Source organism: Callithrix jacchus, chromosome 14, assembly GCF_049354715.1.
Source record: "Callithrix jacchus isolate 240 chromosome 14, calJac240_pri, whole genome shotgun sequence".
Taxonomy (NCBI): Eukaryota; Metazoa; Chordata; class Mammalia; order Primates; family Cebidae; genus Callithrix; species Callithrix jacchus.
In genome coordinates, this window is record NC_133515.1 from 43555802 (window position 1) to 43616749 (window position 60948).

The 60948-nt window shown below is 44.1% G+C and overlaps 3 protein-coding genes and 1 long non-coding RNA gene across 8 annotated transcripts; 2 read left to right on the top strand and 2 right to left on the bottom strand.

Annotated features, from left to right (window-relative positions):
• Positions 1 to 22759: 22759 nt before the first annotated feature.
• Positions 22760 to 31269, bottom strand: LOC118147291 (uncharacterized). 3 transcript variants are annotated; one of them, XR_013526511.1, is made up of 4 exons: positions 30853 to 31269; positions 30657 to 30767; positions 23952 to 30550; positions 22760 to 23043 (listed from the first exon to the last, which is right to left on the bottom strand). It is a non-coding gene; the product is annotated as an uncharacterized LOC118147291 (long non-coding RNA). The 3 variants fall into 3 exon arrangements; XR_004733540.3 differs by having other exon boundaries at positions 22760 to 23064; XR_008476289.2 differs by having other exon boundaries at positions 22760 to 24144.
• On the top strand, positions 24032 to 29752 carry FAM136A (family with sequence similarity 136 member A). Its single transcript, XM_035272344.3, has 3 exons — positions 24032 to 24174; positions 25092 to 25232; positions 27949 to 29752. Exons 1-3 carry the CDS (start codon positions 24043 to 24045, stop codon positions 28135 to 28137), a joined length of 462 nt encoding a protein of 153 aa, XP_035128235.1. The 5' UTR covers positions 24032 to 24042; the 3' UTR covers positions 28138 to 29752.
• A 171-nt stretch (positions 31270 to 31440) lies between the features above and the next one.
• SNRPG (small nuclear ribonucleoprotein polypeptide G) lies at positions 31441 to 47426 on the top strand. 3 transcript variants are annotated; one of them, XM_008980543.5, is made up of 5 exons: positions 31465 to 31907; positions 32170 to 32239; positions 35415 to 35437; positions 36500 to 36624; positions 43465 to 47426. In XM_008980543.5, exons 1-5 carry the CDS (start codon positions 31895 to 31897, stop codon positions 43513 to 43515), a joined length of 282 nt encoding a protein of 93 aa, XP_008978791.1. In that variant the 5' UTR covers positions 31465 to 31894; the 3' UTR covers positions 43516 to 47426. The 3 variants fall into 3 exon arrangements, with proteins under 3 accessions (XP_002757696.1, XP_017819739.1, XP_008978791.1); XM_002757650.7 differs by lacking the exon at positions 32170 to 32239 and having other exon boundaries at positions 31441 to 31550; XM_017964250.3 differs by lacking the exons at positions 32170 to 32239; positions 35415 to 35437 and having other exon boundaries at positions 31441 to 31550.
• Positions 44011 to 59256, bottom strand: PCYOX1 (prenylcysteine oxidase 1). Its single transcript, XM_035272345.3, has 6 exons — positions 59094 to 59256; positions 57823 to 58029; positions 55543 to 55717; positions 49914 to 50125; positions 49421 to 49573; positions 44011 to 48695 (listed from the first exon to the last, which is right to left on the bottom strand). The coding sequence occupies exons 1-6, from the start codon at positions 59203 to 59205 to the stop codon at positions 48037 to 48039; spliced, it is 1518 nt and encodes a 505-aa protein (XP_035128236.1). The 5' UTR covers positions 59206 to 59256; the 3' UTR covers positions 44011 to 48036.
• Positions 59257 to 60948: the final 1692 nt, after the last annotated feature.

Below are 60948 nucleotides of genomic sequence, written 5' to 3' on the forward strand. Positions count from 1 at the left end.
CTCTGTTTCTGTCACCCAGGCTGAAGTACAGTGGTGTGATCTTGGCTCACTGCAACCTCCACCTCCCAGGTTCAAGCGATTCTCCTGCCTTACCCTCCTGAGTAGCTGGGATTACAGGTTCGCACTACCACACCAGCTAATTTTTGCATATTTTGTAGAGACGGGGTTTTGTCATGTTGCCCAGACAGGTCTTGAACTCCTGAGCTCAGGCAATTCTCCTGCCTCAGCCTCCCAAAGTGCTGGGATTAGAGGCGTGAGCCACCACACCTAGCCTGCTGAGGGGATGTTTTGTTCTCTTTTTGTTTCATGCTAGCTTTGTAAAATAAAATTCTCTACTATCCAGTAATTATGCATCACAGAAATTCTTTTCTTTTTTTCTTTTCTTTTTTTTTTTTTTTTTTTGAGACATAGTCTCACTCTTGTCACCTAGGCTGGAGTGCAGTGGCCTGATCTTGGCTCACTGCAACCTCCACCTCCCAGGTTCAAGTGATTCTCCTGCCTCAGCCCCCCAAGTAGCTGAAATTACAGGTGCCAATCACCACACCGGGCTAATTTTCGTACTTTTAGTAGAAACGAGGTTTTACCATGTTGGCCAGGATGGTCTTGAACTCCTGATCTCAAGTGATTCTCCCACCTTGGCCTCCCAAAGTGCTGGGATTAGAGGCATGAGCCACCACTCCCAGCCAGGAATTCTTTCCTTTGAAGACTTGAAAAAACTCAGTATGCAAAAAGCTTCCTAAACATATATTGATAATTTATATTATCTTTAAAAAGAATTCCAAGTAAAAAAAAAAAAGAAAAAAAATGAATATGAAACAAGTAAAAAAAGAAAAAAAAATTCCATCAGGTTTAAAAACATATTAGCATAGCATTATGCATATATTCTCCTAATAGTTTTTGTTCACCCTGGTGTCTGTGTTCCTTTTCTGATTACTCATTTTGTCTTTATTAGATTAGGTGTGGTATCCATTTTATAGTTGCTTTGTTTTTAATAACAATATGTTAAATCTGCCTATCTACCTATGGTAGTGGCTATATTTTGCAAAGCTATCTGTTAATCCTCTCCCCCACCTCTTCTCCATTAAGAGAACCTGCAGCCTTGACCTCAGGAGTACACACACATGAGGTTGAGCCAATCAGGTACCAATTGAGTACCTCATAATTGCTGTTTCCAGGGCATACATGGGACCCAAGCTAGGCGAATCAGACCTCTTTCCCAGGATTTTTCTTGTAAAAGCTAGCAGTAAGAGGTGCCTTCTTTTCCTCTCTGGGCAAAGCTGAAAGGAGGTGAGCCTCACGCTGCCAAGATTCACATTCTTCTCCACGTGAAGAATAAAACAGAGCCAACGCACAGAGAAATGCAAAAACAGCCAAAAACCACTCAAACTGCCCTGGGGTCCTTTGGTTCAGGCGAAGCCAGCTCTGTCTCTGCTCTTTCTTTGATTTGATGACTTAAACCAATAAATTTCTTTGTTAATTTCAGTCAGTCAGTGTTGGATTTACTAAACGTGGGGTTCATTTTTTTCCTTGAAGATCTAAAAGAACTTCAGCATGTTTTTGTCTTGGATTCATTTTCCCTGGTACTGATGCTGCAATCCCTGATTTCTCTGGGTCTGCCTTTGCAAGGCTGCCCTCTTATTTGCAGCCTTTCTGGGTTGCTTTGAATGTTTCAACAATGGCTGCTCTTCGCTGCACACACACCAGCAGGACACGCTCCTGGTGAAAGGTGCGTATGGATTTCCAGAAGCTTAGCTGGTTTGTGTCCTGCCCTGAGTGGCCAATTAAACTCACCCTGCCCCACACCCATGACTCCATAACACAAGGCACTCTAGCTGTCTACTACCTCTGGTATTTTCATCATCACAGCACTCAGGGTTTCCATGCTCTGATTCAACTTCCCTCTGTTTCTTTCTCAAGCTTTTCTACTATGCCCACCAGAATTTGTTTTGCTTTGTTTTTTGATAAAGTCTCCTCTGTTGCCGAGGCTGAAGTGCAGTGGTGCAATTTTGACTCACTGCAACCTCTGCCTCCTGGGTTCAAGTGATTCTCCTGCCTCAGCCTCCTGACTAGCTGGGATTACAGGTGTACCACCATGCCCAGCTAATCTTTGTATTTTTAGTAGAGACGGGGTTTCAACATGTTGGCCAGGCTGGTCTCAAACTCCTGACCTCAGGTGATCTGTCCACATCAGCCTCCCAAAGTGCTGGGATTATAAGTGTCAGCCACTGCACCTGGCCAAAATTAGTTTTGTGTGTAACAAATGCCCCCATACTTCCAACCTTTCTACTAAGGTTTCCTTTACCTCCTTGCCTTACTGAAACTTAGATTTTCTCATGGGATCCTCACTTCTAAAACATGTTTAGATTCTATGGAAACACCACTACCATCATTTCATTTCAAAGTATTCTTTCCTTCTTATTTAATCTTCCTTCCTTTTTATGTACTCCATTAGGCAGATCTGTCTTCATTTCAATTATCTCTTTATCTTATTTCTTTTCCATTTCCTAGAAACTAGGTTTCCTTGACTTTCATCTAAAAAACAATGCAAGCCTCCTCACACTTGTAATCCCAGCACTTTGGGAGACCAAGGCAGATGGATCACCCAAAGTCAGAAGTTCAAAACCAGCCTGGCCAACATGGCGAAACCCCGTCTCTCCTGAAAATAGCAAAAATTAGCTGGGCGTGGTGGCGCACACCTGTAATCCCAGCTACTTGGGAAGTTGAGGCCAGAGAATCGCTTGAACCTGAGAGGTGGATGTTGCAGTGAGCAGAGATCGTGCCACTGCACTCCAGCCTGGGTGACAATACAAGACTGTCTCAAAAAAAAAAAAACGCGATGCAAGCCTGGACAACATGCTGAGACCCCGTCTCTACCAAAAAAAATTATTTATTTATTTTTTAATGGATTGGAGGTTTCAGTGGGACGGGAGAATCACAAGGAATCAGGTGTTCAGAGGAATGTGAGTAGAGGTGAGGAACTAGGATGTTGAAAAGTAAAAAAGGAGAGAAGGAGAGGAAGAAAGAGGAAGAAAAAGAGGGAGAGAGAACAGGAATATTGCTTCATTCTAAAAATGGGTATTAATAATGGCCGATCAATATTTTGTGTATTTAAAATGGAGAACTCTATAAATATTTATTGAGTTTACTTGTTCCAGATCTGAGTTGAAGTCCTGGATATCCTTATTAATTTTCTGTCTCGTTGAGTCTAAATCTCGTTATGGGTCTCATGTATCTGGGTGTTAAGATCTCTTATTGTTGCATTGATCCTTTTACCATTGTATCTTTGTTGCTTTGAAATCTATTTTATCAAAGGTGAGAATTGCAACTCCTGCTTTTTGTTTATTTATTTATTTTTGCTCTCCATTTGGTTGGTAAATTTTTCTCCAACCCTTTGTTTTGAGTCTTTGTGTATCTTTGGATATACCGTTAGAGAGAGATCCAAGATGGCTGATCACTAACAGCTCAGGATTGTAGCTCCCAGTGAAAGCTCAGAGAACGAGAGGACGCCACACTTTCAGACGAATTTTCGTCGCTCACAGACCAGCAGATTTCTAGTGGAGGAGCCCCACAGGTCGCCAGCGCGACTCTTGTGGCCTGCAGCGGTTTTGCCAGCGCCTTGGCGCAGCAGCTCTTCATGCAGAGTAAACGGGACTGGTTCCCTTACTGACCGGTGTTTGGAGCTCCAGGAAGGCAGAGCCGCTTGTTGCAGACTCAAGAAGGAAGCCAGACCAGAGATTCCCGGGCAGAAGAGCACCATCGGTCTTATCGCTGCTATTTTGGCTGGCGCAGTGGGTTGCTTGAATCCCAGCACTAGGAATCAATAAATTGGACGTCGACTCAGAAACGTAATTACAAAGGCGGTAATTGTAAAGACAACAGATGGATAAATTTATAATAAAGGGAAAAAACCAGCCTAAGAAGGCCGAGCATACCCAAAATCAGAACCCCTCTCCCTCTATAGGGGATTGCAGTTCCTCATCAGCAATGGAACAAGCCCCGATGGAAAAGGACTGTGCTCCATTATCTGAAGTAGGCTTCAGAAGGTGGATGATGAGAAACGTCTGCGAATTAAAAGAACTTGTTCTAACCCAATGTAAAGAAACTAAGAACTTTGGAAAAAGGTTTGATGAAATGCTGAAAAGAATAGACAATATAGAGAGGAATATAAATGAACTAACGGAGTTGAAAAATACAACACGAGAACTTAGTGAAATATGCACAAGTTTAAATAGCAGAATGGATCAAGCAGAAGAAAGGATATCAGAGGTCAAAGACCAGCTTAATGAAATAAAACTACAAGACAAGAATAGAGAAAAAAGGATGAAAAGGAATGAGCAAAGTCTCCAAGAAATATGGGTCTATGTGAAAAGACCCAATCTACGTTTGATTGGTGTACCTGAATGCGATGGAGAGAATGAATCCAAGCTGGAAAATACTTTTCAGGATATTATCCAGGAAAATTTTCCCAATCTAGCAAAGCAGGACACTATTCAACCCCAGGTAATACAGAGAACACCACAAAGATATTCCTCAAGAAGAGCAACCCCAAGGCACATAATTGTTAGATTCACCAGGATTGAAATGAAGGAGAAAATACTAAGGGCAGCCAGAGAGAAAGGCCAGGTTACCCATAAAGCGAAGCCTATCAGACTTACAGCAGATCTCTCAGCAGAAACCCTACAAGCCAGAAGAGAGTGGGGGCCATTAGTCAACATACTTAAAGAACAGAACTTTCAGCCTAGAATCTCATATCCTGCCAAACTAAGCTTCATAATTGAAGGAAAAATAAAATCTTTTATGAACAAGCAAGTACTCAGAGATTTTATTACCACCAGGCCTGCTTTACAAGAACTTCTGAAAGAAGCATTACACATAGAAAGGAACAACCAGTATGAGCCTTTCTAAAAATATACCAAAAAGTAAAGAGCATCAACATAAAGAAGAATTTACATCAACGAATGGATAAAATAGCCAGTTAACATCAAATGGCAGTAACCCTAAATTTAAATCGACTAAATCCCCCAATCAAAAAAATTTTTTAATGAGCTGAACATAATGGCATGTGCCTGTAGTCCTAGCTACTAGGAAGGCTCTGCCTAGAGGATCACTTGAGTCTGGGAGTTCAAGGCTATCATGGGCTTTTTTTTTTAAGAGTCAAGGTCTCACTCTGTTGCCCAGGCTTCAGTGCAGTGGCACAATCATAGCTCACTGCAGCCTCAAGCTCCTGGGCTCAAGTGATCCTCCTTCCTCAATCTCCCAAAGTGATGGGGATTACAGGGATGAGCCACTGCATTTGGCCTACATTGAACTATGATCACTCCACTGCACTCCAACCTGGGCAACAAAGTGAGACCCTGTCTCTAAATAAATAAATGAGATAAACAATGCAGAAATTGCCTGAAATCTTCTTTTTTCCCCCAACATTGTTTCTCGAAGACTTTTTTCTCCATCTACTCTGCGTTATAATCTTCCTGCAGGCCACAGCATTTTTAATAGGACTCATATTTTTTCTGTTTCTCTCAGTTGACTCCTTCCTGAAACGTAAGAGTTTTATCTAAGTCTAGTGTTTATCCTAGGAACTGGGTGGGTGGATCCTTATTAGTTCCCCTCACCCCGCATTTGTAGGCAAGATCTCTTGTACCTCAGGTTAAAGGATGCAGCACCTGTTCGGTGATCCGAACAGTACCTAGTGTAGGATGACAGGGTCCAAAAACAAGCATCCAAGGAAAACAAGGACCATGGACAATCCTGAGTGAGGAACTGTTTCTTTGCAAGAGGCTTCTACATTTTTAGTGAAGTTGCTGCATTGTGTGGCATCTGATGGCTCTTCAGCCCTTCTTAACATCCATAACAAATCTTGCAACCTCTACTGTGTCTACTACCACAGTCAAGATCTTAGGCAAGCAGTCTCCAGCCATCCACCAGCTCTTCCCTTCCTCTCTACCTCCGCCATCCAGCCGGATTACATCAGCCAACACCTCTTGGATCTGTAAATAACTTTGCTGAGACTCGAAACTGCTCCTTAAAAACTACTAAGAGGTGGGACGGGACAGCTCTTGCTTGTAATCCCAGCACTTTGGGAGGCTGATTCGGGCAGATCACTTGAGGACAGGAGTTTGACACTAGCCTGATCAACACGGTGAAGCCCCATCCCTACTAAAAATACAAAAAAATTAGGTGGGTGTGGTGGCGGGCACCTGTAATCCCACCTCGGGAGGCTGAGGCAGGAGAATCACTTGAACCCAGGAGGTGGAGGTTGCAGCAAGCCGAGATCACACCACTACACTCCAGCCTGGGCGCAACAGAGGTAAGAGAAAAACACACAAAGAAACCTGGGAGACTGGATCCAGAAAGGAGGACAAAATAAAGAGAAAGGCCAAATCTCATAGTGGGACTCTGGAGGAGTCCCACTGAACACCTTTCTAAACCACACGATCCTATGTTCAAGTTAAAGCTGTTTGCTATACTGTGATGCTGTATGCTGTATGACTTCTCTTGTTGCCTCAAAACTTGCAGTCAACAACCATACCTCACACTCACTCCATTGTGAGCAATCAGGGAAGTACCTAGTGTAGGATGACAGGGTCCAAAAACAGAATAGCACACATGGGAGCTGAGATGCCACCCTGCAACCGCAGCAGCCTGCACAGGAAACAACCCAGGAGGCCACACTGCTATGAATCAGACTTGCGGCAAGCCAGACTGCTGTCTCTAGTGACAATCCAGGATTCAACTTCCCAAATTATTGTCCCCACATCCCATTTATTTATTTATTTATTTATTTTAGATGGAGTCTCACTCTGTCACCCAGACTGGAGTGCAGTGGTGCAATTTTGGCACACTGCAACCTCCGCCCCCCAGGTTCAAGTGATTCTCCGGCCTTAGCTTTCCTAGCATCTGGGATTACAGGCACTTGCCACCACATCCAGCTAATTTTTGTATTTTTAGTAGAGACGAAGTTTCACCATGTTGGCCAGGCTAGTCTCAAACTGCTGGACTCAAGTGATCTACACACATCAGCCGCCCAAAGTGCTGAGATTACAGGCAAGAGCCATCACGCCCAGCCTCCACATCCAATTTAAAACGAACCAGAGAAAGCCAAATATGCCCCTCTAATGAATCACAGAGGAGTAATCACATTCACTTCTCCTTAATGGCCCCTGTGGCTTCCCCATGCCAACTGCCTGGCATCAGGGCACACCTGACACCTTCACTCTCTGCCACCGTGAAGCATTCCCACTCTGCTTGCCTTTGAGTCTTCCCACAAGTGATGGTGGCTGACTCCCTTGCTATAGCAAGTTCACAATAAATAGCCTTTGCTTTTCTCATTCAGTTGGTCTTTGTTTATTATCACTATCCAAAGGATGACCACTCCACATGATGTTCACCTCTCCAGGTTGCAGGGTCCCAGGATGCCCTCAGGAGATGGCAGTTCCAGTGGGGTAGTGATGGGGATAACCAGGTATGAAGACTCTGGTGCTAAAATATACTTGAGGTTCATGTACATACAACCTGCCTGCACTCCAGGCAACTCTCTGGGTACCAACTGGCTGGTTCCTTCCTTTCCCACACCTCCCACCCACACCTCACCTCTTTGCAGTAGTCCAGATACAATATCTTGTTTCCTTCATATCCGCCTGTTGAATACATTTAAGCATTATTATTCCTGTGCACAAATGATGCAGAAACTCAACCTTGGCCATGCCCTGTGCCTTGCTCCACTGAAGAACACACAGTCCCGCCCTGATTAGCTTAAGGTCTTCCCATGTAGGGGTTCCACTGGCACAAGTGGACCGAGGGCATTTACTCCTCCTCTTCTGCCCTTCCATTAACAATGTGCTCAGCTGGCCCTCTGCTAAGCTACTCTCCATGCTTCTAATAGGGCAGAGAGAAAATCCTGCTAGTGTTCTTTCTGGTCATGGCCAGCATTACCTCAAGTCTGGAGAAGAAATTCGTCCCACCTCCTTTGGTGTTCAGTTGAGCCACCCTGCATGTCTGCTAAAAGTTCAGCTGGAACCTGATGGTCTTGCCTCTCTTGGGTTCCTGAGCAGGAGCCACAAGCCATGGCTAGAGGTCCCAAGCCCAGTGGTGCTGCTGGTACAATGACAGCCCCTCCCTCATTCCCTGCAGCATCTCTCACCCCCTCCTCAGCACAGACCACCTAAATGGCAGCTATCCCTTTCCAGCCCACCTTCACCCTCCCCACGCCCTACTAAGTTACGTTGACTTAATGACACAAGTAAGTGTACAGATCTTGTCTTTTCAAGTTGAAGGCAAGCTAGGAGTAGTACTCACACCTGTAATCCCAGGACTTTGGTGGGGCCAGAGTCAGAGGATTGCTTGAGTTCAGGAGTTCCAGCCCACAGTAAGACCCCATCTCTACAGAAAATTAAATATTAGCCAGGCATGTTGGTGCACACCTGTAGTACCAGATACTCAGAAGGCTGAGGTGAAAGGATCACTTGAGCTGTGATCATGCCACTGCACTTCAGTCTGAGCAAGACCCTGTCAAAAAAAAGAAGAAGGCTGGGCATGGTGGCTTGTGCCTGTAATCCAGCACTTTGGGGGACCAAGGCAGGTAGATCACCTGAGGTCGGGAGTTTGAGACCAGCCTGACCAACATGGAGAAACCCCATCTCTACTAAAAATACAAAATTAGCCGGTGTGGTGGCACATGCCTGTAATCCCAGCTACTCAGGAAGCTGAGGCAGGAGAATTGCTTGAACCCAGAAGGCAGAGGTTGTGGTGAGCCAAGATTGTGCCACTGTACTCCAGCCTGGGTAACAAGAGAGAAACTCCATCTCAAAATAAAAAAGAAGAAGAAGAAGAAAAGTTGACAGCTAACTTTTTATTTCTCCGGGATTAAATGGCCCACAGTGGTCCAGGGCCAGATGCGTGTCTTATTCAGAACTAAGATGTCTGACTTTATGTGAAGTGCCAAAAGAAGCTTTGTCCAGCCATTAGCATCTCTCTTCTTGTTGAGTTTGGATATATTTTTAATATCTGTGTGGCATGGTGTTTACGTGGGTAAAGTATTCGGTATTTACAGTAGATAAAATAAGTCATTGGCAATTCTGGATTCCCTCTTTAAACTTCTCTCCTAATCCCCGGTCCTCTCAGGAGCCCAGTGTCCTCCTCAGCCCTCTAACTATCCACAACTTGGGCAACATCTCCTCAAATCCCACCATATCACCCAGGCTCAACACCACCTCACAGTAGACCTCTCCTCTCTTCTTACTCTTCACAATTTGGAGCCAGGGATGTTGCCTGATTAGGAAGGGACTCTTGGTCCCTTTGGTAAGGAACCAAAGAGATGGTTTCATTTAATCGTGCTCATTTTACAGATAAAGAAACTGAATCCCAGGAAAAGGAATGCCTAAGACCAACCCAGACCCAAAGATTTCAACCAAAGTTCCCAGAATGGACCTTTACTGTAAGGAGAAGCAGAGCCCTTTGGGTTGTGTGTGTGACAGGCCTGAGGTCACCTCCTCTGGCGGAATGGAGCCCAGTCCCACAAGAGACTTTCCTGAAGGGGCTCCTCGGCACTTCTGCTCCCAAGGCCTGGCCCACAACAGGTTCCACAAATTATTGTTATTCTCATCATTGTTATTTTTGATATAACAACCACAGTAATAAGAGGGGGAGAGAGGGAAATACAGGATTCCCAGGAACAATAATAAGTATTTACCTCATACCTCAGAGACACTAACGCGTGGCCTGCCACCACACCCCTGAGAGTTAATAGTATTGTCCATAATTTACACAAGGGAGAAGGAAGGAAGAGCAAGGGAGTGGCTCTACCACTGAGTTAGCTGAAGAACAGATTGGCAAAACTAGGCTAAGAACACAGAAGAGTTTGAGGCTCAGCCCAAGATTGAATCTGTAAACCAATGTTCTCAACAGAAACTAGATCTGCAGCCTACATAGTACTTTAGCTCAGGACCTTCCAAACTCTTTTGATCATTATCCACAGTAGGAAATATAATTTCACATTTATACCCATGCCTATAGCACTTCATGAGGCAAAGGCAGGCAAATTGCTTGAGCCCAGGAGTTCACGACCAACCTGGGCAACATAGTACGACCTTTTCTCTACAAAAAATATGAAACTTAGCTGGGCATGCTGGTGCAGGGCTTGGGAAGCTGAGGTGGGAGGTTGCAGTGAGCCATGATTGTGTCACTGCACTCCAGCCTGGGCAACAGAGCAAGACCTTGCCTCAAAAAAAGAAAAGTTATAATAGCTATGAATCAACCCACACATTTCCACACTCTCATCCTACCCTCAGCACCCTGGAAAAATGGGACAGTTCAACTCAGTAAGTACTTACCAGGTACATCTGACCAGCACTTCACCAGATGCTGTGAGAAATGCTCAGGTTGACAATTGTATACAATTTTAGATTAGTGTGACCTTAAACAATGTCCTTGACCTCTAAAAGCACTTCCTCTTAACAATGTTGAGTTTTACCTGAGCCCAGTAATTCTGAAAAACAGTGAAGGTTAAGAAATCCCCAACTCTTCGTGTTCTGGAAAATGGCTTACTACAAGAACCCACGCTTCCCCAAAATGACTTAGAGAAAACTCACAGATGCTTCCTTTGTTTACTTATGACCAGGCCAGACACACACCTCCCTTCCAAATTCCCATTCTTTGCCTTATAAACAACTGCCTGAATTGCTTGCTCCCATTGATCAATGGGAACAAGATGTTGGATAACCAAACTTTAGGTTGAGCTTTCCTCCTCTCTGCAGACCCCTGAGCTTTGGCTGCCCTCAGCCTGAGCCAGGACATAACACTCCCGAGAGGTTCCTCCCATGGACCTCACGGTAAAACATTCTCTGATCTCCTCTCTTGTTAGTCACATTGTCCTCTTCTCCTGCTTCCCAACACCTAGTTCTTTTCTAGCTTTTTTTACTCCTCTAAAAAAAAACTCTTGGCCGGGTGCAGTGGCTCACACTTGTCATCCCGGCACTCTGGGAGGCTGAGGCAGGCAGATAACTGAGGTCAGGAGGTTACCGGAGGTCTCGACCAGCCTGGCCAACATGGCAAAACCACATCTCTACTAAAAATTAAAAATTTAGCTGGGCATGGTGGCACATACCTGTAATCCCACCTACTCAGGAGGCTGAGATATGAGAATCATTTGAACCCAGGAGGCAGAGGTTGCAGTGAGCAGAGATTGTGAAGTGCACCACAGCTGCACTTCAGCCTGGGTGATGGAGTAAGACTGTCCCCAAAAAAAGGTAAAGAAAATTAAAAAAAACTCTTCTCTTCTTTGTCTAACTCTCAAGGTCTTTGCAGATCTATGGTCACAAGATGGTCCCTACTGTCATGCTCCCTTCCCCCGTTGCAATAGTCCCCTCCACTATTACAATATTCTCCCTCCCCATTGCAACAGTCCCCTCCCCCAGTGCAATGCTCCCCTCCCCCTACTTAATTGTACTCTCCCCCTAATGCAATAGTCCCCTCCCCTAGTGCAACAATCTTCTTTTTTTAAAGATGGGATCTGGCTGTGCTGTCCAAGCTGAACTGGAATTCCTGGGCTCAAGTGATCTGCCTGCCTCAGCTTCCCAAATACCCTTCCAGAGTAGCTATCACTACAGCTGTGCACCACCATGTCCACCTGCAACAATCTTTTTGAATTAAAGTGTCTCCTTACTAAGTCTGAATGTGGCTTTTATTTGATACTTGTCTGTCCAATAAGGATAACAGTAACATCTGCAAAGCTGTGGAGAGGGTTAGATGTCCTGCCTTTAAGTGCCTGGTATATCTGGTGCACCGTAGGTGCTCAATAAACAGAAGCTACTGTTATTATCATTGAAGGTAACATCCCAAATAAGAAAAGTGAGGCCCCACTCAGCCCCCACTTGCACTCAGCTCCATGCCCTACCTTGCAACAAGGAGTGTTATCATGAAGTAGCTTCAGGAGAGTATGACCTAGAGGATGGGTAGGACAGAGGCTGGGGTATTCAGGCCATGTCACTTCAGAGGTGTATGGAAAACACACTGGGATGACAGAGATATCCATGTCTATTCTCATTTCTGACCCTCACTGTGTGATCACATGAAACCTATGTCTCTCTAGGGCTCAGTTTCCTGAGAAGGTTGGTTTGGATCAAGAATTTTCAAACTCAGGCCTGGCATGGTGGCTCATGGCTATAATCTTGTTAACAGTGGAGGGTGTCCAGGTTCTTGGCATCTTGAACAAAGAATTGGACAAAACAGACAAATAAAGCAAGGAAGGAATGAAGGGATTTATTGAAAATGAAAGTACACTCCACAATGTGGGAGTGGGCTGAGTACAGGGCTGAAGGATCCTGCTACAGAGTTTTTGTAAGTAAATACCCTCTACTTGGGGTATATCCTATGTAAGTGAAGAGGATGAAATAAAGTTACAAAGTCATTTACTCGGTGTCTGCCCTACGTAGAGAATATTTCCTCTTACAGCTGAAGTCTGAAGCAGCCTTATGTTCCCAGACTCCAGACCCTATTTTCCTGCCTCAATCTCAGCACTTTAGGAGGTCAAGGCTTTGAGGCCAGGAGCCCAAGGCCAACATGCACAGCATGACAAGACCTTGTCTCTACTAAAAATAAATATTTTCTTTCATTTTTTTTTTTTGAGGCATTCTTGCCCTGAGGCCCAGGCTGGAGAGCAGTGATGCAATCTTGGGTCACTGCAAACTCCACTGCCTGGGTTCAAGCAATTCTTCTGTCTTAGCCTTCTGAGGAGCTGGGATTACAAGCATGCACTACCATGCCCAACTAATTTTTGTATTTTTAGTAGAGGCGGGGTTTCACCGTGTTGGCTAGGCTGGTCTAGAATTCCTGACCTCAGGTAATCCACCTGCCTCAGCATCCCAAAGTGCTGGGATTACAGGCGTGAGCCACGGTGCCCAGCCTTAAAATAAATATTTTCTATTTATTTATTTAACTATTTTTGAGACGAAGTTTCACTCTTGTTGCCCAGGCTGGAGTGCAATGGCGTGATCTCGGCTTACTGCAACCTCCACCTCCCAGATTCAAGCAATTCTCCTGCCTCAGCCACCTAAGTAGCTGGGATTACAGGCATGTGCCACCATGCCCAGCTAATTTGGTATTTTTAGTAGAGACAGGGTTTCTCCGTGTTGGTCAGGCTGGTCTCGAACTCCCAACCTCAGATGATCCGCCTGCCTTGGCCTCCCAAAGTGCTGGGATTACAGGCATGAGCCAGCATACCCAATCTTATGTATTTATTCATTTTTTACTAGCTAATTATTATTTATTTATTTATTTAGAGACCGAGTCTCACTGTTTCACCCCAGGTACCATCACAGTTCACTGCACCCTCCACCTCCCAGGTTCAAGAGTCGCCTGCCTCAGCCTCTCAAGTAGCTAGGATTACAGGCATCTGCCACCATGCTGATTAATTTTTCTTTTTTTTTTCCAAGACTAAGTCTCACTCTGTCACCAGGCTGGAGTGCAGTGTCACGATCTCAGCTCATTACAACCTCCACCTCCTGGGTTTTTTAAGTGATTCTCCTGCCTCAGCCTCCTGAGTAGCTGGGACTAACAGCTTGCACCACCATGCCCAACTAATTTTTGTATTTTTAGTAGAGGTGGGGGTTCACCATGTTAGCCAGGCTGGTCTCAAACTCCTGACCTCAAGTGATCCACCTGCCTCAGCTTCCCAAAGTGCTGGGATTACAGGTGTTAGCCACCATGCCTGGCTAAAGTATTTTGTAAAGAGTTTTCAAGCTGTGCCCCACAACACTCTGGGGCTCACAGAGACGCATTCAGGGTTCCACAAGATATCTGAGAATTTTAATTTTTAAAATGTTTTAAAATTCTTTTTTTTCTGCACTTCAAAAAACACCTGCTCAAGTATATGATATGCCATGTTTTAGACTAGGAGACATCATTGGGCAATTTTCTTGTGCTATCGGGTTAACTTGCTTTAGTCCAGGCTCAAACTGAAGCTTCTCCTGTCTCCTCTGCTTCATGAAAGAATATCCCAAGATGGAAAGAGGAAGCGGTGGGAAAAGGCTACCATGTGTAACTACTTACCTGGGAGAATCAAGGTTGTCTTGGTTTTTTGTAAATAAAACAAAACTGAGATGTACAATGGAAGCTGAGACTGCCATAGGACTGGCATGTCATTCAGAATCCAATTTCACTATTTTTGTGTTGATTGAAACAACCTCATTGTTCTAGAGCTATACTGGCCAACAGAACTTTCTGCAATGATGGACGCACTGTGTATCTACATGTAGTAGATACATGCCACATATCATAGCAAGCATTTAAAATGTGGCTACTGTGACAAGCTGAATTCTTTATATTAATTTTTTATATTAAAAAGTTACTTTATTTTTATTTTTATTTTGAAATGGCATCTTGCTCTGTCACCCAGGCTGGAGTGCAGTGGCACAATTTCAGCTCACTGCAAACTCTGCCTCCTGGGTTCCAGCGATTCTCCTACCTCAGCCTCCTGAATAGCTGGGGTTACAGGCAAGCACCACCATGCCTGGTTAATTTTTGTATTTTTAGTAGAAACAGGGTTTCACCATGTTGGTCAGGCAGGTCTCAAATTCCTGAACTCAGGTGATATACCCACCTCGGCCTTCCAAAGTCCTGGGATTATAGGCATGAGCCATCAAGCTTGGCCAAAAAAATTTTATATTTAAAATACAGATGGGGTCTCACTATATTGCCCAGGCTGGTCTTGAACTCCTGAGCTCAAGGGATCCTCCCACTTCAGCCTCCCAAACTGCTATGATTACAGGCATGAGCCACTGAGCCTGGCTTTATTTACTTTTCATTTAAATTTAAGTAACAACATGTGGCTAAGTGGCTGTCATGTTGGATGGCACAGTAGATAGTCTATTTACAATAAGCAAATCTTTGAAATTTAAACTTACAAAATTTGTCAAGATTGTTACAATAACATCATCTGTTCTTTATATTGGATTTGCCCCCCAATACCTCCCACACACCTAGTTGTTAAGTTTGAAAACTAACTAAAAAGAGACTTTTTTTTTTTTTTTTTGAGGCAGAGTCTCACTCTGTCACCCAGCTAGAGTACAGTGGCACAATCTTGGCTCACTGCAACTTCTGCTTCCCAGGTTCAAGCAATTCCTGTGCCTCAGCCTCTTGACTAGCTGGAATTACAAGTGTGAGCCACCTCGTCTAATTTTTCTGTATTTTTAGTAGAGACAGGGTTTCACCATGTTGGCCACGCTGATCTCGAACTCCTGACCTCAAATGATCCACCCATCTCAGCCTCCTAAAGTGCTAGGATTACAGGTGTGAGCCACCATATCCCATGAGAATTCTTCTTTTAAAAGTGTTATAAGCAAAATGATCTGTAGGAGCCTTTTAAATTCTATAATTCTTGTCCTAAGACACACATGATAATTAATCTGAAGAAGAAAAATCTTCCCTGGAAACCTAACTCTTTAAAATATCAAAAAGTCTCTTATTTAAAGAAAGAAATAGACTCATTCTGCATGTCCTGAATGGATGCAGCCATCACCCAGGATTAAAAGTCACAGACTACACTGCAAGGTAGGCATTTTAATTACCAAATTTTACAGATATAAATTACTAAAGAATTGGTCTAAGTTTACATCACTGGTAACTGGCAAAGCAGAACTCAAATCTAGGTCTGCCTCAAGTTCTTGACCATTGCACCGAATCTCTATTGACTTCAGTACTCGTAATTCCAAATGCAATAGAGAAAACCTATCATAGGGGACATTTCAGAAGCCACATGCAAGCCACTCTACATTATCCCCTTGCAACTGGGCTCCAAGTCTCCCCAGGAAGACTTGCTCTCCATCCCACAGGGGGTGTTAGGAGGTGTGAATTAGACAAGAAGCTGCTTTGGGTGAAAATCCCTTCAGTCTTTTGGGGCTTGTCATAAGTGAATCAGAAAATTCCCCACCTGTCACCTTGTTCTCTGATGAGCAGTGGCTCATATGCTCAATAATTTGATTCATAACAATAATCCTTGGAATTGAAAAGGTATTTTCTTCCAAGAACATGAAAATACTCCGTTCTTACTCCCATGAAACTACATATCTCTTTTTTCTTTTCTTTTTTTTGAGATGGGGTTTCACTATTATTGCCCAGGCTGGAGTACAATGGCACAATCTCAGCTCACTGCAAACTCCGCCTCCCAGGTTCAAGCTATTCTGCCTCAGCCTCCTGAGTAGGTGGGACTACAGGCACACCACCATGCCTGGCTAATTTTTGTATTTTAGTAGAGCCGGGGTTTCTCCATATTGGTCAGGCTGGTCTCGAACTCCCGACCTCAGGTGATCCGCCTGCCTTAGCCTCCCAAAGTGCTGGGATTACAGGCGTAAGCCACCGCATCTGGCTTTTTCTACTTTCAGATTAGAAAACAGAGGCCCATAGTCAAAGATGGCTGCCAAAATAAATAAATAAAATAAAAAGAAAACAGGCCCAGAGAGAGGAAAGGTCTCAGCCAGAAGCATGTAGCCGGAGGGCAGCAGGGTTGAGAACACCATCCAGCCTGGTCCCTGTGAAAGGAAATTAAATCCTGGGACCCCAAACTCATTAAGCCAAAAAGAAAAGTCAAGCTGGGAACAGGGTCATGCAGACCTGCCTCCCCTTTTGGTTCCTAAATAAGATGACTACAAGAAAAGCTACACATCTCCCCCATATTTTGCCCACAATAAATTTCCTAGTGAGCTCCAAGATCTTCTAAGGTGTTTCTGTTAAAATTTCACCATGGCAATGTAAATTGATAGCTTATCTTTATAGAGGCAGTCACCCCAGACACAAATGCATATCTGATTGTTCCGCTGACCCATTTTGTCTATGTTATCCTATGTAAAATGCAGATTCCCTGCATTTTTCCAATACCCATATGTTTAGAAATTAAGAAATATAGGCCGGGCACAGTGGCTCACGTCTGTAATCCCAGCACTTTGGGAGGCTGAGGCAGGCAGATCACGAGGTCAAGAGTTTGAGACCAACCTGGCCAACATGGTGAAATTCCATCTCTACTAAGAGTACAAAAATGGCTGGGCATGGTGGCTCATGCCTGTAATCTCAGCACTTTGGAAGGTCGGGGCAGGCAGATCACCTGAGTTCGAGAGTTCAACATTAGCCTGACCAACATGGAGAAACTCTATTTCTACTAAAAATACAAAATTATTCAGACATGGTGGCACATGCCTGTAATCCCAGCTACTCGGGAGGCTGAGGCAGGAGAATCGCTTGAAACCAGGAGGTGGAGGTTGCAGTGAGCACAGATCACACCACTGAACTCCAGCATGGGTGACAGAGAAAGATTCCATTTCAAAAAAAAATATATTTTAGGAGATATATTTTGGCCTGGCAAAATAGCTCACACCTGTAATCCCAGCACTTTGGGAGGCCAAGGTGACAGGATCACTTGAGCCCAGAGAGAGACCAGCCAGGACAACATGGCGAGACCCTGTCTCTACCAAAAGAAATACAAAAATTAGCCAACGGTGGTGGCATGTGCCTGTAGTCCCAGCTACTTGGGAGGCTGAGGTGGGAGGACTGCTTGATCCTGGGAGGCAGAGGCTGCAGTGAGCTGAGATAGTGCCAATACACCCCAGCCTGGGAGACAAAGCCAGACCCTATCTCCCCCAAAAAAATGTGGGGGGGGGTGGGGGGTATGTGTTTTTTGAACAAAAAACTACATATCAAAACTTGTAGAAGTATAATAGCTAAAGCAGTACTAAAAGGAACACTTATAAAATGCAAATATTAGAACGGCTGAATCAAAACAAATAAATATAATTTTTTAACATCTCAAGAATACTTTTAAATCTTGGACTTAATAATTTTTTTGAGACAGGGTCTCACTTTGTCACCCAGGCTGGAGTGCTGGAGCACAATCACAACTCACTGAGCCTCCATCTCCCAGGCTCAAGCAATCCTCCCACCTCAGCCTCCCGAGTAGCTGAGACTACAGGTATGCACCACCATGCCTGGCTAATTTTTTTATTTTTGATTGAGGCCAGATCTCCCTATATTGCCCAGGTTGGTCTCAAACTCCTAACCTCAAGGGATCCTCCCTCCTCAGCCTTCCAAAGTGCTAGGATTGCAGGCATGAGCCGTCTTGCCCAGCCAGAAGGATTTTTTAAAACAAAACACAAAAAGAATTAACCATAAAGGGAAAAAATATAAATAGGACTACATTTAAATTAAGGACTTTTTTCATTAATAGATACTGTTTAAAAAGTGAAAAGTCCATGAAGTAGGAGAAAATGTTGTAACACGCATAACTGACAAAGAGCCCATTACGAGACTATATAAATATATTTAACAAACCAGTAAGTAGAAGATCATGCAATAGATTCTTTTTTTTTTTTTTTTTTTGAGACAGAATCTTGCTGTGTCTCCAAGGCTGGAGTGCAGTGGTGAGATCGTGGCTCACTGCAACCTCCATCTCCCAGGTTTAAGCAATTCTCCTGCCTCAGCCTCCTGAGTAGCTGAGATTACAGGCCCGCCCCACTGTACCCTGCTAATTTTTGCATTTTTGGTAGAGCAGGGTTATGCCATGTTAACCAGGCCAGTCTCAAACTCCTGGCTTCAAGTGATCCATCTACCTTGGCCTCCCAAAGTTCTGGAATTACAGACATGAGCCACCACCCAGCCACAACAGGAAGATTTAAACAGGATCAACTGTAGTAGGCCAAGCAATGATAATAGTGGCTTTAGGGTGATAACAGTAAACTAGAGAAATGTGAATAGATTCAAGAGATATTTACATAATTAAATATTTATAATCATAAAACATTTACTTTACTTTAATAGTTAATAATATAATATATAAAATAATCGTTCAACCAAAGTTTTGAATATATATGTGTTTTTTTGGCAGAGAGCTCTGAAGCAATTGTGTATGTGTGTGTGTATATATATATATGTATATATATTTTTAACCTGAGACAGGGTCTCTGTCACACAGGCTGGAGTGCAGTGGCATGATCTCAGCTCTCTGCAACTTCCTGGGTTCAAGTGATTCTCATGTCTTGGTCGATTATGATGCCTTCTGAGTTCAAGTGATTCTCATGTCTCAACCTCCTGAGTAGCTGGTATTACAGGCAATTGCCACCACCCCCAGCTAATTGTTGTATTTTTAGTAGAGACAGGGTTTCACCATGTTGGCTAGGCTGGTCTTGAACTCCTGGATTCAAATGATCCACCTGCCTCAGCCTCCCAAAGTGCTGGAATTACAGGCATGAGCCATCATGCCTGGCTAGCAATTGAATATATTTTTTAAAAGTACTTGTGACTTCCAAAAAGTCGACTGATTCTTCATTCTGCAGAAGACAGTGTTCTTTGAGAGTTTTCTTTTCCGCAGCAAGTCATCATAATTGACCAAGGAGTATCATGACTAGAGGGTGATAACACTTCAAGCTCATTCTTGTTGGCATTAATTTAAAAAAAAAAAAAGTGATAGCATGAGAATTGCTTTCTAAATTATCAGTTTAATTTGTAAAAGTTTATCTGGAGGCCGGGTGTGGTGGCTCAGGCCTGTAATCTCAGCACTTTGGGAGGCTGAGGCAGGTGGATCACGAGGTCAGGAGTTCAAGGCCAGCCTGGCCAACATGGTGAAACCCCATCTCTACTAAAAGTACAAATATTAGCCAGGCGTCATGGTGGGCACCTGTAATCTCAGCTACTCAGGAGGCTGAGGCAGAAAATTGCTTGAACCCAGGAGGTGGAGGTTGCAGTGAGCTGAGATTATACCATTGCACTCCCAGCCATCTGGGCGACAGAGCAAGACTTCGTCTCAAAAAAAAAAAAGAAAGAAAGAAAAGAAAAGAAAAGTTTATCTGAAAGTCTTCAACCAAGATTGGCCATAGCTAACCTGAGGGTTAGAAAAAGTAGCAGCAATTAGCAAAATTCACTTCCTCCCCTCATCCCCGGCCTCCTGCCCTGCGTTTATCTCACCCACATCCTGAACATGAGCAAATGGAAAAGAGCCCTGGTCCATCTTGTGCCACTGTTTGTCTCTGACAGAGAGGCTAGGAGTGCTTCTGCCACTGCTGGGCCTCAGTTCACTGGATGGCATGCAGGAGAGGTGGGAAAGGAATCAAGATGACAGAACTGACTACCCAGGATCCTGAAAGAGCTGTGATTGGTTTCCAGCGAGTCATCCCAGGCTTGAGCCAGATATTGCTGAAACCTCGTTTTCACCCGCAAAGCACCAGGGTGCCTAACGTGAGATTAACTCTGCTTCCACCATAACTCCCATCTGGTTTCCACAGCCAACTAACTGGAAGTCAGGAATCATTTTTGTTTTTCTTTTTTTTTAGGCAGAGTCTCACTCTTTCACCCAGGCTGGAGTGCAGTGGCACCATCTTAGCTCACTGAAACCTCCACCTCCTGAGTTCAAGTGATTCTCCCACCTCAACTCCTGAGTAGCTGGGATTGCAGGTGTTTTGCCACCATGCCCAGCTAATGTTTTTATATTTTTAGTAGAGATGGGGATTTCACTGTGGTGGCCATGCTGCTCTCAAACTCCCGGCCTCAAGTGATCTGCCTACCTGGCCTCCCAATGTGCTGGGATTATAGATGTGAGCCATCGCCCCAGCCAAGAATCATTTTTCATAAATACTAAAAGTATCATTCTATTTGTGTATACCAACAAGGCCGCATTACTCAAGGATTTTTAAACTCATTTTAGCCTGATTAACTTGGCTCCTATAAGTAGGAGCTGTGGAGAGGTTCCGCCTGGCATTTTAAGAATAAGAGGGGAAAGTGAGTAGTTTCAGATTGTGCTATAAAGAAGAAAGAAAGAAAGAACTTTCTGTGGAATATGGGACATAAGTATAAACATTAAGTCAGTCACAATAGAGATTTCCTACTTTTTCTAGTCTGGAGTCAGCCTATCAGGCTTGTAATTCTAGCACCACCAGTTTATAAATGTGCAATCTCTGCCAAGTGGTTTCATCTCCCTAGGCCTCAGTTTTCTGCCCTGAGTGAAAGAAAAGAGGATAGCAGGCCGGGCGCGGTGGCTCAAGCCTGTAATCCCAGCACTTTGGGAGGCCGAGGCGGGTGGATCACGAGGTCAAGAGATCAAGACCATCCTGGTCAACATGATGAAACCCCGTCTCTACTAAAAATACAAAAAATTAGCTGGGCATGGTGGCGCACGCCTGTAATCCCAGCTACTCGGGAGGCTGAGGCAGGAGAACTGCCTGAACCCAGGAGGCGGAGGTTGCGGTGAGCCGAGATCGTGCCATTGCACTCCAGCCTGGGTAACAGGAGCGAAACTCCGTCTCAAAAAAAAAAAAAAAAAAAGAGGATAGCAAAGTGCCCACCTCATAGGATGCCTTGTTACGGAAAGTAAATGAGATGATCCTGTGGAAGGCACTTAAAATGGTTGGCGCCGGCCGGGCGCGGTGGCTCACACCTATAATCCCAGCACTTTGGGAGGCCGAGGCGGGTGGATAACGAGGTCAACAGATCAAGATCATCTTGGTTAGCATAGTGAAACCCCGTCTCTACTAAAAATACAAAAATTAGCTGGGCATGGTGGCGCACGCCTCTAGTCCCAGCTACTCGGGAGGCTGAGGCAGGAGAATTGCTTGAAACCAGGAGGCGGAGGTTGCGGTGAGCCGAGATCGTGCCATTGCACTCCAGACTGGGTAACGAGAGCGCAACGCCGTCTCAAAAAAAAAAAAAAAAATTGTTGGCGCCACCCTGATTCCAGCTACTGCTGGAAGCCACCTGTAGTCGAGCTTGAAGTGGAGGCTGTCTCAAGACTCTGAACTGTGATTTAGGGGTAGATACTCACACTTACACTAGAGAGGGCCTGGCGCTGGAAGGACACAGCTTGCTTGCCTTGCCTGTTCGCTTAACTGCCTTCCTGCTTCCTTCCCTCCTTTCTTCTTCCTTCCTTTCTTTCTTTCTTTTTTTGAGATGGAGTCTTGCTCTGTCGCCCAGGTTGGAGTACAGTGGCACGATCTCAGCTCACGGCAACCTCTGCCTCCCAGGTTCGAGCAATTCTGTCTCAGCCTCCTGAGTAGCTGGGATTACAAGCACCTGCCACCATGCCCGGCAGATTTTTGTATTTTTAGTTAACATGGGATTTCACCATGTTGGCCAGGCTCTTCTCAAACTCCTGTCCTCAGGTGATCCTCCTGCCTCAGCCTAACAAAGTGCTAGGATTACAGGTGTGAGCCACCGTGCCTGGTCAGAACACCACTTTCTTCAAAGAACCTTGGGTTGAAGCAAACTCCCTGCTGCCCTCAAACTAGAGTTCTCCTGCCATCTAGTGCCCAATGGCAGAAAATGCCTAAATTCCAATGACAGGGCCCCATTCCTTTGTTCCAACCCCACCCCCACCTTGCACTCGGGTCCCCGACATGGCTTTCTCTACAGCCCCATATGCCAAACAAACACCCACTCATCTCAATTCTATTCAAAGCCTCAATTCAAGCCTTAACTCCTCTAAGAAAGCTTTCCTGAGGAACCCAGATGGCTCACTCCCTTCTTGTCAGCCAGGGCCATCTCCTCCATCACACCTCTTTCAACACTGCCATGTATCTGTCCCCTTCCCCTTCTCCACCGAGTGTGTGTTTCCCTTCTCCACTGACGCTCCCCTCTGGACTCACACCCCTAGCTTCTGCATTCGATAAATGAATGCACAGGACAGTACAGTTATGGTTGGGACATTCCAAATAAAACTGCTCCATGAATTCAGAAACAGTTTGACGTTGCTGGCATATAAGTGCTACATTGATAAATGAATACCTGTAGCCCCTACTTTGTCTCTGAGGTTTATTTTTTATTAGAAATAAATGCATAGGCAGAGTGTGGTGGCTCATGCCTGTGATCCCAGCACTTTGGGAGGCCGAGGCAGGTGGATCACCTGAGGTCAGGAGTTTGAGACCAGCCTGACCAACATGAAGAAACTGAAAATACAAAATTAGCCGGTCATGGTGGCGCATGTCTGTAATCCCAGCTACTTGAGAGGCTGGGGCAGGAGAATCACTTGAACCCGGGAGGCACAGGTTTCGGTGAGCCAAGATCATGCCATTGCACTCCAGCCTAGACAACAAGAGTGAAACTCTGTCTCAAAAAAAAAAGAAAGAAAGAAAGAAATGCATAAACATACATCTACACTGTGATCCAACAATTTCATTTCTAGATATTTACCCAAAAGAAAACAAAATCTGTACTGGGGGGGTGGTACATACCTGTAATCCCTTTGATAGGCAGAGGTAGGAGGAAAGCTTGTAACCGCTACCTGTACGGTTCAAGCATTTCTCCTGCCCCTGCCTCCCAAGTAGCTGGGACTACAGGTATGTGCCACGATGCCCAGCTAATTTTTGTATTTTTAGTAGAGACAAGGTTTCGTCATGTTGGCCAAGCTGGTCTCGAACTCCTAAGCCCAAGTGATCCACCCGTCTTGGCCTCCCAAAATTCTGGGATTACAGGCGTGAGCCACCATGCTGGCCGACAGGGTTTGTTAAAACTCATCAAGCCGCACGCCTAAAATCTGGGCATTTATCTGTATGTATATTACTTTTTTTTTTTGAGACAGAGTTGCCCAGGCTGGAGTACAGTGGCACAATCTCGGCTCATTGCAGCCTCTGCCTCCCGGGTTCAAGCGATTCTCCTGCCGCAACCCACTGTAGTTGTGATTACAGGCACGCGCCAGCACGCCGCCCGGCTAATTTTTGTATTTTTAATAGAGACGGGGTTTCACCATGTTAGTCAGGCTGGTGTCGAACTCCTGACCTAGTGATCCGCCCACCTCGGCCTCCCAAAGTGCTGGGATTACAGGCGTGAGCCGCTACGCCCGGCCTGTAAATTACATTAAATATTTTCAAGGAATGAAAGGGAAGGGATCAAGGGAGGGGAGGAGGAAAGAAAGGCTGCAGCCGCAAGGCAGGTGTTCCCGTGATCGGTTCCCAGGCGGGAGGAGGGCGGTGGGCTCGAGGACGCCGGCGTACAGTGGCTCCGCTCGGCCGCCAGGGGGCGGTGTGGGCCCGGGAAGGGCTGGCAGCGAAGGGCGGTGAGGAGGCGGGCCCGTGAGTCGATTCCATGTGGGCGCCGCCGCGGCGCGGCGCGGGGCAGCGCGGGGTCGCCATGGCGGAGCTGCAGCAGCTGCGGGTGCAGGAAGCGGTGGACTCCATGGTGAAGAGTCTGGAGAAAGAGAACATCCGGAAGATGCAGGTAGCGGGGAGGGGGCCAAGCCGGGACCCCCTTCTCAGCGGGTGGATTCCGGGCCCCTCCCTCAGCCACCACGCGACGCCTGGCACCGCAGCCGGCGTCCCTGCAGACCCGGTGTGCGCGGTCCTGGGGTCGCCGCGGCGGCCTCTGACAGGACTACGGAAGCTTTGGCGGATCGGATGAAATCTGTGCGCCCTCGCCGTGCGCGAGGCGGTTTTCCGCCCCTTCTGGCACGGGGCAGGCGCGTTCCCGGCTGCAGGTGGGAAGCCCCTAGTGGCAGGCGCTCGCCCCGCCACCTTCCCCCTCTTGCGGCCCCTTCCGCAGGTGAGCGGCCAGAGGCCCAGCAGCGGCGCGGCCAAGGTGAAAGACCGGAAAGGCGAGGGCTCCTGGCCTCCCCAATGGCCAGATCATGTCCGCTTCACAGTGTAGAAACAGCAGGGGTTTCCACACTGTTGTGCTCTGAGCCCCGCAGTGCCTCTGTGCGTGTCGGTCCCGCTTCCCTCACAGAGTGTAGTGCCCCTTGGGTCATTGATTAGTAGATCGGCTGCCCTCTGGTGGAATGTGGATTACTAGGTTGCTGACCTCTGAACCCTGTGCAAGAGGCACCTGGTTTTCAGAACTTGGCTTCATCCACCCCACCCTCACCCATCCGGATGAACCTCTGTTCGCCCAACCATCGGTGCAACAGGTGCCAATGAGTTAGCAGCACGGAGACCATGAAACACTACACTAGACACTGAGGATAATTTTCCCCAGTGGTGGTCTTAAGGTCCTGCAGTCTCTTCTCAGGGAAGGTAAAAGCAGAAGATGGAGAGGGAGATGCAAATATACACATGGCCTTCTAACTTCTGTAGTGCTCCATAGCCATTTCTGTCCCCAGAGGCTCTCCTACCTCACCTCACCCTGCCCTTTCTCCCCAGGGTCTCATGTTCCGGTGCAGTGCCAGCTGTTGTGAGGACAGCCAGGCCTCCATGCAGCAGGTGCACCAGTGCATCGAGCGCTGCCATGCGCCTCTGGCTCAAGCCCAGGCTTTAGTCACCAGTGAGTTGGAGAAGTTCCAGGTAAGAAATATCCTAGACAGAGCACTCTAGTCCTTGATCTAGACTTTTGCAGGCTATGACAAGCATTTGTTCAAAACTCTTGGCTTTAGTGTCTTGGTTCTGTTAACAGTTGTGATGGTGATGGCCAATCAGTTTTCAAAGGGTTTAAAATTTTGGGAAAAGTCTTGGCAGTCAAGTGCCTTAAGTTGAACTATGTTTTCCTATAGAAATGATGTGGTCGGGCACAGTGGCTCATGCCTGTATCCTAGCACTTTGGGAGGCCGAGACGGGTGGATAACGGGGTCAGGAGATTGAGATCATCGATCTCCTGTTTAACACTGTGAAACCCTGTCTCCACTAAAAACACAAAACATTAGCCGGACATGGTGGCATGCACTTGTAGTCCCAGCTACTCAGGAGGCTGAGGCAGGAGAATCCCTTGAACCCAGGAGGCAGAGGTTGCAGTGAGCTGAGATCGTGCCACTGCACTCCAGCCTGGGCAATAGAATGAGACTCTGTCTGAAGAAAAAAAAATGATGTAAAAAGGCGTTTCCAGGGGAGTTAATGACCAAGAGCCCAAAGGCAGTCTGTTGGAGACAGGGCGTTTGTTTCTTTTCCCATAACCACCAAATACAGTATGTATACTGTGTAGTATAAAGTTTCCTAAAACATATCTTATTTTATTTTTACAATGGCAGAATCTCTAGGAGAGTAGGATATCCTTGAAAAGGTACAGATTAGAGGAACACCCTTCCACCATTTTGTGGCCTTGTAAACTCACCCAGGACTGCCCCTACTTGCTATACCCAGATGGCAGCTTCTCTGTCAGTAAGGAGCAGTCATTTATGTGAATCATTATCACTGCTGACTCACAAATTCCTGGCTCACAAGCCCCTCTGAGGTTAATAAAAGAGCTCCCTCTTTCCTTCTCTGGAGCAAAGAGTATCTACAACTTCATTTTACTCCCATCTTCTAAGTATATGTTTCTGGAGCCTGGGGCAAGCAAGCCCACTTCCAAACCAGCCTTTCATAGCCTGAGGTTCCATCCACATGGAAAAATTATACCTAATGTGATACAACTTTACATTCTTCCATTCAAAACTCTTCAAAATTACTGCCATTATGGAGAAGTAACTTCTCCAAGATCATGGAACCGCAAAGGGTTTCTTTGTGTTCTTTTTGACAGCTAATTTTATAGATGGAGTCTTTGATAATTTGATTCTTGGACTGCTCTATAACCCTCCTTGCATGATCTTTTTAGTCCTCTCCAGGTGGACTTACACTCTTCACTGGGCCAGAACTGCTCCTGCCACTCATCTCCATGGGGACGAATCCGGGGGTCATTTCTGAGTCATCTTACTCTGTCTACATCATTGACACAGTGGATCCCTTGCCTTCTTAAAGCACTTTATTCAGTTGGTCACCAGGACGTGTCACTCTCCTGGCATTCTGTTGGCCCCCCTTTCTTGGCCTCCTTTGCTGTCTCTTCCCCTCTCCAGCCTCTGAGCATCAGAGTGCCCAGGGCTGTCCTTGGTTCTTTTCTCCTTTCTGACTACTTCTCTAGTCTCCTCTAGCCTCATAGCTCTAAATATAATCTCTATGCTGACAGCTCCTGCCTTTATTTATTTATTTATGAATGAGAAGGAGTCTCGCTTTGTAGCCCAGGCTGGAGTGTAGTGTGCAATCTCAGCTGACTGCAACCTCTGCCTCCCAGGTTCCAGTTCAAGCAATTCTCCTGCCTCAGCCTCCCAAGTAGCTGGGATTACAGGCGCCCACCTCCACGCCCAGCTAATTTTTGTATTTTTAGTAGAGATGGGGGTTTCACCATGTTGGCCAGGCTGGTCTTGAACTCCTGACCTCATGATCCACCCGCCTCGGCCTCCTAAATTGCTGGCATTACAGGTGTGAGACACTGTGCCCAGCCAGCTCCTGCATTTATATCTGTATAGCAGACCTTACTCATAAACTCCAGATTCATATATCCAACTAATTCCTCAACATCTCCATTTACTTTGTCTCTTTCCTCTCACTGGAATGTAAGTTTTGTAAGGGTAAGAACTTTGTTTTACTCATTGCTGTATTCCCTAACATTTTTTAAAAGAGTGCCTGGCACACAGTAGATGCTCAATAATATTTGTTGAATTGAATGTTTTCCTGTAGAACAGACTTTAAAGAATCAAGATGTTTGTAAGTTTTACAGTAACCTCTAGGGACCTCTCACTTCCTAGAAGAACTTTCTGTGTAATTTATTCTGTCATTCACCTGCTTCCTGGTCCCACTTTTTGTTTGAATCAAGACAATCTTGGCAGGCCAAACACAGTGGCTCACACCTATAATCCAAACACTTTGGGAGGCCGAGGAGGGAGGATCACTTGAGCCCAGGAGTTCAAGACCAACCTGGGCAACACAGAGAGATCTTTTTAAGAAAATATTAGCCAGGAGTGGTGGCATGTGCCTGTGGTCCTAGCTACTTGAGAGCTGAGGTGGGAAGATAGCTTGAGCCTGGGACGTTGAGACTGCAGTAAACCATAATTGTGCCACTGTAGCACAGCACTTCAGCCTGGGCAACAAAGTGAGACACTGTCTCAAAAAAAAAAAAACCTTGGCCAATCACACTACAGTGTCCCTTTAATTGATCAAGATAATCTATATCAAGCCTGTAATGAGCACATAATGAGCACACAGTAAATGGAGGCCTTACTCTCAGCTTTCTCTACCTTCTTCCTTCTTGCCACAGGACCGCCTGGCTCGGTGCACCATGCATTGCAATGACAAAGCCAAAGATTCAATAGATGCTGGGAGTAAGGAGCTTCAGGTGAAGCAGCAGCTGGACAGTTGTGTGACCAAGTGTGTGGATGACCACATGCACCTTATCCCAACTATGACCAAGAAGATGAAGGAGGCTCTCTTATCCATGGGGAAATAAAAGTGTTTGCCAATGCCCATCGGGGCTGAGGGCAAGGATGTATTTTTTATAAGGAATTGGGAATTTTAGTCTTTTAAGCAAAGTTTATGAATGAAGAAATTAAGGACAGCCACAAGTATAAGGCGTATGTCACTTGCCTCTGGACACTGGTTCTTTTATATTTCAGTCCTAAAAAATGAAATGGAAAAAAGTGGTGCTAAATTGGGTCAGAGACATTACAGGAGAATTTTGGAGTTTGTATTTCCTGTGGCCAGTGCCTGTCCTGGCAGTAAGGATCTCCCTTTAATAAGCCAGAGCCCTCCAAGGTACCAGACTCTTCTTACTACACAGGTACCAACAGCCTGGCAGGTTAGAGTTGGTAGAGTTCGAGGAGAGAGATTTTCTCTTTGTTGCCAATATCCTGTTTACCGGAAGTGTCACCACACCATTTTCCATAAGCTATGAAACAAAATCCATGAGGTCACTAGCTTAGAAGGGAAAAAGTTTTCTGAGTCTTTGTGTTCTTGGTTTTGTGTAATTCATACAAGGGCATTCAAGTTGATTTTAAGATGTGGAATTGGGAGGGAGACTAGTTTGGATAAGAACTTTGAAAGGCTCCTTGTAGATCCCCTTTTCTGGTCATCAAGATGTGGATGTACATTTCTTAAAATTATTACATGCTGCATCTTTCAGCCTGGGGGCCATGCAAAAACATGAGAGGTGATGACTCACTAATTATGAGAAGCATAATTACTCGCTGATGGGCCCTGAGACTAGCAAAATGACGACGACAGGAAATTTTTTTTTTTTTTAAGATGGAGTTCGCTCTTGTTGCCCAGGCTGGAGTGCAATGGCACGATCTCGGCTCACCGAAAACTCTGCCTCCTGGATTCAAGTGAATCTCCTGCCTCAGCCTCCCGAGTAGCTGGGATTACAGGCATGCGCCACCACGCCTGGCTAATTTTGTATTTTTAGTAGAGACGGGGTTTCTCCATGTTGGTCAAGCTGGTCTCGAGCTCCCAACCTCAGGTGATCCACCCGCCTTGGCCTCCTAAAGTGCTGGGATTATAGGTGTGAGCCACTGCCCCCAGTATGACAGGACAATCTTGCAGTAACACTTTCCCCTTGAAGAGAAAGGAATTTTGATTGTGATATATACTAGTATCTAAGAATACTAGGGGAATAAAAGAGGACCAGTTGGCTACTTGATTATAACAGAGTTATAAAGTACTGGATTTGGAAAAGCCTGGTTTTTACAGAACAGATGGAACAAAAGCCTAAACCTAGCATTGCCTACTTAGCCCCCTGAGTTAACAGAGCCCAATTGAGACAAACTCCTGGCAACAGGAAATTCGAGGGAGAAAAAGTAACCAACTTGGGCTAGGATGACCGACTCCCTTAGAGCAAAAGAGAGGGAGCCCCCATTACCAAATTCCACTTTTGCCTCGGGCTTTTGCAACTTGCAGTGTTCCTGCCCTGGCATGACACCTTATTGTTTTGATAGCAACCTCACTGTATTTTCACCAGCTTATTACTTGAAATGATAATATAGCCTGTCCACTTGCTGTTTCCAGGCTGTGATATATTTTCCTAGCGGTTTGATTTTTTAAATAAATAAGGTTTAATTTTCTCCCCACTATTGTGTTTTATTTCCTTATATCTGGGTAGTGAATATATAACTTCCTCAGTATGCTTCTTTTAACAGGTTAAATGAGTTTAGCATGTTCAGAAGAGTGGAAATTACATTATTTGTTGTGGTTCGGATGCAGAACTCTTTCCTTGGGAAAAACTTTGAGAGGAGGCTAGGTTATTGTGACTTGAAGTTCATTAGTGTAGAAAAGAAACTATGAGGCTAAAAAAGAGAAATTCATTATGTCCGGTCTCTTGCTTTCACTAAACACTAATAGCAAGTGGCAGGAAAGGTACAAAGCTATGACCCTGCTAGAAAAAATTAAGTGTCTAGGATTTTGAGTACTAAGAGAGTGCAAAATATGTGATGAGTTTAAGTCTTTACTATCATTGGTATTTAAATAGAGCCATTCCAGAATATCAGGAATGAACTGAATTTTTGAGAACCATCCCCTATTTAAAATCAACAACACATTCTATTTTGGTTTAGTCTTTTACGATATGTGGATTCTCCTACTTTAGGATAATGTAACAACTGGGAACAAGTCAGACACCACTTTTTACACATCTTGACATGAAAAAGAAATGCCTTATATTAGAAAATGTTTGTATGCTGCACTTCACAATTTTATATACAGAAGCGATAGCACATCAGCGAGTTTGGAGGCAGTGTTTGAAAAATTGCAGGATTGCCAGGCATGCTGGCCCATGCCTGTAATACCAACGCTTTGGGAGCCAGGGTCAGGAGGATCATTTAAGGCCAGGAATTGGAGAATAGCCTGGGCGACAAAGCGAGACCTCGTTTCTACAAAAAAAAAAAAAAAAAGTATATATATATATATATATATATATATACACACACACACACACACACACACACATACGCATTAGCTGGGCACAATGGCATGTACCTGTAGTCTCAACAGCTCAGGAGGCTGAGGTGGGAGAATCACTTGAGGCCAGGAGTTCGATGTTGCAGTGAGCCATGATCACACCATCCATTCCAGCCTGGGTGACCTCATCTCAAAAAAAAAAAAAAAAAATTATTTGCAAGATCACCCGTCGGAAACTGATTGAAATTCTTAGAGACAGGCCCAATCACCTTACCCTCCAGTGGTGCAGAGGCCACTAATTTACATTTTGCTGGAACCCTAGGCTTGATCTGACAGTGTGCTATAAGGATACCTGCCAAAGAAATACAGGGGTCCATTCCTCTAGGGCTCGTTATCATTCGATATATATGAAGAAAATAAGCGATAGGATCCACAGACATACGGGATTGGCCGGGTTTGCCCAGAAGCTAGAGACGGGACCGTCATCCCAGTTTTATTTTTTAAATAGTGAAGGTGGGGGGGGGGGTGTCTCACTACGTTGCCCAGGCTGGTCTCGAACTCCTGGGCTCAAGAGAGCCTTCCAAAGTTCTGGAGTTTACGGCACCCGGCGGTTTTTTTGTTGTTTGGTTTGGTTTGGTTTTGGGGTGGGGGGAGTTCCACAGACAGAGTACTTGTTTTCTAAATTTTGCACAAAGAAAACGGAATTCAGGAAGGTGCCTAGAGGACCCACCCCTCCGTCCGGGCCAATCGCTGACGGCGCAACCGGAAGCTCAACGTTGACCGAGACTCTCAGGTATCGCGAGGTGAAATGTAAAAACTGCCGACAATCGATTGGCTAACGAGGTTGGTGACGCTAGACGCAAGACGCCGGTACCGCGGGAGCGTAGAGTAGGCCGTGCATTCCATTCCAAGGCCTCTGTGTGCCCGCGGAGTAGACATCATGAGCAAAGCTCACCCTCCCGAGTTGAAAAAGTAAGTATTGTTTGCGAACCAAACCGAAACGGTCGCTTCTATGAGTCTCCCGAGTCCCTTTGTTCCCTCCCCATTCACCGAATGACTTGAGCCACCACCTCATTTCTTCGGGTCCGAGGTCGCCGGGACCTCGGCCAGCCTCCCGCGCTTGGGACGTGAAGCTCGCGCAGAGCTAGCGCGTCGGCGTGGTTACCGCCGGCAGCACCGCACCTCCTTCCGGCCGACCCGCCTCCCGGTACTGTGGTCGGGTCTCTGGTCACCCCGCTCTCTCCCTCCCTGGTTCCTTGAAGATCTTGAATGCCACCTTTTGTTGAACATCTCGAATAGCATCCGGTTCTAGAAAGATGGCTAGAGGGGGTAATTCTGGAGAGGAACTAAAGAGGGGCTGGAATGGAAGTGTTTTAAAAACTCCGTGAGGCATCAGATTCCAAAAGCCACTTTAACTTTAGAGAATGTGTTTGTAGCTGTTTCTTTGAGCTTTTGCTTAGAAACCTCATTCCTTTTTCTTGCCTTCTTTTACGTTGAGTTTGAATGTCGTGTGTTATCTTGCTCTGATGTTAAAACTATGTAAGAATATTTATTTTTCCTTTTTTTTTAATGTTAACTTTTTTCTAATCAGAGAAGGCTAGTGTTTTGAAGTTTTTTTCTATACACCCGGTAAAATCAAAAGTAGCAGAGCCTTACTTCAGGTAGGACTCAACGTAAAGCTTTAAACTCTTCAAATATACTTCTTGACAGGACTTAACATGTTCTGTGTTTCCTGAGTACGTTTCTGTTTTGTTTATACTCCTTGATGCTGGAATTCTACATGTAGTAGCTGAATTGCACAAAGGGTGCAGAATCGTTACAGGGATCAGTTTTCTCTGGCATAGCGTGTGGTTGGCTTTGTGTATAGTTCATTTGTCACCAGGCCCACAGAAGTTAGACATAAGGAAAAATTACTATTTAATAATTTTGCGGCCGGGCACGTTGGGAGGCCGAGGAGGGTGGATCACCTGAGGTCAGGAGTTTGAGGCCAGGTGTGACGACGCGGCCTGTAATCCCTGAGGCAGGAGAATTGCTAGAATCCGAGAGGCGGAGGTTGCAGTTGCAGTGAGCCAAGATCGTGCCATTGCACGCCAGCCTGGGCAACAAGAGCAAAACTCTTTTTCAAAAAATAATAATAATATTTTTGCTTTTAAAGGTGCATTTGTATCAAAGCCATCTTTGTGTGAAAACTCCTTGCGTTTATATTTTAGTTAGGTCTGTTAAGAAATTAATTATTAAAGCATAAGTCCAACAAGGAAAATAGAACTTACTTAGAAATTATTGTCGTGAAAATGTTTCTCTGAAAATTATGGTGAGCTGGTGACCTAAATATCCTCGATTCATCAGAGACTGCTGAAATGGTGACTTTTTTTTTTAACAAAAGGACCATTCTCTACTTGTAATCTAAGATTTCCTTTCTGATTGATAACATAGTTTTTGAAAATTTCAGAGAAGGAAGCTAGTTTTAATACCTTTCTCTTCTCATCCATAGGTTTCATGGATTGTGCAATCCCGTCAAATCTGCTGCCAAAATGACTTTCAAATTTTTTCTTCCTCTACTTTCTCAAAGATAGCATCTTCTTTTATACCTTTATGCCATCCTCCTGGCTTAGTGGTTCTTTTTTTGTTTGTTTGGTTGGTTGGTTTGGTTTTGGCGTTTGGGTTTTTGTGGGGGGGGTTGAGATGGAGTCTTGCTCTGTCACCCAGGCTGGAGTGCAGTGGCATGATCTCAGCTCACTGCAGTCTGAACCTCCTAGGATCAATCGATTCTCCTGCCTCAGCCTCCGGAATAGCTGGGATTACAGGCGCCTGCCACCACACCCGGCTAATTTTTGTATTTTTAGTAGAGATGGGATTTCGCCATGTTGGTCAAGCTGGTCTTGAACTCCTGACCTTGTGATCCGCCCACCTCGGCCTACCAAAGTGCTGGGGTTACAGGCGTGAGCCATTTTGCCTGGCCACTCTGGTTTTTAAATGAGGGAGTAGGAGATCTGGTGCTACTGACTTCTAGTGAGTAGACACAGATGCTGCTAAACTTCCTACCGATTATTGGACTGCCCCCAACAGTACAAAATTATCTAGTCACAAATTTCAGTAGTGCAGAAGTTGAGATGCCCTGGCTTAACTGTATTCTTCACTGCCACTTTTTAAAATTTGCTGCCACAGTAGTCTTCCCAGTGACTGCTTTAATAATTTATCACGATATGCAAAATTGAGTCTATATTTAACCCACCCAACATTCAAACACCAAACCTTACAGCCACGAATACGCAAGGGTTCCATTCTCCAGTCAAACTGAACTATTTGTATTTGCTCACACTTGCTGTGTGACTTCAGACAATTTACTTAACCTTTGCATACCTAATTTTCCATCTGTAAAATGGTGGTAATACTAGACCATAATTGCAACATCCTTGTAAAGATTGAATAAGACCTTGAATGTTATATTTGCTATGCTTTTATATATCTTATTGAAATATAGTCTTGTTCATCATACTTCATAAATACATTTTTACTTGTAAATGTATCTACTCCCTCCTTCAGTCATGCTCCCTGTTTTATATTTGAATTCTTCCATGATTATTCTGTACATTAAAATTGAGTAAGTGCCCACTTTCCAGCCCATATGCTAAAATTTTTTCCCATTTTTTTATATTTTAAAATTTGAATGAAATTTTTAAAACTGGATGAAATTTCATGTTTTCTGGCCTATAAATGGAAGAGGTTAAAAACTGATTTGACTGCATGGCTTAGTCTCATATTCCACTAAAATGGAATTTTCCTTAATTCATATTGTTTGAAGTTTCAATATGCATTTATTACACTAAAATATACTTAAATGTTGAGGACTACCCTGAACATTTATGCTTGATGCTTTCATATTAAATAAAAGAACACTCCTTTTTATCTCGAATATAAAATACCTGTTGAATTCGCTGTGGTTTGTTTACTGTTTGCTGTCTTTACAACTTTGTTTTGGAAATAATCAAATGTAAACAAGTCTTTGTTTTTCTGTTATGACTGTAAAACCCAATTATTGAAAATTAGGTTAATGAGACCAGATGAGGTAGCTTACGCCTGTGTAGCCTGTGTAATCTCAGCGGCACTTTGGGAGACTGAGGGGAAGCATGTTTTTTGAGGCCAGGAATTCAAGACCAGCCTGGGCAACATAATGAGACACTATCTCTTTAAAAAAAAAAAAAAGAAAGAAAGAAGTAAAGAAACTGAGGTCAATGAAACAACATAGTATTGAACAATAAGAATGTTTTTGTAATTCACATTAGTATAAAGACTCCACTTAATGTAGATTAACACAGTCTAAATATGTTTCCTTTTTATTGTCTTTCCCCTTCCCAAATTACTTTGCTTTGTAGAATGTCTAATTTAGGTAACCTTTTTTTCCCCTGAAACAGGGTTTTGCTCTATTGCCCAGCTGGAGTGCAGTGACTCACTGCAGCCTCAACTTCACAGGTTCCAGTGATCCTCCGACCTCAGCCTCCCAAGTAGCTGGAACCATTGGCACATGCCACCACTCCCAGTTAATTTTTGTATTTTTGGTAGAGATGGGGTTTCACCATGTTGCTCAGGCTGGTCTCCACTGCTGAGCTTAAGCAGTTCACCCACCTCAGCCTCCTAAAGTGCTGGGATTACAGGCATGAGCTACCTTGCCCTATTCCCTCACTCTTCACAGTAGTACAATATTTTTTACTATTTTAGATGTCATTATTCCCATTGTATAAATTTTAGCAAATTATTTTAACTATACCTGTTTATATACTTGTTTATGCTTAAATTTTTTTAATTGGTTATATAATCTTTGCCCTTTTGCTTTTTCAGATTTATGGACAAGAAGTTATCATGTAAGTTTGTTGTTTTGGGTTTTTTACAACTTTATAAAAATTTAAAGCACACAGGACCTCTAATTCACGTCCATTAATTAAACAGATTACTTAATCCTAACTAAACAATTTTATTTACCTAATTTCTGATATTTAATGAATTTAATAGCACTTCAGACTTGATATTACATAAGCCCTTCCTCACTTTAACAAAATTAATAGGATTTCTCAACCTTTTTTCCTTTAAATAAGCTACAAAAGACTTAGATAAGGAAGAATTATTTTGTTTCTTGGGAATATGTAGGAATTTGTTCAGTTTAACTAAAAATCTGACCCACACAGTGCTTGAAGTAGTAGGGGACAAAACCATGAGCATTAGAGGTAAGCAGCCTTTAGCTTGACTCTCACTTCTACCATACAGTAGCTGTATAACGGTGAATGCAGTTACTTAAAAGCTTGGGCACAGTGGCTTACCTCTGTAATCACAGCACTTTGGGAGGCCAGAGTGGTAGGATCCCTTGAGCTCGGGAGTTAAAGACCAGCCAGGGCAACATAGGGAGCCTGCCACCCCCCACCCCCGCAGCCATCTCTGAAAAAATAAAAAAATAAAAGCTGCTAGGCTCATGCCTGTAAGCCCAGCATTTTAGGAGGCTGAGGTGGGTGGATTACCTGAGGTCAGGAATTTGAGGCCAGCCTGACCAAACCCCGCCTCTACTAAAGAATACAAAAATTAGCCAGTCATGGTGGCATGTACCTTTAGTCCCAGCTACTTAGGAGGCTGAGACAGGAGAATTGCTTGAACCTAGGCGGCAGAGGTCACAGTGGGCCTAGATTGCACCACTGCACCACTCCAGCCTGGCAACAGAGTGACCTTCCATCTCAATAAATAATTAAATAAAAGCTCTAAAGTTTGATTCTATCCTGTAAAGTAAGGATAATACTACATTTTAGGATTCTTATAAATTAAAATGCGGAAGTTAATACAAAAATGTTTAATCCAATGCTTGGCATACAGTAAGGATAGTGCGTCAAACATCTCAAACACTTGTATTTTTCTAAAACATCTTTTTCCATTTTTATTAGTGAAATTAAATGGTGGCAGACATGTCCAAGGAATATTGCGGGGATTTGATCCCTTTATGAATCTTGTGATAGATGAATGTGTGGAGATGGCGACTAGTGGACAACAGAACAATATTGGAATGGTGGTAAGTAAAGATACAAGATTTCTCTTGGAGACTTCATTTTCCTTTTGGAATATGTATTAACTTTCCTATTTAGTAACCCCCAGAAATGGCAAATAACAGGCAAGATTAGATTTTCCGTCTCCTTTTTAGTTGAACATGAGGCGGTTATTCAGCTGTGGTAATATCCTGGTTACCTATAGGTAAGATCTCAACTATACAGAACCTAAGGTCCTAGGGCTTGAAATAGCTGTTGAAAATCCTTCTTGAGCTTTATTCTACGATAGAGGCTCATAGTTGGTCCCTCATTAGACAAGTAGTTCTGAAACAACGTGTATATGAATCCCCAGAGAATCTTGTTAAAATGCAGATTCTAACTTCAGTAGGTATGGGGCGGAACTTAATTAAGGTTTTGCATTTCTGCTAATGCCTAATGCAGATCTGCCAGTCCACAGATCACACTTTCTGATTTTATTTATATACATAATTAACCTGGATTTTCTGGTTTACCACACCCAAAATTTTAAAGTAGCCAAGGTAAAAGTTATAAGGGATAATCGCAATGACATTCACATGAGAAAGGAAAAAACAAAACAGACAAAAGGCAAATACTGAGCTCTGATAGGATTAAACATTCCTACATTCATTGGGCTGTAGTTTTAGTGATTGCTGAAAAATAGTTTTTTTCTTTTTCTTCTTCTTTTTTTTTTTTTTGACAGTCTAACTCTGTTGCCCAGGCTAGAATGCAGTGGTACAATCTTAGCTCACTGCAACCTCTGCCTCCCAGGTTCAAGTGATTCTCCTGTCTCAGCCTCCCAAGTAGCTGGGACTACAGGAACGTGCCACCATGCCAGGCTAATTTTTTTGTATTTTTAGTAGAGACGGGGTTTCCCCACGTTGCCCAGGCTGGTCTCGAACTCCTGAACTCAGGCAGTCTGCCTGGCAGTCGGCCTGCCTTGGCCTCCCAAAGTGCTAAGATTATACGTGTTAGCCACCTTGCCCAGCTGAAGAAGAGTTTTGATAATTGTTGGCAAGACCCAGACTTTAAGTCCCTCTTTGTCTAACACAGGACAACATACCTAATAAAGTGGTAAGCCCAAAGTTCTTGAAAAAGGTGAACCAAAAAGGACAACTTAACTTTTAGCAAATTATTGAGCACCACCAAGGGGTGGTAAGAGTTGCTAGTTATTAGCCTTGATTTATTAACTTTTTTTTTTTTTTTTTCCTGAGACAGTCTTGCTCTTGTCGCCCAGGCTGAAGTGCAGTGGTGTGATCTCAGCTCACTGCAACCTCTGCCTGCGGGGTTCAAGTGATTCTCAAGTTTGAGCAGTAGAGTTGAAGATAGACCTATTTTGACATCTCTGCCTGTTTAATTTTTTACAAACCATTCTTCCCAAGGTTTGGGTTATTACTTAATTCAGATACTTTTTCATTACTATATTTTCAAAAGCAAATCAATAGTCATGACTGAAAAAACAATTTAGAGTCTCCAGATACCACATTGTAAGAAAGTAAGTTTACTTGTCTTTCAGGTATATTCCCTTGTGAGCTTCTGTTGAATAGGCTGCCAGCATCATTAGTAGCCAAGTCCTTATAAAAACACTTTCTAGGTACCCCGAGATTTTCCTCTAAACCTTTATTTTTACAAATAAATCTTCGTTCTAATAGAAGGTAGATGGCCGGGCGCGGTGGCTCATGCCTATAATCCCAGCACTTTGGGAGGCTGAGGCGGGTGGATCATGAGGTCAAGAGATCGAGACCATCCTGGTCAACATGGTGAAGCCCCACCTCTACTAAAAATACAAAAATTAGCTGGGCATGGTGGTGCACACCTGTAGTCCCAGCTACTCGGGAGGCTGACGCAGGAGAATTGCTTGAACCCAGAAGACAGGGGTTGCAGTGAGCCAAGATTGTGCCATTGCACTCCAGTCTGGGTAACAACAGCGAAACTCCGTCTGAAAAAAAAAAGAAGGTAGATTAGGTTTTTAGTCATCCCAAGAAATTTGCTGAAAAGAATTCAGGAAGCATTTGGCACCTAAAGGGCAAGAACACGGCCTGGCGTGGTGGCTCGCGCCTGTAATCCCAGTACTCTGAGAGGCCAAGGCAGGTGAATCACCTGAGGTTGAGAGTTCAGGACCAACCTGACCAACATGGAGAAACTCCGTTTCTACTGAAAATAAAAAAAATTGGCTGGTCATGGTGGCGAATGCCTGTAATCCCAGCTACTCGAGGCTGAGGCAGGAGAATCACTTGAATCTGGGAGGCGGAAATCACATCATTGCACTTCACTGTAGGCAACAAGAACAACAGGAGCAACGCTGTCTCTAAGGAAAAAAAAAAGGCAAGAACAGAGATGAACTTTTTGCTAAAGTTGGAAGAAGGGAAACAAATAGGTTAAGATTTTGTTCATTTTGTTAAAAGTTGTTTGACAAAGGACAGTTGGCTTCATTATTACCTTATCCAAGTCAGTGATCCATTGAGGCCATTGAAATTACTTAATACTGTTTTATTGCAGATACGTATGTGTTGGCTGGGCACAATGGCTCACACCTGTAATTCCAATGCTTTGAAAGGTGCTTTGAGAGGCTGAAGCAGGAGGATCCCTTGAGCCCAGGAGTTCAAGATCAGCCTGGGCAACATAGTGAGATCTCATCTCTACAAAAAATTTTAGAAAATTAGCCAGGCATGGTGGTGTGCACCTGTAGTCTCAGCTACTCAGGAGATTGAGACAGAAAGATCACTTGAACCTAGGAAGTCGAAGATGCAGTAAGCTGAGATCACACCACTGCACTTCAGTCTGTGTGACAAAGCAAGATCCTCACTCAAAAAGAAAGAGGATGTGTGCGTTTTCCGGAGTTAGTTTGTTTTTAACCTGTCAGTTGGATAGTTACCTGATCCATCATAAATCTCAGCTACCTTCTGAGACATCCCTAGAGTTTTATTTTATTATATTACATAGTTCAGGCACTTTTGCTAGAGTTGTACTTCTGTAGCATCGCTGAAGCACAACAAAAGGAGCACTATAGAATTGGACCTGATAGTTCGAGTTTGATTTGGAGAATTAAGCCTCAAACACAGTGACGAAAGAGGAAGGGCACTATAGTGGTCCTTTATCCTCAGAGTGGGTACCAGAAACCACAGATAGTACTGAACCCTAAGCACGAATTTCTTTTTACTTCTTCACAATCTCATAGATAGAAGATTCATCCTTACCGTAAATCTTAGCTGTCTCGTACTATTTTTTTCTTTCCTTATTAAATCAAGAACTTGTACCATTTCACTTAAAGGAAACACTTTTCAGCTTCTCTTTGGCCTATCCATATTGCCAGCATCACTGCTCTTATACTTTCAGGCTATTACTAAGTAAACCTTGACTGTTTTCTTGAACACAAGTAACCCTTTGATACCACACAGTCAATTGGAAAACTGAGATAACTGATGAATGAATGGGCAGCATGGAGATGCTAGACAAAGGGATAATCCATGTTCAGGGACAGTATGAGATATTATCACACTACTCAGAACATCATGCAATGTAAAACTTAGGAATTGTCTGTTTCTGGAATTATACATTTCATGTTTTTGGACCATAGATAAGGAAGGACAAAGTTCACCATCTAGCCTTATTTTCTAAATATTATATGACAAGACAAAGAAGTATATAGATGTAGCAGGAAGCTAGGAAGGAAGGCTAGCTTTTCTTGCTTTGGCCAGTAAGATATGATGTTCAACATCTGTTGCCAGAAATGGGCAATTTAAAATTCTGATAACTGGCCAGGTCAGTGGCTCACACCTGTAATCCCAGCACTTTGAGAGGCCAAGGCAGGAGGATCACTTGAGACTAGGAGTTTGAGATCAGCCTGGGCAACATGGTGAGACCCTGTCAACAGAAAATTTAAAAATTAGCCTGGCTTAGTGGCTTATGCTTCTGGTCTCAGCTACTTAAAAGGCTGAAGTGGGAGGATCACTTGGGCCCAGGAGGTCAAGGCTGCAGTTAGCTGTGATTGAGCCACTGCATTCCATCTTGGGTAATAGAGCAAGACCCTGTCTCAAAAAAATTCATTAAAATGAAAATAAAATTCTGATAACTAGGTAAGCATGTTTCCACTCCTGGTTTATGCTGGGCATGGTGATGTGCACCTGTAGTCCCAGCTACTCAAGAGGCTGAGGCAAGAGAACCATTTGAGCCTAGGAGCTTGAGGCTTCATTGTGCCCTGATTGTGCCTGTGAATAGCCGCTGCACTGCAGCCTGGTCAGCATACCTAGCCCCAGTCAAAAAAACGGAGAGGAGATCTATTCTTAACTTACAGGAAGAGTATGAATCTTTAGACCCCTTCAGTTGCCACTGTCATTTTTAGGGCATTGTGCTGCTTTTTTTTTTTTTTTTTTTTTTTTTTTTTTTTTTTTTTTTTTTTTTTGGTGAGGAGGGAGAAAGAAGGGCATTGTTCTTATTGGATTTTGTTACTGTTTTGAGACAGGTCTCACTCTGTCACCCAGGCCGGAGTGCAATAGCATAGAGCTTACTGCAGCCTCAACCTCCCTAGGCTCAGTTTATCCTCCCACCTCAGCCTCCCAAGTAGCTGGAACCACAGGTGTGCACTACCACACTTGGCTAATTTTTGTAGTTTTTATAGCGATAGGATTTTGCCATGTTGCCCAGGCAGGTCTCGAACTGGGCTGAGCCTGGGCCTGAGATTACAGGTGGGAGCCACCACGCCCAGCCATTCTCTTTTAAATCTGCTCCTTGCTACCTTATCGTATTGGTTGCTGATAATTGGCTACCAGAGTCCAAGACACTTTTGCTACCAATTGTGTTCCCTTCTATTCTGTCAGCTGCAGTAATCACATGTGAGTTCTTTTATTAATATTTAGCAGGCACTTGAGCCCTCTGTGTGCCTGCTACTGTTTTTGACACTGGGATTTTGCACCAAAGTCCTGCCCTCATAACATTTACATTTGCATGGAGAACACGATAGATCATAGTGTATTTGTAAATAAAACAAGCATGATACAGGGAGAAAAGAACAAGTTACAACTACTTGTACTCTAGCTGCCTATAAGCATAGCTCCATTTTGAATCTTTTTAGAATGCCTCCATTTCTAATAAACACCTCAAATTATTACCTATCCTCTACCTCCCCTACCCCTCCATTCACCTATCCAATTCTACTTGACTTACAGGTGATCTATCAATTATTGTGATCTACTATCTATCAGGGACTTCTTGTTTTCAGTCCCGTAGCCTTCTTGAATTCATTTACCAGCTGATTCAGCTATACTCTGATAAGTTTGTTTTTTTTTTGTTTTTGTTTTGAGACGGAGTTTACTCTTATCACCCAGGCTGGAGTGCAATGGCACTATCTCAGTTCACTGCAGCCTCTGCCACCCAGGTTCAAGTGATTCTCCTGTCTCAGCCTCCCAAGTAGCTGGGATTATGGACATGTGCCACTACACGTGGCTAATACTGAATTTTTAGTAGAGATAGGGTTTCTCTATGTTGATCAGGCTGGTCTCCAACTCCCGACCTCCGGTGATCCACCCGCCTTGGTCTTCCAAAGTGCTGGAATTATAGGTGTGAGCCACCTCACCAGGCCCAGATAAGTATTCTTAATTTATGACTTGTCTACTGGGTCAAGCACTATTCTCTTGGGCCCTTTCTTTTTAACTTCTCTTTCTGCCTCTAGATTCTGTCCTACTCAAACTTTGGTGTATTTATATAATATCTTGTTGCCAGGACACTTAGGATTGTCATTCCCCCAAATGTGACTCACTGGCTCATTGTTAGTTCCTGATGTCCTCCAAACACTGATTGGCATTTGAAGCTTTCCAAGATTGAATGCCAACTATCTTTGTTTCCTGCTTCTCTTCATGAACTTTTTAGTGCATTCAAATTAGATTACTTCCTTATCCTCTTATACTTTATCTTAGTTCTAAAGTTTCCTATCTCCTTTTCAAAATTGTACTCAGTTTCCATGACCCAGGTGAAATGTCATTTTCCTAGAGCATGCCTTTCACGATTTCCCATCCTGGTTTGTTCCTTAAGTGATCTTATACCTCCAAACTGTACCTAACATACTCTACTGTATGTATTTTTCTCATTAATTTTTTAGATCCCATAGAGTCAGGGATGGGCATTTAAATTTGAGTCCTGCATTTTAGAAGGTGAAATTAGGGCCAGGCACAGCACCTCTCGCCTGCAATCCCAGCATCTCAGGAGGCCGAGGCAAGCAGATCACTTGAAGTCAGGAGTTTGAGACCAGCCTGGCCTACATGGTGAAACCCTGTCTCTACTAAAAATACAAAAATTAGCTGGGCATGGGAGGGGGCTCCTGTCATCCCAGCTACTTGGGAGTCAGCCTTGAATCACTTGAACCCAGGTGGCAGAGGCTGCATAGAGCCTAGATTGTGCCCCTAGACTGTAGCCTGGGCAACAGAGTGAGACTGTCTCCAAAAAAAAAGGTGAAATTAGTCATTGGAGACCTGACATTAGAATCTCATAAAGCTAATTGTTAGCCTTCAATCTAGAAGATGTCTGTCTTATAAAGGGCTTAGAGTTGTGTTTGGTGTCCCTGTTGCTTGAACAGAGCTTTAAAAACCAACATGTAATATTGAAAAACCATTAATGATTTGGTGAAAATTCTTTTTTTCTTTTTTTTTTTCCTTTTTAATAAAGACGGGGTTTCACCATGTTGGTCAGACTGGTCTTGAACTCCCGACCTCAGGTGATCCGCCCACCTTGGCCTCCAAAGTGCTTGGATTACAGGCGTGAGCCACCATGCCCGGCCGTGGTGAAAATTCTTAGATCATCGTTGATATGTCTGTGACATGAGTTGTTCTTTTCAAATTTACTTTTCTTTTTCTTAGGTAATACGAGGAAATAGTATCATCATGTTAGAAGCCTTGGAACGAGTATAATGGCTGTTCAGCGGAGAAACCCACGTCCTCTCTCCATAGGGCCTGTTTTACTATGATGTAAAAATTAGGTCATGTACATTTTCCTATTAGACTTTTTGTTAAATAAACTTTTGTAACAGTCAGAAATGTTTCTCAGATGTTCTGAATATAGAATATTTGCTCTCATTCCATTTTTTCTGACATGAATTTTCCTGGTTGACACTGATTTAAAAGGGTTTTATGCATTAAAGTGGATGAATGTTGTTAAATGTGAAACATGGCAAGGATTCCTTTTGTCCATCTTTCTTTTATTTATTTATTTCATTTTCGTTATTGAGAAATGCTCAGTGTGTGATAATGTCCGTCTTTCAACACTAAACAGATGAAGTTGCAAACATGAATGAGTTTCTTCTAAGACATTAATTTTCAAAACTTAAGAGTAACTCTGATCTAGTCTGACTTTCCCAAGTACATCTACATTCCAAATATAGTACAACAGAAGCAAAAGACAGGAAGTAATGGTGATGCAGTTGTTTATTTTGAACATAATCATTAAGTGGGGGGGAATTTTAATACAAGAGTAGAAAGAGGATTCCAAAGAAAAACATTCCAGTGTATCGTGGTTCTTTGTGAGTAGAGAAGGGGAAGGGTAGTGAGGATGCTGTCCACAATGTATTTATCTAGTTAATGAATTTTATGGCCCACAACCTTAAATGAGAGATACATTACAGATGGTTGTATTATAAACCTAATCTTAAGAAACTTTACCAAGCAAATGCTTAAGGCTGATTTTTTTGTAATCTGATAAAAAGCCTGCAAATCATGATGAATCACTTTAAAACTGTACAGAATGAAATATACACAGTATGTAAAGTTCTGTAAAACACCAAACACAATGAATGGCTCATATATATATAAACCTTTCTCACTCTTAAATGTCATTTCCTAATTATAGAAAATGTTTACAACAAAAGAACAACCAGAGGGATCAAACTAACAATTTCAAGAAGGAAAACTGATGTGAAGTCCCATACACTGTTACTCTTGGTAAATCTTCACTGACTTTTTTCTTTTGCAGCAATGTAGAGCTGAATTGTAGAAATACTTCAAGTGTGGTTTCCATAAGTAGAACAGCAGCATCACAGGGGAACTTATAAAGTGTAACTTCTTGTGTGCCACAGTAAACTTATTGAATAAACAAACGGTGGAGCCCAGAGATGTTAGTCCTGCAGGTAACAAGCATGCTCAACTAGCTAGAGAACCACTGGGGCAGAGCTGGCTTTTCATTCAGCCCCTGCATCATTTTTACCAGTCTCTTGTGTTAAAAAAAAATAGAGTGGTCTGGAGCAGCAAGTTCTGACAATGTAGAGCTTTTTTTTCTTCCAATAAAACTCTTACTTTAACACTACAGTTGCATAAAACTACCTAATGTGCCTGGAGTAGCAGGCTCTGCTAGTATTTTTCTCCCAGTAAAAAAGTAATACTGTAGTTGCATTAAAACTACTTAATATCCTTGGTATATTGATAACCTGTTTTGGTTTTGCCAAAGTAATTTCAGATGCCCTACTGGAAAATTTATCCAGAGTAGGTTGGATATAATACCAGCAACATTTTAATTTTTTTTTTTTTTTTTTTTTTTTGAGACACAGTATCACTGTTGCCCAGGCTGGAGTGAGTGGTACAATCTCTACTCACTGCAACCTCCATCTCCCAAGTTTAAGTAATTATCAAGTCTCGGCCTCTCCAGTAGCTGGGATTACAGGCACCTATCACCAGGCTGGCTAATTTTTGAAGTTTTAGTAAAGTGGTTTCACTATGCTGGCCAGGCAAACTCCTTACCTCAAGAGATCCACCCACCTCAGCCTCCCAAAGTACTGGGATTACAGGTATGAGCCACCGCACCCAGCCTAAATTGGTGTTTTGTTTTGTTTTTTTAAGACAGAGTCTTGCTCTGTCACCAGGCTGGTGCACAGTGGTTCAATCTTAGTTCACTGCAACCTCCACCTCCCAGTTCAAGCGATTCTCCTGCCTCGGCCTATTTTTAGTAGAGGTGGGGTTTCACCATGTTGGCCAGGATGGTCTTGATCTCCCCACCTCTTGATCCACCTGCCTTGGCCTCCCAAAGTGCTAGGATTACAGGCATAAACCACCATGCCTCACCTAAACTGGTATTCTTCTAAGTAAAAATATATGCCATTGCAAAACAAGTCTACAAATGAAGAAATTAATTAGTATTTACCAATATTTAACGTACACATAACAGTATTACATTCTTTACACATTGTCTTCATTAAAACCACAAAAGGAAACAAATATGAATACCTCTTAACATCTCTTAAGAATAAAACTAAAAAAAAAAAAAACGCCATTGACAAACCATGAGTTTAATCCCTGCCTATCAAATATATCTTGGCAGTTTTATCAGCATAATAACATTCACAACTGGTAGAGAAGTCACTTTTACTCAGAACCAATGTTCTTACACTATTTTGTTAAAGTAGCTAATGCCATGATCTTATGAAGGACTTTTTTAAGTTTCCATTCAATGGAAGGATTTCTTTTTTTTTTTTTAGATGGTCTCACTGTTGCCCAGGCTGGAGTACAGTGGCATGATCATGACTAACTGCAGCCTTGACCTCCAAGGCTCAAGTGATCCTCCCACCTCAGCCTTCTGAGCAGCTGGGACTACAGGCGTGCATTACCATGCCTGGCTAACCAGAAATTTTTTGTAGAGATGGGGTTTCACCATGTTGCCCAGGCTGGTCTAGGCCTTTTTATTTATTTATGTTTCAATAACAATACATGTTAAATTGGTTTCAAATTCTTAATCTTTTACTTGTTCTGTTCTACCAGCATCTGACCAGTCAATCAGATCTTTGTATAGCAGATGCAGAACTAGTTCTCGAGTTTGGCTTCATGTTATTACCATTCGGGATGCTTTAAAACCCTACAGGTGAATTCAATGTGCAGCCAAGATTGAGAGCCACTGTCTTAAGATTTCAGCAACCAATTTCTCACCCAGAATGCTACAGTAACTGAAACACTTAACACTCTGGACATATGCTGGACTTGGTTAAGCTTGGTGTCATTCCAAGTATTCTGTTCTAGTGCCAACTGCTCTGGAGTTATTTAAGTTGCCTCTGCTGTTAGACTGTCCATGCTTCTTACTGTCATAATTACTTCTAAAGTTCTTATTGAGAGAAATCATTCCTTGCAAAATGGATCTGCTTTGATACAGATTGTGTTTCTTAGAATTTCTAAGGCACTAAAACCCCTTTGTAGACGTTTTCACCCCCACATTAGTGATTCTCAACCCTGGGTGCACATTAGAAACTTTTAAAAGCTACAGTCCTAAGGTCCTATCCTCAATCTTTGAATCTGCACCTCTAGTTATGGGGGTCTCTCAGTATTTTTTAAAGCTCCTGAAGTAAGGATTTAATAATAGAATGCCAGTTTCACAATTCATTAGCCCATATTTGCTTTTCATTTTGAGATTTTTGTTTAACATCTTAAAGTTACATTACTAAGACTTCTAAATTACACCCCTAATTAAATCAAGATAGAAGAATCGTAAGACAACATTCTAGTTTGAGCACATGTACTTCAAACTTTCAGACTCTTAGGTATGAAATTACTAAGAGTCAGGCATAAGACACCAGCTCCCATAAATTTTATCTGACTGAAGAATACATCTGGCTGTAAAGTTCAAAAGGACTACTCCCCACATAAGATGTGTTTAAGTTCTCCCTCAGGTACTCACCTTAAAATGCTCTACAATTTTGATCAAAATCCAGGGCCCCACCCCCAGACCTACTGAATCAGAATCTCCAAGAGAGGAGCCTGAGAATCCATATGGTTTAACAAACTCCAGGTGATTCTTTTTATTTTTACTTTTTAAGACGGAGTTTTGCTCTTGTTGCCCAGGCTGGAGTGCAATGGCACGATCTCGGCTCACTGCAACCACCACCACCTAACTCCAGGTAATTCTTATCAGACAAGCTTAAGAAACACTCCCGGCCAGGCACGGTGGCTCACACCTGTAATCCCAGCACTTTGGGAGGCCAAGGCGGGTGGATCACGAAGTCACGAGTTCAAGACCACCCTGGCCAAGATGTTGAAACCACGTCTCTCCTAAAAATACAAAAATTAGCTGGGCGCGGTGGCACGTGCCTGTAATCCCAGCTATTCAGGAGGCTGAGGCAAGAGAATTGCTTGAACCTGAGAGGCAGAGGTTGCAGTGAGCCGAGATCGCACCATTGCACTCCAGCCTGGGTGACTGAGTTAGACTCTGTCTCAAAAAAAAAAAGAAACACTCCCAATGGATAGTGAAAGAATAAGAAACTTTGGAGACGGAATAAGTGCAATAGTTACACTTTCACACTTAATTAGAACCTTGTGTTTTCTTATGACTAGCAGGGATTACTTCTGTTAAACAATGGTAATGGCAAAATATTTGGTTCAAAATCATCTCTGCTCAGATTTTGTTCTTTTTTGCCACTGATAGTCATTTGGAACTAGGAGGGGAAAAAAGAATGTGTCATTTCATAGCTCAGTTTTAAGTTTCTCATATAAGCCATCCTGGTCAATCATGTCTGTGTGCCCGTTCCAGCGGTGATAGGCAAGGAGCGCGGCGTTGTGGGCTGCAATGGCACTCATTTCCATGGCACTCGCTGCACACTCTATGCCATTGAGGTAATAAAGTCGATCGTGGAGAATGATAGGGGGGCATTTCTCTGGGGGCTTATAGCGAGGATAGGCAAGCCATGGCTTCTTCACAGCATCATCATAGGACAGAAAGAGCTTTACAATTTGCGCTTTAGTAAGAGTTTCTTGAGAAAACATCTTCCAAACATGTGTTCCATCTGTTGATGACTCAGGATTTTCCTTTTCTCTCACAGAGGACACAATACCAATACTGTTAATGAACAAATCTGAATTATCAGTGGTTAAAACTGTACTAAGGCCAAATTTATCTATGGGCCTAGAGCTAAAGATAGATGTATTCAATTCCCCCTTAACTAAAGTTGTCACTATATTCTGGTAGTATTGATGGAATTCCTCAATTGGAGGATCAAAGTTGAGAAAAGTAATACCGGACATTTTTCGATTCAATGGAGTGGCCACCAAGACGATGTCATAGAAGTCTGAACGAGTCTCAGTTCCAATTTGGTAGACCACTTCATACATCTTTGTTGGGTTTCCTAGAGGAAATAAGGAGGCATATATTTGTTTAGTGTTTCTAATATACCTTCTAAAAATAATTCTATACTTTCTTCATAATTTCTCTATAATTCTAAAGAATTGAAGTTATGGCCGGGTGCAGTGGCTCACGCCTGTAATCCTAACACTTGGAGAGGCCAAAGCTGGTGAACTGCCTGAGTTCAGGAGTTCAAAACCAGCCTGGGCAACATGGTGAAACCCCATTCTACTAAAAATACAAAAAAATTACCTGGGCATGGTGGCATATGCCTGTAGTCCCAGCTACTTGGGAGGCTGAGGCAGGAGAATTGCTTGAACCCGGGAGGTAAAGGTTGCAGTGAGCCAGATCATGCCACTGCACTCCAGCCTGGGCAACAGAGCAAGACTCCGTCTCCAAAGGAAAAAAAAAAGAACTGAATAAGTTATATCCCTTAAGATAGCTGTCCCTTGCATTTTTATTACATTGTGGCCAATTTCTTATTCAGAATGTCAGTAAGTACAAAATACGGAATTTTTACTTTTGAAGATAAGATTATTTTTCAAATCCAAGGAGTAATGCCACTGCACTTAACTACATTGGGGACTATTTCTACATGGCACAATTTCAAGTTTCATAGTTTCATCATTTTAGAACCAAGTAAGAGATGACAAAAGAGAGGTGTTTCTCCCTGAGCAATCATTTTCTACAGGGGAAATCAGGATCAATAAAACAGAAATTCAACCTTACCTGTGTGTTTGGTCTTTGTTTTCTCTTCTATGTACATTACTGAGCCAGATATAAGATTGCTTTTGGATGCCTGCAGGAGCCCTGAGCAAACAAGTTTATTGCCACCTTCTACTGCCCAAAGGCCAGAATCAGAACAGGACAATGACACTGCCCCTGTGAACAGGAGGAAAAAACATGTTTTATTTCTGACTTTGTAAGAGGCTGTGTACCCACTCTCCCTTCCCAATCACATGTTCTACTCCAAATGTCTCTAGACATTGCTAAATGGCCTTTGGGAGCAAAACCCCACAATTAAGAATCACTGAACCAATGAAAGCTAAAGACCCTCTCCCCCTAAAAATGCACATCTACATATGCAGGATTTTGCTAACAATGTCTGAGGTTCACAGAGAAAGGCAGCCTCCAGTCCATGGCCTAAAGTCAGGAGCCACCATAGCATCAGGTAAGCCCCTTTGAGAACTAATGTCCACCACTGTTCCATGCCCTGGCTTACCCACAAAGGCATTGATGTCTGTGCTTTGGCCATAATTGACCCTCATAACAGGCGCTATCATTTCATTGAGGAATTTCTCAGAGAAGCCAGCCTTCTGCAAGGTTTCAAGAAGTGTTCGGTTAAGCATTCCAAGGAATTCATCTCCCCCTAGAGCATGTAGTAATTTTTCTACACTACTGAAGGCATAGTCATGAGATTGGTAGCGGTAGATCCTTTGGAAAAGAAGAGAAATGTCCATTAAATACCAAACAAGATGTGGGGAAGAGGATGTATAAAGAAGGGAAATGACATCATAACAATCAAACTGACAGCTGGGTGCAGTGGCTCACGCCTATAATTCCCACACTTTGGACACCGAGGTGGGTGGATCACCTCAGGTCAGGAGTTCAAGACCAGCCTGGCCAACATGGCAAAAACCCATCTCTACTAAAAATATAAAAATTAACTGGGCATGGTGGCATGTGCCTGTGGTCCCAGCTACTCAGGAGGCTGAGGCAGGAGGATAGCTTGAGCCCCAGAGTTCAAAGCCACAGTGAACTGTGATCGTGCCACTGAACTCCAGCCTGGGCCAGACAGTGAGACCCTGTCTCTTAAAAATAAATGAAGAAGAAAAAGGAAAAATAAAGAGTAGAAAGAAAAGACTTTGTCTAAAGGTCACATGGCAAGTAGAAGGCTCAATCACAACTTACTCACTCTGACCTCAATCACCCATACATGCACACTCTTCACTGGAGCACACCAGACCCATTCCCTGGTCTCTAAATATGCCCTACATGTTGTCTCCCCACCAGTGCATAAGCTCCTCCCTCCAACCTGAATACACTTCCCATTCTTAACCATAGAACATCTATTCTTCCTTAAGAGAACTTGTATCTCACCTTTTCTGAAACATCTTGCTTGACTTCTCAGTCCACAGTTACATCATCTCCAAAAGCCTCATAAACCTTAGCACCAATGCCACTCATTAATTAGATGATTTTTTTTTTTGAGATGGAGTCTCACTCTGTCACCAGGCTGGAGTGCAGTGGTGCAATCTTGGCTCACTACAACCTCTGCCTCCCAGGTTCAAGGGTTTCTCCTGCCTCAGCCTCCTGAGTAGCTGGGACTACAGGCGTGAGCCACCATGGCCCAGCTAATTTTTGTATTTTTAGTAGAGACAGGGTTTCACCATGTTGGCCAGGATGGTCTCAATCTCTTGACCTTGTGATCCACCTGCCTTGGCCTCCCAAAGTACTGGGATTACAGGCATGCACCACCGTGCCTGGCCTGTATCATTTATTTTTTAGAAAATATCACTTGATCACAAACAAAAAGAAAAATATCACCTGACATTTCTCTGCACTTTATGGATTTAATACAACATTCACATAAATTAGTGCATGCAGTAATTCAAACATAATTTCTCATGTTGCAAATGGTACAAAGATGAAAAAGGGGCTTAAGTTCAGGATAATAAGGGGCTTATCTCTTATTCCCTTAAGGGGCTTACAGTTAGGGATAAGTAATAAGGCACACACAGAGATAAGTGTATGAAAATAAGAAATTGGCAGGGTACAGTGGCTCACGCCTATAATCCCAGCACTTTGGGAGGCCAAGGCAGTGAGATCACAAGGTCAGGAGATCAAGACTATCCTGGCTAATATGGTGAAACCCCCATCTCTTAAAAAAAAAAAAAATTAAGAGCCGGGTAGGCATGGTGGCTCACACCTGTAATCTCAGCACTTTGGGAGGCCAAAGTGGGTGAATCATCTGAGGGCAAGAGTTCAAGACCAGCCTGGCCAACGTGGTGAAACCCCATCTCTACTAAAAATACAAAAAATTAGCCAGGTGTGGTGGTGAGCACCTGTAATCCCAGCTACTTGGGAGGCTGAGGCAGAAGAATCGCTTGAACTAGAGAGGCAAAGGTTGCAGTGAGCCAAGATTGCGCCACTGCACTCCAGCCTGGGCAACAAGAACAAAACTCATCTTCAAAAAAAAAACATGAAGATTCACTTGAGGTACTTTTAAAACTACCAATGCTGGCCAGACACAGTAGCTCACACCTGTAATCCAAGCACTCTAGGAGGCCAAGGCTGGAGGATCACTTGAGCCCTGGAGTTTGAGACCAGCCTGGACAACATAGCGAGACCCAGTAAGCCATGATGGCACCACTGCTCTCCAGCCTGACAATGACTGAGTGAGACCTTGTCTCTAAAATAAAAATAAAAATGCCAAACCTCTACCCTAGAATAATTAAATTTTAAAAATCTCTCAGGTGGAGCTCAGCATTCATATTTTAAAAAGACCTCCATGTGCGGCCAGGGATTGAGAACTACTGCTTTTTTTTTTTTTTTTTTTTTTTTTTTGAGATGGAGTCTCACTCTATCACCCAGGCATGGAATGGTGTGATCCCAGCTCACTGCAACCCCTACCTTCCAGGTTCAGGTGATTCTCCTGCCTTAGCCTCCCAAACAGCTAGGATTACACACTTGGGCTACCACGCCCAGCTTATTTTTGTTATTTTTAGTAGAGACAGGGTTTCATCAAGTTGACCAGGCTAGTCTCAAATTCCTGACCTCAAGTGATCCACCCACCTCGGCCTCCCAAAGTGCTGGATTACAAGCATGAGCCACCACTCCTGGCTGAGAACTACTGCTTCAACTGAAACGGAGGGAAACTGGTTCCAAGTTCCTCTTTGGTAATCTCTATGACTTCTACTCTTGATTTTTGTGACATTCCAGAATATTTCTAACATAGGGTAATAGTAAAGATATTTAAGCAGTACACCTGAAACAGAAAGCACATTGGCTGTGGAAGTGGAACTGAATCAAGGCTTCCTGCTGAGGGAAGGGAAGTGGGGTTCTTTAGCAGGGGAAGATGCCTCCCCACTCAGGGAAGCTACAATTTCACCACTCCAGCAGTATTTCACTACTGTTTTTCTTTGTTTTCTTTTTTGCTGGTTTTTTTTTTTTTTTTTTTTTTTTAAGAGAGAGTGTCTTGCTCTGTCACTCAGGCTGGAGTACAGTGGCACAATCATAGTTCACTATAACCTTAAACTCCCAGGCTCAAGCAATCCTCCCACCTCAGCCTCCTGAGTAGCTGGAACCACAGGTAGAGCACCATGCCCAGCTAATTTTTTTATGGTTTTTTTTTTTATGGGTTTTTGGGGTTTGTTTTTTTTTTTGAGATGGCGTTTCACTCTTGTAGCCCAGGCTAGATTGCAATGGTACACTCTTGGCTCACTGCAACCTCACCTCCTGGGTTCAAGCAATTCTCCTGCCTCAGCCTCCCAAGTTGCTGGAATTACAGGCATGTGCCACCACACCTGGCTTATTTTTTTTTTGTTTTTAGTAGAGACAGGCTTTCACCATGTTGGCCAGGCTGGTCGCAAACTCCTGACCTCATGATCCACCACCTCAGTCTCCCAAAGTGCTGTGATTACAGCCATGAGACACTGCACCCAGCCATGACATGTCATTTTATCTTTTTAACAATTACTTTATTATGTTAAAGCAGTCATAGTAATGAAATATGAAAATTTACGAGCTAAGTTTCTCCAGCACCTTTTTCTTCCTTTTTTTTTTGAGATGGAATCTTGCTCTGTCACCCAGGCTGGAGTGGAGTGGCACAATCTTGGCTCACTGTAACTTCCACTTCCCAGGTTCAAGCAATTCTCCTGCCTCAGCCTCTCACGTAGCTGAGACTACAAGTGCCCGCCACCACACTCGGCTAATTTTTGTTTTTTGTTGTTGTTGTTGTTGAGACGGGGTTTCACCATGTTGGTCACGCTGGTCTTGAACTCCCAACCTCAGGTGATCCACCCGCCTCAGCCTCCCAGAGTGCTGGATTACAGGTGTGAGCCACCACACCTGGTAATTTTTGTATTTTTAGTAGAGACAGGGTTTCGCCATGTTGGCCAGGCTGACCTCGAACCCCTGACATCAGGTGATCCACGCCATTTGGTCTCCCAAAGTGCTGGGATTACGCCCGGCCTCCAGCACCTAGAAATGTAAACCAGCATAAAAATTAGCACATGCTGGCTGGATGCAGTGGCTCACACCTGAAATCCCAGCAATTTTGGAGTCCGAGGCAAGTGGATCACCTGAGGTCAGAAGTTTGAGACGAGCCTGGCCAACATGGCAAAACCCCGTCTCTACTAAAAATACAAACAAAGAAAAAAATGAGCCAGGCATGGTGGCACATGCCTGTAATCCCAGCTACCTGAGAGGCTGAGGCAGGAGAATTGCTTGAACCCAGGAGGTGGAGGTTGCAGTGAGCCAAGATTATGCCACTGCACTCCAGCCTAAGTGACAGAGCGAGACACCGTCTCAGAAAAAAAAAAATTACCCAGGCGTGGTGGTGGGCACCTATAATCCGAGCGAGACACCATCTCAGAAAAAAAAAAAAAATTACCCGGGCATGGTGGTGGGCACCTATAATCCCAGCTACTCAGGAGTCTGAGGCAGGAGAATCACTTGAACTCACAGACAGAGGTTTCAGTGAGCCAAGATCACACCATCACACTCCAGCTTGGGCGACAAGAATGAAATAACATCTCAAAAAAAAAAACTAGCACATGCCAAGAGATTAAAAAAAAAAAAAAAACAGATTGTACCTTTCAAAATTAGAATGGCTATGTTATGTTAGTCTTCCTGATTACCAAAGTGATACATATACAAACACATAAAAAAGTGTTTAAATATAGAAAAGCGTAAGGAACAAAAGAGGCACCTGAATTCTTACTACTCAGGACAGTGCTGGAATGTAAATTCTTGGAATATGGAACTTTTACTCTACTCAGGCTGCTGGTTCACTGAAAACATGTCACTGTTAAAGCCCATTTAAGTTTTCTGATCCTTCTACAACTCTTGTACACATTATCTCATTCATCTACATAACACTAGCACAGCATAGAGATTAAGAGTGAAGACTCTAAAGCCAGATTGTCTGGGTGGCAACTCCAGCTACACCACTTACTACGTGGATGAACCTGCTCTCTTAAAACCTCTACACCGCCCCTTCTGCATCTGTTTAAAGAAGCTAATAACAGTACCTACCTGTGTAAGTTGTCATGAGAACTCAAGGCATCTAACAATGTCTGGCAACACTAAAGAAGCAGATGCAGGCCGGGCGCGGTGGCTCACTCCTATAATCCCAGCACTTTGGGAGGCCAAGTGGGTGGATCACGAGGTCAAGAGATTGAGACCATCCTGGTCAACATGGTGAAACCCCGTCTCTACTAAAAATACAAAAATTAGCTGGGCATAGTGGTGCACGCTTGTAGTCCCAGCTACTCGGGAGGCTGAGGCAGGAGAATTGCTTGAACCCAGGAGGCGGAGGTTACAGTGAGCCAAGATCATGCCATTGCACTCCAGTCTGGGTAACAACAGCGAAAAACTCCATCTCAAAAAAAAAAAAAGAAGCAGATGCAAAATTCACTTCAGAAGCAAAAATAAACTAACCTTTCAATTTCCAAGCAGATAAACAGTCTGCATGGCTCCTACAAAACATCTTGCCTAACAATGTTACAAACAGGCCTTGCAGTGAGGTAGAAAATGCTTATAAGACATTATAACTCCTAAAGTTCATCAAGTTTAATTTAACCTACATTAAAAGACCTTTGGTTAAATTGGAATGAAAAAAAAATTACCTCATGAACTTGTCTAACACGTCCTCTACCCACATGTGCATACGAAGGGACTGAAATCCATAGCGCCAAACTAATTTAATCATGTTAATTATGAACCAGTTGCTCTCCTCAAATACCAGACTCTCTCCATTATATATCCCCAGTAGGCCACCAGAGGCCTGAACAGAAGAGAGACCTGCAAAAACATAAAGGGCAGCTAAGTCAGTGGTGTCTATGCTGATCAAGTGAAAGAACATAATCTGAGTAAATGTGGGGCTTCCCTCAGTTCTCAGGAGTCACGTAGAGGAGTTCTGTCTTTGGAACAGTGTGATAGGCTATACTTTCACTACACTGTCCAAAAGTAGATTTGCTTGGCAATGGCTCAGATATCGTGCAAATATTAATATGTCAAAAGTAGATATATTTTTAACTGGCTATTTTTTACTCTAAAAAAATGAAACAGGCCGGGCGTGGTGGCTCACACCTGTAATCCCAGCACTTTGGGAGGCCGAGGCAGGCGGATCACAAGGTCAAGAGATTGAGACCATCCTGGCCAACATGATGAAACCCTGTCTCTACTAAAAATAAAAAAATAAATTCGCTGGGCGTGGTGGTATGCACCTGTAGGCCGTTACTAGGGAGGCTGAGGCAGGAGAAATGCTTGAACCCGGGAGGTGGAGGTTGCATTGAGCCAAGATCGCGCCACTGCACTCCAGCCTGGCGCCTGGCGATGGAGCGAGACTCTGTCTCAAAAAAAAAAAAACCAAATAGTCAAAGGAAAAAAGCCAGAATACCAACTGAATTCAATTTAAAAACAAAGATGTCAGACATGTATCTTTGTGGCATGATTTGTTCTGGGTATACCTTTGCCCTTGTAGAGGAAATTGAAGCAGAGGCAGCATCCACAGAGGATGTGGAAGGCAGCTGAGGGGAAAGAGGTGTTTCCATTCCTATAAGAATCCTCTTTTGCAAAACTGGTATTTCAGATAACTGGAGGGAGGCCAAAGTTACAAAATACTACCTGCCAAAAGGGCCTGCAGAGGCCTGTCAGACTGTCCCCATGACTCATCCAGCTCCCCGGCTGTCAGGGCAGCAGTTGCACATCCCAAGTTCTACGCACATGTCTGCATCCATAGCTGTGTGAGTGACTTTGTTTTGTCTGTGGTAGTTGGACAGGGTCTCACTTTGTTGCCCAGGCTACAGTGCAGTGGCACGATCAAGGCTCATTGCAGCTTCTATCTCCCAGACTCATAGGATCCTCCTGCCTCTGCCTCCCAAGTAGTTGGGACTACAGGTTTGTGCCACCACACCAGGCTAATTTTTTTTATTTTTAGTAAAGACAGGAGCCAGGTGTGGTGGCTCACGCCTGTAATCCAAGCACTTTGGAGGCCAAGGCGGGCAGATCACCTGAGGTCGGGAGTTCAAGACCAGCCTGACCAACATGATGAAACCCCATCTAAGAAAAATTTTTTTAAAAAAAAGTAAAGATAGGGTCTCACTATGTTGCCCAGACTGGTTTCTAACTCCTGGGCTCAAGTGATCCTCTTCCTCTGCCTCCCAAAGTGCTGGGATTACAGGCATGAGCCACTATGCCCAGCCATGGCCATGTGTGAGTGACTTTGAGCCAGACACTTCAAGTCTCTGGGTCTCATTTCCTCAGCTGCAAAATAATCACAATAAGGTACCTATCTCCAAACCTTCTCTGATTCTTCAACACAAACCCAGAAGTTTAAAAACCAGACAACAGAGGCTGGGCATGGTGGCTCACACCTGCAATTCCAGCACTTTGGGAGGCCGAGGCAGGAGGATCACCTGAAGTGAAGAGTTCAAGACCAGCCTGGCCAACATGGTGAAACCCCATCTCTACTGAAAATACAAAAATTAGCTGGGTGTGCTGGTAAGAACCTGCAATCCCAGCTACTCAGGAGGCTGAGGCAGGAGAAACACTTGAACCTGGGAGGCAGAGGTTGCAGTGAGCTGAGATCACACCATTGTACTACAGCCTGGGCAACAAGAGTGAAACTGTGTCTCAAAAGAAGAAAAAGAACAGACAACAGCAGCCATTCCCACCCCCACCCCATGGCTGTAATTCCAGATAACTGAAGATACAGATAACTAGTGTCCCCTTACAGCAGAACTGCTAACTAAAGCAATAGCAACTAACAAAAAAGTGAGGAAAACAGTTTCACCAACGTCTCTGTAAGACAATTAACAAGGTAGAAGTTTCAGTTTTCCATCGGATGAAAATATCCGGGGATGTCAGGCAGTTATCTGGTGAGCTCCGAGATCAAAATTACATACCCAGGTCTTTGACAAAACGCTTCATGTGCAGATTTAAAGGATGGATGACAGAACCTCCTGCCTCATAGTCTTGCCCCTGCACCATCATGGTAGCCAGGCGGCCCCCGACCTCTTCTCTTTCAAACAGGTCAATCTTCACATCTTTCCCAAATTTCTGCCGCAGGTAATAGGCTGCTGAAGTGCCACCAATTCCGGCTCCAATAATCGCTATGAGAGAAGAAAACTGTTTTTTTCCCCCTTTTACCAGTTGTTTCGTTTTTTAAAGACCATTAAGCAATAAGAGAGGTTGTTACTCAAAGCTATTCTCAACAATTTGGTGGGGAGAGTGGCATCTGCAGTAAAGGTCTGACTCCCCGAATCTGTACAGACATTGCCCCCGCCACTACAAAAGCAGTAGTAGATTAATTAACGTGGTGACATTAATTTGATTTTTTTAACCAAAGATTCTCACAGGTATTTATGGAGGAACCAACGGTACTATACACCCTTCTTGATGCCCAACTCACGAGTACATTAGAGGTGGGCCTTTCTAGCATGCATTTTTAATAAAGTGGCTGCCATTTTTGCCTAGCTTTATTGTGTCTAGATTCAATGTAAATAGGTTAATGACCCCGAAGAACACAGCTTCAAAGGCGGGTTGGGGGAGACAGGAAGCAAAAAAACCAAGGCTCCTGACACTGGAAAGACAATAAATAGATTCTTTCTGCAGCTGTGTTAGTCCTAGGTGGAGAAATTGTACAAGCCAGGTGTCTCTGAGAGCAGGCCGACCTCAGCAAAGCAGAGATGGGGGAAGGGGGTTCAGCCTCCCAAGGGAGGCAGGCAGGGTCAGCTTGATTGCACTCCTCCCTGTGCTGTTTCTGCGTGAGCCTGCAAACTGGCCGGACGCCCCAGGTCGAGCCAGATACACTGGACTCTTCATGGACAGTGTTCAAAGGAAAGATGGAGAGAGGAACCTAGGCCTCCCCAGAGTCCCAGGCCTAAGAAACAGGGGCTACAGGTACGCTGGGCGCCCGCCTGCCCGCCCGCCCCGGTCCCTGTCCACGCCCATTTCTCAAGTGGGCACCTCTCCACGCCTGGGAATGCACATTCCTATTCGGAGCAGGGCCGAAAGCCGCTCTGAGGTGTGAATTGAGAGAAGCGCGACCTGCGCGGCGGGTTTGGCCTGCACTAGTGGCCTGCGTCGCGGCTGTGGGATCTGGGCGCACTGCGCAGCAGCCGCCCCGCGCGGGGCACGCTCCAGCGCCCTCCCGCGCCGCCCCCTTCTCGCCTACCGATCTTATCTGGCGGGGCACGCAGCTCCGCGCCCTCGGGGCAGCCCCAGCAGCACAGCAGCAGCCACAGCCCTAGCAGCGAGGAAACGAGCTCCGCGACAGCTCGCCCCATGGTCTCCTCCACGAGCTCTGCCGCCGGACTTTGGAGCCCCGCACTCGTCCCGCCGCTACGCGGCTGCGCGCTCCGCCCAGCCCCGTCGCCCAGGCGCCTCCCCCAGGCGCCTCGCCCTCAAGTTCTCTCAGTCCTCCAGGAGCTCCCCACCCTGGGCCACTCAGTGCCCTAAGTACACCCTTCCGCCCCGAAGCCCACCTTCCTTCAGAAGACATCGAAGGCACAGGCTGCGGCTCGCCTCGGCAATCCTCTTTCCTCCCTATCGATTCGGGTAAAGCGCCTTAGTTCTTCACTAGTGCCCACTTCTGTCCCTTCCGTCTCTCCTCTCAAAGAATCCACACAGCTAATTGCTGCCAGAAACAGACCAAAGGGGCAACAGTACTTACCTAGTGATTACCCTGTTCCGAGGACTTTCGGGTACGCCATGAATGGGTAAATGGTGCTGGGTGAAAGAAAAATGAGGGAGACTGCGGATGGGGTGGTCTAAGGTGAAGGGAGTGGAATAATAGTAACAGACATGAATAAAGTAGTGCACCTGTAAGGACACCAGAATGTGCCACCCCAAAATATTCCTCCTAAGCCTAAGGAGTCTTTCAAGCCGAAGGCAATTGAGAAGATGTAGATACAAGGAAAGTTCTCCACCTTCCCCCATTTGCCTAAAAGCAGAACATAAATTTTAAAAGCAAAGGTATCCCTTTTCGCGCACTGCCTGGAAGGACAAATGTTAATCACTGAAGACAATTTTACACCTGTTAAATAAAATGTATAGGAGGCCATTGTTTTGGATTGCGCTCCTGCCGTAGACTAGGCCCAACATTGAGTCACTCATGTCACTCATGTTCCACATCACCAAGTCAAAACTAAGTTGTCTATCATCTGACTTTCTAAGAAATCAGGAGAAAGAAAAATAATAGCCAAATCCCCAAACAGACCAGTTTTAGATGGCATGGTAAGGAAATCCCCTCTACTTTGAACTTTTCAAGGAGGCTGGGCGCCGTGGCTCATGCCTGTAATCCCAACACTTTGGGAGGCCAAGACAGGTGCATCACCAGAGGTCAAGATTCAAGACCAGCCTGGCCAACATGGTGAAACCCCAACTCTGCTACACACACACACACACACAGAGAAGCTGGGCATGATGGCTGGCACCTGTAATCCCAGCTACTCAGAAGGCTAAGGCAGGAGAATCGCTTGAACCCAGGAGGTGGAGGTTGCAGTGAGCCAAGATCGCACCATTGCACTCCAGCCTGGGCAACAAAAGCGAAACTAAGTCTCAAAAAAACCTTTAAAAGGAAAGCAACCTCAACCAATTCACTTTTCTGTGTCCGCTTTCTTCAGCCCTTTCTGTCTATAAAGCCAACCTCTGCTCAGTTCAACCTCCTCCGCTCTATCTTATAGAATGAGGTATTGCGCAGTTCTACAATCACAACTAAAAGCCAATTACGGTCTTTAAATTAGTTGTAATTTTGTCTTTTGACAGATCTTTGTCAGCCAGAAATCTACATGGCAAACTGTATTAATGAGTCTTTTTCTATCACTTATTTGCCTTCCCACAATTTGCCACCCCTAGAGACTCAAAATCATTTTCCTTCTCTTAACACTTCTCTAAACATATACTGTTCTTTTTTGAATATGCTGTATAAGCCTGAATTCAACCCCACCTCAGAGATTTGCTTATTTCCCTGGTCTCTCTTTTGCATACATGAGGTACACATTTTTACATTTCTGTTCGTTTGTCTTTTT

Bases quoted from the DNA above. Each gene is read 5' to 3' on its own strand.
- FAM136A (XM_035272344.3), top strand. From the start codon at position 24,043: ATGTGGGCGCCGCCGCGGCGCGGCGCGGGGCAGCGCGGGGTCGCCATG. The intron at 24,175-25,091 runs GTAGCGGGGAGG...CTTTCTCCCCAG, and splicing joins AGAACATCCGGAAGATGCAG to GGTCTCATGTTCCGGTGCAG. The intron at 25,233-27,948 runs GTAAGAAATATC...TTCTTGCCACAG, and splicing joins GTGAGTTGGAGAAGTTCCAG to GACCGCCTGGCTCGGTGCAC.
- SNRPG (XM_008980543.5), top strand. The intron at 32,240-35,414 runs GTAGGACTCAAC...TTGCTTTTTCAG, and splicing joins GTAGCAGAGCCTTACTTCAG to ATTTATGGACAAGAAGTTAT. The intron at 35,438-36,499 runs GTAAGTTTGTTG...CATTTTTATTAG, and splicing joins TATGGACAAGAAGTTATCAT to TGAAATTAAATGGTGGCAGA.
- PCYOX1 (XM_035272345.3), bottom strand. From the start codon at position 59,205: ATGGGGCGAGCTGTCGCGGAGCTCGTTTCCTCGCTGCTAGGGCTGTGG. The intron at 55,718-57,822 runs GTATGTAATTTT...ATGTTTTTGCAG, and splicing joins GCGTTTTGTCAAAGACCTGG to GTCTCTCTTCTGTTCAGGCC. The intron at 49,574-49,913 runs GTAAGCCAGGGC...TCCTGTTCACAG, and splicing joins AGACATCAATGCCTTTGTGG to GGGCAGTGTCATTGTCCTGT.